The sequence below is a fragment of the Chiloscyllium punctatum genome, chromosome 19 (assembly GCF_047496795.1).
Source record: "Chiloscyllium punctatum isolate Juve2018m chromosome 19, sChiPun1.3, whole genome shotgun sequence".
NCBI classification, from domain to species: domain Eukaryota; kingdom Metazoa; phylum Chordata; class Chondrichthyes; order Orectolobiformes; family Hemiscylliidae; genus Chiloscyllium; species Chiloscyllium punctatum.
Window position 1 is genome coordinate 87,018,240 of NC_092757.1, and position 51,760 is coordinate 87,069,999.

A 51,760-nucleotide genomic window follows, 5' to 3' on the forward strand; every position below is an offset into this window, starting at 1 on the left:
ACCTAATCTGGTCCCATATCCCAGCACTTGGCCCATATCGCTCTAAACCCTTCCTATTCATATACCCATCCAGATACCTTTTAAATGTTGCAATTGTACCAGCCTCCGCCACTTCCTCTGGCAACTCATTCCATACACGTACCACCCTCTGGTGAAAAAGTTGCCCCTTTTATATCTTTCACCTCTCATTCTAAACCTATGCCCTCTAGTTCTGGACTCCCCCACCCCAGGAAAAGACTTTGGCTATTTACCCTATTCATGCCCCTCATGATTTTATAAACCTCTATAAGGTTACCCCTCACCTTCTGATGCTCCAGGGAAAACAGCTCCAGCCTATTCAGTCTCTCCCGACACCTTAAATCCTCCAACCCTGGCAACATCTTTGTAAATCTTTTCTGAACCCTTTCAAGTTTCATAACATCCTTCCGATAGGAGGGAGACCAGAATTGCACGCAATATTCCAAAACTTTCCATCCTTTTCCAATTTAATTTCCAAAGCAGCTGCCCAAAAGTCTGGCTGCAGGAGTGGAAACAGCTGGGAGTCACCCAGGATGTGGACTGACCCAACCATGAAGCTCTATGATTCGTCAAACAAATGAAGGTTCCTTGCTGGTTATATGTGGTGGGTATTATTCAATAGCAGCCAGCAGCTACTCCATCACCTTGTCAGCTCTGGCTCAAAGGGTAGCATTGATGTCTCAGATATCAGTAGGCTGTAAGTTCAAACCCTGTTCCAGAGACTTAAAGAAATTGTTAATAGTGATATGCCCAGTGTAGTGCAGATGGGGTGCTCTTTGTGCACTTGAGGTTTGATTGATTGTAATTTGGGACTGTCACATAATGTGGAAATTGTCCATGCTGACCAGCTATCCTCAAGTCACTTTGGCCCATATTTTCCTATTCACGTACCTGTCTAAATGCCTTTTAAATGTTGCAATTGTACCTGCCTCCACCACTTCCTGTGTTGAAATTGTACCCACCTCTACCACTTCCTGTGTTGTAATTGTACAGCCTCTACTACTTCCTGTGTTGTAATTGTACCCAGCTCTACCTCTTCCTGTGTTGTAATTGTACAGCCTCTACTACTTCCTGTGTTGTAATTGTACCCAGCTCTACCTCTTCCTGTGTTGTAATTGTACAGCCTCTACTACTTCCTGTGTTGTAATTGTACCCAGCTCTACCTCTTCCTGTGTTGTAATTGTACAGCCTCTACCACTTCCTGTGTTGTAATTGTACCCAGCTCTACCTCTTCCTGTGTTGTAATTGTACAGCCTCTACTACTTCCTGTGTTGCAATTGTACCCAGCTCTACCTCTTCCTGTGATGTAACTGGACCCGCCTCTACCATCCTCTGGCAGCTCATTCCATGCACACACTACCCTCTGTGTGGAAAAGTTACCCCCCAGGTGTTTTTTTAAATCTTTCCCCTCTCACCTTAAACCCATGCCCTATAATCTTGGAATACCCTATCCTGGGAAAAAAACCTTGGCTATTCGCCCTACTCCTTGTCCCTCATGATTTTATAAACCTGTATAAGGTCATCCCTCAGCCTCTGATGCTTGTGGGAAACAGCCCCAGCCTGTTCAGCCTCTCCTAATAACACAAACGACTCTTTAATTCAGGGCTAAATGGAGGAATAAAGAGTGTTGTGAAACATGTTATGATTTCTGAGTGATAACAAGCCAGATTGGCTTGGTTACTATGGGAACATGACAGTCCAGGTTGATTTGCTGGGAAATTTGCTGGTCTTCAGTTCAGCACATTTCTGAAAACTGTCTTTCGATGGCCACTTGATTTTACAAGAGTGAATGCATCAGAAGTTGGGAGTGATGTTCCTGTGAAATTGATTATTCTGTGAAGACAGCTGTACCATAATAAAAGCAAAGTCACCATCGTCTTACTGAACCATAGTTCTGACCTTGCACGAGGGAGAGGTTGATGTCTGGTGGCGAGCAACTCTTTGTAACAGAATAGATGAGTATGAGCCCAGACACTGAAGTTCCTCTGACTGCAACATACCTACACACCAGGAGCTGTAATACATATTTGTTGAATCATTCAGCACCATGTTACTCACATTGAATGCTACAGGGGCTAACATAGGGCATCACCAGGTATGAATAAACATCCTGATGAAGACAAAAGCCTGCCATAGGGTAGCAGATCTCTTGTATGTATCTTGCCCCATAGTCACACATTTCAGGTCAATAGCATAGGTGGAGAGCTGTGAATGGCATTCCTTTGGAGGGGAACAGGTGTATGGAGGCAATTTGAAATATTGAGAAAGTTCTGTAATGTCCTTTTACAAATCCTACGATTTGGGTAAAACAGTAACTTGCACTGACCATCATTCAACAGGGACGCCATTCAAAAATCAGGAGAAAGAAATATAGAAAGATTACTGGTTTTAAATTGTGTCTTTCTGACCTCTAGAGTGCCTTGCTACCAATGACCTCGGATAAAAGTGCCAAAGAAATTCCACTCCCTGCAAAATCTGTTGTAAAGAGATTGTCAAAGCCAGACCAAAGCAGACACCATTTGGCAGCTCTTTCCTTGCTTTTAGACAAAATAACTACACCCAACACATGGAAATAATTAGTGATGGAAAGAAAAATGCTGCATCCTATCCGCTGCTGCACCAACTGCCCCTTTAAAGTAAGGAAGTCTCTCTCTCTCTCTCTCTCTCAAACAGTACGTAACAGGGTCCTCCCCATTCTTAATGAATTGCAGTTGTTCTGGCCCAGCTCAGGGAATTCTTGTATGTCTGACTTTAACCTTTGGGATTTATTTAGCCGATGGGGTCACCTCATGTTGTGCAACAGCTGTGATGTAAAAGAAAAAGATTAATTTGGAAAGTGGAGCTTTTTAAAGTCGGGTTTGGAGAGAGCAGACTGCTCTTTGCGTTTCGGACTGATAGGGAGGGTCCTCAAAAGGAAATTACAGACTTCTTTTACTTTATTTAAAAAAAAACAAACAGTGAGTGTTTGAAGAACGTAAAGATGATGTTTTCTTGGTTTAGATTTTTACTGTGTAGCCTGGATTTCGTCAGCACAGCAGCAGCAGTATCTAGCTTCGATACTGGGCATATAATGCCAACTGAAAGCAACACTCTGACCAGAGAGCTCCATGTCCCTGACCTAGATGAGTATGACTACACTGAGCTGGAAGACTATGGCGATGATGAAGACAACTATGGCTTCGTAGAAGACATGTTTGTAAACAAGAAGCCATTTGCAGCACCCCAGAGCTCAGAGTCCATACGTAAGAAATTCAGGGGTAAATCTCGGATCCAACGCCTGTCCTTGGTCAACACCAATTTTGCATTTAACTTCTACAGGGCCTTGCTGAGGTCCCAGCCAGCTTCCAAGAACGTGGTCTTCTCTCCTTTCGGGCTCTCCAGCATGATGGCAATGGTCATGGTAGGAACTTCCAACAGGACACAGGAGCAGATCTCCCAAGTTCTGGGCTTTGACCATTTTGTCACCTCCAAGCCAGGGGTTACAGGAAATGAGGTGCTGCAAGACATCTTCCACAAGCTCATCCACAGGCTCTTCAAGCACGACTTTGGATACACGCTAAAAGATTTCTCTGGCATCTTCGTCAGGGAAGGGCTGAAGATTCGGAAACCCTTCAGGGAGTGGTTGAAGAATTATTATGGGGCACACACACAGTCTGTGGACTTTTCGGACCCCCAGGCTCTCACCAAGCTCAATCAGCTGATTGTGAAGACCACCAAGGGGAAGCTTCAAGACGTGGTGGGAGACATTGACCCCCAAACTGTGATGCTCATTTATCAAGCATTACACTTCAAAGGTCAGTGACGCAGGATAAATGGTTTTTTAACCACTGATTCAGGTATATTTGCATAGATAGATATTGGGTCAGAATTGGCTGTCAAAATAACATTACGATTAATATTGCACCCTTGTATTTGTGTAAATAACTTCTGATCAGGGTTGATTGCACTATAGAAAGTGTGTCTCCAATGCTTAATGTCTGTGTTATACTACACTGCTGTTAGCTTGCCATTACACTGTTTGTCTCTGAAATGTATTGAATGGAATTCAGCTGTTGTACTCTGTGGTAGACATGAATTATTCCTGCTCCAGAAAGTTAAGTTTTGTCCATTCCAGGGTAAGTACTTTTTAACAACGTGACAAGTGTTAATTGCTTTCAAACAACCTCCCTGGCACTGCAAATGATCTATTACATTCACAGAGTTGGATCTTTTAGGTTTTAATTATTGGGTATTTTAAACATGTCAAACTCTTAAAATTTCTATTATTTTTTTCCCCTGTCTCGTGTAATCCAATCTTTCTTTCTCTCTCCATTTTTATTCCTGCATCTGATTTGACATTGAATTCATCCACTTTAATTTACACTTTCTTCTAGCTCTTGCACTATTAATTTACAATCCTTCAATCTTGATTACGGAGGTACAATTACTCACACTGATCACTCAGCTCTCCAGTTTCTGGCAGTGTTATGTTATCGGCTCTGACTTTCAGGAACTTGCCTTAAATGTACCCAGTCAACACTAAAAACCAGCAGACACTACAGCATGCCTAGCCACTGCACACGACTGTTAACAGGGTAGTGAGGGTACATTTTCCGATATTGAGATTGTAGTAAGTGCACTGTGGAATGTAAAGTGCAACAATTCCCAGGCAGTATGACAGTTTAATAGCGTAAATCTATCATAGTACAAGAGATTCTATGTTTTTAAAATTATTTCATGGTGCCATATTACTATTTGCTCATTAGAGAGAGAGAGCTGACTGGCAGTGGTCTAACCTAGGGGTCACCACCTTTCAGTGATGATAAAGTACTCAACTTCTAGTCTGTTTACAAATTGAGAACATGCCCGCTGGGCTTCAGAACATCAGGCCTCGCTGACTCTGCATGCTGACGTCTGTCCGAGACACTTTCTGCTCCCTGCTCCGGGACTCTGTCTGTTCCCTGCTCCAGGACGCTCTCTGCTCCCCGCTCCAGGACTCGCTCTGCTCCCCACTCCGGGACTCTCTCTGCTCCCCGCTCCAGGACTCGCTCTGCTCCCCGCTCCGGGACTCTCTCTGTTCCCCGCTCCAGGACTGTCTCTGCTGCCCGATCCGGGACTCACTCTGTCCCCTGCTCCGGGACTCTCTCTGCTCCCTGCTCCGGGATTCACTCTGCTCCCCGCTCCAGGACTCTCTCTGTTCCCCGCTCCGGGACTCTCTCTGTTCCCCACTCCGGGGCTCTCTCTGCTCCCCACTCCAGGACTCACTCTGTTCCCCACTCCAGGACTCACTCTGTTCCCCACTCCGGGACTCTCTCTGCTCCCCACTCCGGGACTCTCTCTGTTCCCCACTCCGGGGCTCTCTCTGTTCCCCGCTCCGGGGCTCTCTCTGTTCCCCGCTCCGAGACTCACTCTGTTCCCCACTCCAGGACTCTCTCTGCTCCCCACTCCGGGACTCTCTCTGCTCCCCACTCCGGGACTTTCCCAGCTCCCCATTCCAGGACTCTCTCTGCTCCCCGCTCTGGGATTTTCTCGGCTCCCCGCTCCAGGATTCTGTCTGTTCCCCACCCCGTGACTGACTGTGTTCCCCGCTCCGGGACTCTCTCTGTTCCCCGCTCCGGGACTCACTCTGTTCCCCGCTCCGGGACTCTCTCTGCTCCCCGTTCCGGGAGTCTCTCTACTCCCCACTCCGGAACTGTCTCTGTTCCCCACTCCAGGACACATTCTGCTCCCCATTCCGGGACTCTCTCTGCTCCCCGCCCCGATCTCTCTACTCCCCACTCCGGGACTCCGTCTGCTCCCCGCTCCGGGACTGACTCTGCTCCCCGCTCCGGGACTGACTCTGCTCCCCGCTCCGGGACTCTCTCTGCTCCTCGCTCCTTGACTCACTCTGTTCCCCGCTCCGGGACTCACTCTGCTCCCCGCTCAGGGACTCACTCTGTTCCCCGCTCCGGGACTCTCTCTGCTCCCCGCTCAGGGACTCACTCTGTTCCCCGCTCCGGGACTCTCTCTGCTCCCCGCACTGTGTCTGCCTCTGTTCCCCACTCTGGGACTCTCTCTGCTCCCCGCTCCCCACTCCGGGACTCTCTCTGCTTCCCATTCTGGGACTCTGTCTGTTCCTCGCTCCGGGACTCTCTCTGCTCCCCGCTGCGGGACACACTCTGCTCCCCATTCCGGGACTCTCTTTGTTCCCCGCTCCGGGACTCACTCTGTTCCTCGCACCAAGACTCTCTCTCTTCCCCACTCCAGGACTCTCTCTCTCTTCCCCGCTCCGGGACTCTCTCTGCTCCCCGCTTCGGGACTGACTCTGCTCCCCGCTCCGGAACTTTCTCTGTTCCCCGCTCTGCGATTCACTCTACTCCCCACTCCGGCACTCTCTCTGTTCCCCGCTCCGGGACTCACTCTGCTCCCCGCTCCGGGAATCTCTCTGCTCCCCGCTCCAGGACTGTCTGTGTTCCCCGTTCTGGGACTCTGTCGGGACTGACTGTGTTCCCCGCTCCGGGAGTCTGTCTGCTCCCCGTTCCGGGACTCTCTCTGTTCCCCACTCCGGGACTGACTGTGGTCCCCGCTCCGGGACTCACTCTGTTCCTCGAACCGGGACTCTCTCTGCTCCCCGCTCCGGGACTCTCTCTGTTCCCTGCTCCAGTACTCTCTCTGTTCCCCGCTCCGGGACACACTCTGCTCCCCGCTCCGGAACTCTCTCTGCTCCCTGCCCTGGGATTCTCTCTGCTCCCCACTCCGGGACTCCGTCTGCTCCCCGCTCCGGGACTGACTCTGCTCCCATCTCCGGGACTCTCTCTGCTCCCCACTCTGGGACTCACTGCGTTCCCTGCTCCGGGTCTCTCTCTGTTCTCCGCTCCGGGACTCTCTCTTAGTTCCCCGCTCCGGGACTCTCTCTGCTCCCTGCTCCGGGACTCTCTCTGTTCTCCGCTACGGGACTCTCTCTTAGTTCCCCGCTCCGGAACTCTCTCTGCTCCGGGACTTTCGCAGCTCCCCGTTCCAGGACTCTCTCTGTTCCCCACTCTGGGACTCTCTCTTAGTTCCCCGCTCCGGGACTCTCTCTGTTCCCCGCTCCGGGACTCTCTCTGCTCCCCGCACCGGGACACACTCTGCTCCCCGCTCCGGGACTCTCTCTGCTCCGGGACTTTCCCAGCTCCCCGTTCCAGGACTCTCTCTGTTCCCCACTCCGGGACTGACTGTGGTCCCCGCTCCGGGACTCACTCTGTTCCTCGAACCGGGACTCTCTCTGCTCCCCGCTCCGGGACTCTCTCTGTTCCCTGCTCCAGTACTCTCTCTGTTCCCCGCTCCGGGACACACTCTGCTCCCCGCTCCGGAACTCTCTCTGCTCCCTGACCTGGGATTCTCTCTGCTCCCCACTCCGGGACTCCATCTGCTCCCCGCTCCGGGACTGACTCTGCTCCCATCTCCGGGACTCTCTCTGCTCCCCACTCCGGGACTCACTGCGTTCCCTGCTCCGGGACTCTCTCTGTTCTCCGCTCCGGGACTCTCTCTTAGTTCCCCGCTCCGGGACTCTCTCTGCTCCCTGCTCCGGGACTCTCTCTGTTCTCCACTCCGGGACTCTCTCTTAGTTCCCCGCTCCGGGACTCTCTCTGCTCCGGGACTTTCGCAGCTCCCCGTTCCAGGACTCTCTCTGTTCCCCACTCTGGGACTCTCTCTTAGTTCCCCGCTCCGGGACTCTCTCTGTTCCCCGCTCCGGGACTCTCTCTGCTCCCCGCACCGGGACACACTCTGCTCCCCGCTCCGGGACTCTCTCTGCTCCGGGACTTTCCCAGCTCCCCGTTCCAGGACTCTCTCTGTTCCCCGCTCCGGGACTCTCTCTGTTCCCCGCTCCGGGACTCTCTCTGCTCCGGGACTTTCCCAGCTCCCCGTTCCAGGACTCTCTCTGTTCCCCGCTCCAGGACTCTCTCTGTTCCCCGCTCCAGGACTCTCTCTGCTTTCTGCTCTGGGGCTCTCTCTGTTCTCCGCTCCGGGACTCTCTCTGCTCTCTGCTCTGGGACTCTCTCTGTTCCCCGCTCCGGGACTCTCTCTGCTCTCCGCTCCGGGACTCTCTCTGTTCCCCGCTCCGGGACTCTCTCTGCTCTCTGCTCTGGGACTCTTTCTGCTCCCCGCTCCAGGACTCTCTCTGTTCCCCGCTCCGGGACTCTCTCTGTTCCCCGCTCCAGGACTCTCTCTGCTCCCAACTACGGGACTCTCTCTGTTCCCCACTCCGGGACTCTCTCTGTTCCCCACTCCGGGGCTCTCTCTGCTCCCTGCTCCAGGACTGTCTCTGCTCCCTGCTCCGGGACTCTCTGTGCTCTCCACTCTGGGACTCTCTCTGTTCCCCGCTCCACGACTCTCTCTGCTCCCTGCTCCTGGACTCACTCTGTTCCCCGCTCCGGGATTTTCTCTGCTCCTCGCTCCAGGACTGACTCTGCTCCACACTCCGGGACTGTCTCTGTTCCCCGCTCCGGGATTCTCTCTGCTCCCTGCTCCGGGACTCTCTCAGTTTCCCGCTCCGGGATTCACTCTGTTCCCCGCTCCGGGACTCTCTCTGTTCCCCGCTTCAGGACTCTCTCTGCTCCGGGACTTTCCCAGCTCCCCGTTCCAGGACTCTCTCTGTTCCCCGCTCCGGGACTCTCTCTGCTCCCCGCTCCGGGACTCTCTCTGCTCTCCGCTCCGGGACTCTCTCTGTTCCCCGTTCCAGGACTCTCTCTGCTCCCCGCTCCGGGACTCTCTCTGTTCCCCGCTCCAGGACTCTCTCGGCTCCCCGCTCCGGGACTCTCTCTGCTCCCCGCTCTGGGACTCTCTCTGTTCCCCGCTCCAGGACTCTCTCTGCTCCCCATTCCAGGATTCTCTCTGTTCCCCGCTCCAGGACTCTCTCTGCTCCCAACTACGGGACTCTCTCTGTTCCCCACTCCGGGACTCTCTCTGTTCCCCACTCCGGGGCTCTCTCTGCTCCCTGCTCCAGGACAGTCTCTGCTCCCTGCTCCGGGACTCTCTGTGCTCTCCACTCTGGGACTCTCTCTGTTCCCCGCTCCACGACTCTCTCTGCTCCCTGCTCCTGGACTCACTCTGTTCCCCGCTCCGGGATTTTCTCTGCTCCTCGCTCCAGGACTGACTCTGCTCCACACTCCGGGACTGTCTCTGTTCCCCGCTCCGGGATTCTCTCTGCTCCCTGCTCCGGGACTCTCTCAGTTTCCCGCTCCGGGATTCACTCTGTTCCCCGCTCCGGGACTCTCTCTGTTCCCCGCTTCAGGACTCTCTCTGCTCCGGGACTTTCCCAGCTCCCCGTTCCAGGACTCTCTCTGTTCCCCGCTCCGGGACTCTCTCTGCTCCCCGCTCCGGGACTCTCTCTGCTCTCCGCTCCGGGACTCTCTCTGTTCCCCGTTCCAGGACTCTCTCTGCTCCCCGCTCCGGGACTCTCTCTGTTCCCCGCTCCAGGACTCTCTCTGCTCCCCATTCCAGGATTCTCTCTGTTCCCCGCTCCAGGACTCTCTCTGCTCCCTGCTCCGGGACTCTCTCTGTTCCCCGCTCCGGGACTCTCTCTGCTCTCCGCTCCGGGACTCTCTCTGTTCCCCGCTCCGGAACTCTCTCTGTTTCCCGCTCCGGGACTCTCTCTGCTCTCTGCTCCGGGACTCTCTCTGTTCCCCGCTCCGGGACTCTCTCTGTTCCCCGCTCCGAGACTCTCTCTGCTCCCCGCTCCGGGACTCTCTCTGTTCCCCGCTCCAGGACTCTCTCGGCTCCCCGCTCCGGGACTCTCTCTGCTCCCCGCTCTGGGACTCTCTCTGTTCCCCGCTCCAGGACTCTCTCTGCTCCCCATTCCAGGATTCTCTCTGTTCCCCGCTCCAGGACTCTCTCTGCTCCCAACTACGGGACTCTCTCTGTTCCCCACTCCGGGACTCTCTCTGTTCCCCGCTCCGGGGCTCTCTCTGCTCCCCGCTCCGGGGCTCTCTCTGCTCCCTGCTCCGGGGCTCTCTCTGCTCCCTGCTCCAGGACTGTCTCTGGTCCCTGCTCCGGGACTTTCTGTGCTCTCCACTCTGGGACTCTCTCTGTTCCCCGCTCCACGACTCTCTCTGCTCCCTGCTCCAGGACTCACTCTGTTCCCCGCTCCGGGATTTTCTCTGCTCCCCGCTCCGGGACTGACTCTGCTCCATACTCCGGGACTGTCTCTGTTCCCTGCTCCGGGATTCTCTCTGCTCCCTGCTCCGGGACTCTCTCAGTTTCCCGCTCCGGGATTCACTCTGTTCCCCGCTCCGGGACTCTCTCTGTTCCCCACTTCGGGACTCTGTCTTTTTCCCGCTCCGGGACTGTCTCTGTTCCCCGCCCCGGGACTCTCTCTGTTTCCCGTTCCAGGACTCACTCTGTTCCCCACTCCGGGAGTCTCTCTGCTCCCCGCTCCGGGACTCTCTCTGTTCCCCACTCCAGGACTCACACTGCTCCCTGCTCTGAGACTCTCTCTGTTCCCCGCTCCAGGACTTACTCTGCTCCCCATTCCGGGACTCTCTCTGTTCCCCGCTCTGGGACTCTCTCTGTTCCCCGCTCCAGGACTCACTCTGCTCCCCGTTCCGGGACTCTCTATGTTCCTTGCTCCAGGACTCACTCCGCTCCCCGTTCCGGGACTCTCTCTGTTCCCCGCTCCGGGACTCTCTCTGTTCCCCGCTCCAGGACTCACTCTGCTCCCCGTTCTGGGACTCACTTTGTTCCCCGCTCCGGGACTCACTCTGCTCCCCGCTCCGGGACTCTCTCTGTTCCTTGCTCCAGGACTCACTCTGTTCCCCCCTCCTGGTCTAACTCTGCTCCCCGCTTCGGGATTCACACTGCTCCCCGCTCTGGGACTCTCTCTGCTCCCCGGTCCAGGATTCACTCTGTTCCCCATTCCGGGATTCACTCTGTTCCCCGCTCCAGGACTCTCTCTGCTCCCCGGTCCAGGACTCACTCACTCTGTTCCCCATTCCGGGAGTCACTCTGCTCCCTGCTCCGGGACTCTCTCTGTTCCCCCCTCTGGGTCTAACTCTGCTCCCCGCTTCGGGATTCACACTGCTCCCCGGTCCAGGATTCACTCTGTTCCCCATTCCGGGAGTCACTCTGTTCCCCGCTCTGGGACTCTCTCTGCTCCCTGGTCCAGGATTCACTCTGTTCCCCATTCCAGGATTCACTCTGTTCCCCGCTCCAGGACTCTCTCTGCTCCCCGGTCCAGGACTCACTCACTCTGTTCCCCATTCCGGGAGTCACTCTGTTTTCCGCTCTGGGACTCTCTCTGCTCCCCGGTCCAGGATTCACTCTGTTCCCCATTCCAGGAGTCACTCTGTTCCCCGCTATGGGACTCTCTCTGTTTCCCATCGGGGACTCACTCTGTTCCCCGCTCCGGGACTCTCTCTGTTCCCCGGTCCAGGACTCACTCTGTTCCCCATTCCGGAAATCACTCTGTTCACCGCTCTGGGACTCTCTCTGTTCCCCGCTATGGGACTCTCTCTGTTTCCCATCTGGGATTCCCTCTGTTCCTCGCTCCGGGACTCACTCTGTTCCCTGCACTGGGACTCGCTCCGTTTCCCATCTGGGATTCCCTCTGTTCCCCGCTCCGGGACTCTGTCCATGAATCACAGGGAAGGGAAATATTTAGAAAAGCTTGGAAAGTTTGAATTGTATATCGAATGAGCTGCCAGAGGAAGTGATGGAGGCTGGTACAATTGCAACATTTAAGAGGCATCTGGAGGGGTATATGAATAGGAAGGGTTTGGAGGGATTTGGGCTGGGTGCTGGCAGGTGGAACTAGATTGGGTTGGGATATCTGGTCGGCATGGACGAGTTGGACCGAAGGGTCTGTTTCTGTGCTGTACATCTCTATGACTCTACATCACTCCTTGGCAGGGTCCATACAGGGTTCACTGATTTATATATTAACTTACTGTCTTGCAGGCTGCAGGTTGGAGGTAAAGTGAGTGCTGTACTGAGGGAACGTTGCCCTGTCAGAGGCACAGGCATTAGCTTCTGCCTGCTGTATCCCATAGCACTGCAGTGAAAATGGGTAAGGCAATTAGCCAGCCTGACTTAGTATCTACCCCTTCAATAAAAACTGTATATCTGCTCTTTATCAAGTCCCTCCCTGTGGGATCTTGTTGTGTACATGTTACCCACTGTGTTTCCTACATCACAACAGTTAGAAACACTCCTGAAGTGTTTTATTAGCCATAACGTATTTTTGAATGGAGACATTGTAAAAATAGAACAGAGGACATTACAGCGCAGTACAGGCCCTTCAGCCCTCATGTAGCTCCGACCTGTGGAACCAACCTGAAGCCCATCAACCTACATTATACCATTTTCATCCATATGTCTATCAATGACCATTTAAATGCCCTTAAAGTTGGCGAGTCTGCAGCTATTGCAGACAGTGCGTTCAGTAATTGTAGTAGACTACGTAAATACTAGTCTTGCAGGTTAGGTGGATTGGCCACACTAAATTGCCCATAAGTATCCAGGGATGTACAGGGATACAGGGTAATGGGGTGGGTCTGGATGGGATGCTCTTCAGAAGGTCGGTGTGGACTTGATGGGCCGAATGGCTTGCTTCTACACTGTAGAGATTCCATGATTCTTTCTTAAAAGAAGCTCCCTCTTCAGAAGGCACAGTTCAGTAAGCAGCAGTAGCTCTAGTAACACAGTGTGTATTTTGTAGTCCTCCACTGGTAGCACACTTGTCTATGACTGTCGGTTCAAATGCGGGTTTTGCAAATATCTATGCTTGCATGAACATTTGTTATATTGTACTCCCCCAGTACAATAAATGCCAGAAAGAGAAGGAATCCGAATCCTTATTTTATTTCTCTTTCCCCAGTACGATTCTGATTCCCATTCTGAATGGTTAACTCAGAACAGACCAGGGATCAAACCTCAGCCCCTTACATTTACAGGCTACCTCAGATGACGACTTGATACAGGAATATCATTTTCATTTCCTTCTTGATATTAAGGTCTGCAATAGTTTTGTTTGCTCATGCAAATATTAGCATCAAGGACTGTAGCATTTCACCTTCGAACAAACACTTAGTGGAGATTAGGTATTTGTAACGCATCTAAAGCACAGGCCCAGAGGAGATGCTTTGACAGATCAGATGATTCAACTTCCCACATCGAGGGATGAGGGTTGCTTGAATTCCGACCCCTTGAAGTTGTGCTGTGTGAATATTAGCTGCCACAAGTAAAACACATTCATATGCAGTTCCCTCGCTTGTTTTAACAGAAGCTTCAGCCTCTGGAAGAACAGTAGGATTGCCTGGGATCACCTTAACCATTAATAATCTCACAGAGTAATTTCTAAGCATGAATGTTTTAAAGCAAGAAGAGATTTAAAATCAGCAAGGTAGGGGTCAGGAAACAGCCTGCAGAGTGCACTCTGCGAGCAATGAATTTTGTTGAAAGCTTGGTTGGCAAATTCCTTTAAAGTACAGTGGCCCCTGCTTTAATTGGATATAAACTAGCGATAGGTTCAATTTGCCCTTTACTCCAAGGAAACCTTTTCAAAACATTTATGCACTTTCAGACCCTCCTAGACTCATGGAATGTTACAGCAGGGAACAAGGCCATTAGGCCCATTTATCTATGCTAGCTCTTTGTTTAATTAGTCTCCTTCTCCCATAACCCAGTCAAACTTATCTTTTGAAGTATGCATCAAATTCCCTTTGCCAATTACTACTGAATCTGCTTCCAGTGCCCTTTCAAGCAGTGCATTCCAGAACATTAACAAGTCATTGTTAATCTGATTCTTTTTGCCAATTATTTTTAAATCTGTATCCCCTGGTTACAAACTCTCCCCCCACTGGAAATATTTCTCCTTATTTGCACAAACTTGAACACCTCTACTCAATCTTCAGGTCCTAGAACAGTCACAGCTTCTCACATAATTGGAGCTCCTCTTCCCTCTTACAATTCTGGCAATTCTTCTGTTGACCCCCCTCTCCAAAACTCCTCCAATATTTGTTAGCAACTTTCAAAACAAAACCCCACCCTCACTGCCCATTATGTAAACATTTGAAGAAACAATTCTCTGCACATTAATCACGCCAATTTGCAGCAAAGAAACGTTTGTATGCCAGGAACCGCAGAATATTTGTGGAACAATTTCTTGTTAAAATGAGTGTATTTTTAGTCTCCTTCATTAACGATTCAGTTGGCAGACCAAGGAAAACGCAAGACCAGAGGAGGTCCCAAAGCATTTCTGGCCTGTGACGCAGTGTTTGAAGTCTCGCTGCTGTGGTAATGGTGGAAACACAATATGCAATTTGTAGGCAGCAAGATCCCATTAACAGAAAATGTAATGATGACTAGATAATTTTGTTTTATTTTTAAAGGAACGCAATGGGTTCTACTATGTTCACCCCTGAGAACAAACAAGCCTTGGTTTACACTAAAAAAATCTTAAATTTAGATTTCTTAAAATTTATGATGGGACATTTGCAGATGCATTAAATAATATTCTAAAAGTAGATAAGCCATAAAGACATCAGTAACTCCTTCAAGCAAGTGGAAAATTCTTCTGTCATAAGGGCATGTTTTTAAAGTGAGAGGAGAAAAATTTAAAGATTTAAAAAAGACATGGGGGCAATTTTTTTTACACAGAGAGTGGTTTGTGTGTGGAATGATCTTTCAGAGGAAATTGTAGATGCAGGTACAATTACAATGTTTGAAAGACACTTAGATAAGTACATGAATAGGAAAGGTTTGGAAGGATATGGGCCAAGCGTAGGCAGGTGGGACTGGTTTAGTTTGAGATTATGGTTGGCATGGACTTGTTCGACCCAAGGGTCTGTTTCCGTGCTGGATGACTCCATGACTCAATCTTCCAAATTCTCCCCCACAAAGATCACTGTTGGTTGGATCATTGCATATAATTATTCCGAGTTGACTCCTGATTGATAAGGGAGTCAAAGGTCACCTGGAGGGGGAGCAACAACAAATTGGAAATAAGGCCATAATAGGATAAGCCACCATTTTGTTGAATGGCAGAGCAGGCTTGAGGGGCCAAATGGCCTATTTCTTATTTTCTCATCTGAATGACAGCATCTCTGACAGTGCTGCACTCCGTCAGCACTGCAATGGAGTATCAGTCCAGATGAGAACATAGGAACTAGGAGCAGGAGGAGGCCATTTGGCTCCTTGAGCCTGTTCTGCCATTCAGTAAGATAATGGCTGATCTTTTCACAGACTCAGCTCCACTTACCACCCACCCACCTTAACCCTTAATTCCTTTACTGTTCAAATATCTATCGACCGTTTGCATTAAAAACATTTAGTGAGGTAGCATCAACTGCTTCACTGGGCAGGGAATTCCACAGATTCACAACCGTCTGGGTGAAGAAGTTCCTCCTCAACTCAGTCCTAAACCTGCTCCTCCTTATTTTGAGGCTCTGCCCCTTGTTCTAGTTTCACCTGCCAGTGGAACCAACCTCCCTGCTTCGATCTTATCGATTCTCTTCATAATTTTATCTGTTTCTATAAGATCCCCCCTGTATTCTTCTAATCCAATGAGCATAGTCCCAGTTCACTCAATCTCTCTTCATAAACTAATCTTCTCAACTTCGGAATCAATCTCGTGAACCTCCTCTGCACCCTTGATAAAGCCTCGAGTGAAATTTGCTTTGTTATATAGATGTTCCAGGAATGAGTGAAGGGCCAGGGAGATGGTCTCTGCCATGGCCCTGTTGCAATGATTAGCAAATTGTAGTGGATCATGACAATCTGGGAGGTTGGTATTGATGTGTGCTGTTACTAACCTTGCAAAGCACTTCATAATGGTCGATGACTCTATGTTGTTAAAGGCAAAGCCACTAACTCAGACACACTGCCCCAGTAAAGTGCATGAGTGTGGCCTCAAGTTCCACCTGCTCCAGAGTTGTGTAATAATATCTCAGAACCAGTGGATTCAAAAATGTCTAAAAAGTGCTTGAGGCTTAGCAAAGATCTTCCACCTCGGAACCCTTCAACCCCAGGGCATCCATATGGACTTCACCAATTTCCTCATTTCCCATCCCCCCACCTTACCCCAGTTCCAAATTTCCAGCACAGCACCATCCTCATGACCTGTCCCTCCTGTCAACCTTCCTTCCCAAATATCCACTCCACCCTCCTCTGTGACCTATCACTTTTACCCCATCCTCCATCCATCTATTGCACTCCCAGCTACCTTCTCCCCAGCCCCACCCCACCCATTTATCTCTCCAGCCTCATTCCTGATGAAGGGCTCCTGCCCGAAACATTGATTTTCCTGCTCCTCGGATGCTGCCTGACCTGCTGTGCTTTTCCAGCACCACTCTAATCTTGACTCTAATCTCCAGCATCAGCAGTCCTCACTTTCACCTAAAGACTGGATCTGCAGACATTGTAGGAACTGCAGGCCTCACTTCCTCCTTGCAGGAAACATTGGCATGTACCACAGAATGAGACCCTTCAGCCCATTATATGCATGTCTAGTCTGTGGTAAAGACACCAATTAGTTCCATTCTTCTGTTGCAGACAATTTGCCAGTCTTGGCAAGCACCAACCACAGATTCTTTAAATCAGCATGGTCAGAGATGTTGTGACACACCTTCAGAGCAGGTGGGACTTGAGCCTGCTGCCTCAGAGGTAGGGACACTGCCACTTCAGCACAAGAACACCTTGTCTTGCCACTGCTCTTTGTCCAGAGTCCCTCTTTAAAATTCTAAGCAAAATCACCACGGAGGTTGTTCCAAGTAGTCAGGAAAGGTTCTGAAAATGTAACTATTCTGGAGTAGGTTTTGTATCACAAATGCTTGTGACCTCCCGTTGTTTGGTTAAAAAATGAATGCACTAGGAGACGTCTCTACTATTATTTGGAACATTGCAGTAACTAATGCAATCATTTTCCAGAGTGTTATCATCCTTGTCACTGTCATCAATCTCAGCTCACAGTGCATTGGTACAAGACTTTGTTATTACTTTGCAAATCCCTTCTATTTGCAGGCTCATGGGAGCATAAATTTATTAAAAGCAAGACCGCCATGCTCCAGTTCCGCACTGGCAAGGCGACAGTGGTGAAGGTGCCAATGATGTACGTCAGAGCGACCATGCAGGCCACCACAGATCATACCCATGAGTGTGACGTTATCAGACTGCCATACAGCGCCAACGCCAGCATGCTGCTTGTAGTCCCGTATAAAACCTTCGGCCTGAGGCACATTGAGAGAGAACTCAGCTGGGAAATGGTTGACAACTGGCTCAAGGAGATGACTAACAGGTAGATTGGCAGCATTAGCCATTGCATTTGAAGTGTACTCTTCCTAAAATCATTGAATCACAGAATATGTACTGTGCTCCATTGAGGCCACATGGACCATCCAGAAAGCATTCCACCCACACCCGCTTCCCAGCACCCCCCCACCTCCACCCACCCCTCGCCAACTCTATCCTGATAACCTTGCATTTTCCATGGCCAACCCACCTAGTCTGCACATCCCTGAACACTATGGACAATTTAATATGGCCAATCCACCTAACCTGCACATCTTTTAGACTGTGGTGGGAAACCAAAGCACCCGGAGGAAACCCATGCAGACTCGAGGAGAACGTGCAAAACTCCACATAGAAAGTCTGCCTGAGGGTGAAATAGAACCCAGGTCCCTGGCGATATGATCCCATCAATTGCCTCTTCCCCAAAATGATCCACTTAAACACTGAGAAGATCGAATACTTACGCGTCTGTGTGTTTCTGCACATTTGTATTGCTCTGGTAACTTCGGAAATGATTTGGTTCCCCACCCCGAGAGGATGGTGTAAATTGTGGAATTCATAAACAGAGCGCTGTGAATGCTGGGAAAGGTAAAATAGTTCATGTTTTGAATCCTTCCTCCAGTTCAAGTGAAGTCCCCTTTACTCTCTCAGGTTGACCTGAACTAAAAGGCACCATTTGAGGCTTCTTGTGATACAGTGGTAGCATCCCTATCTCTGAGCCAGGAGGCCTGGGTTCAAACTTACCGCCTACTCCAAAGGTGTATCATAACATCCCTCAACAGGTGGATTAAGGGGGAAAAACATCTAAAGGGAACTGTTTTTAAGAAATGCAGAGACGTGGGGTCAATACTCATCACTCAGCCAAGACTGATATTGCCATTACTATTTCTCCCCTTCTGGTAACCAACTATGTGCAAACAGGTTACGGTGCTCTCTTTATTACAACACTTCCCAAAGTACTCCCGTGGCTGGAAAGTACTTTAGGATGTTCTGGCTTTGTGAAAGGCATGGAGTTAATCTTTCGAATCCGGTATGATTCCTCTAAGAACAGAGTCAACTCTGAGGAGGAGTCATTCTGAAATATTAACTCCGTTTTGGCCTCTCCACAGGTGATGCCAGACCTGCTGAGTTTCTCCAGCATTCTCCCGGTTTGTTTCAGATTTCCAACGTCTGCAGTATTCCGCTTTCAAGATTCCCTTCCCACTTCATCTCTGTTTTTGACACCAGTCATCCCCACGGACTCTGAGTGAAATGCCCAATCCTGATTAATTTTAACCACCGAGGAACTGACCAAATTCATGCACATAAGCACCTTCCAGCTTTTGACATGTGTCGTGCATTTCATGTGCCCTAGTTCACTTTGAGCACAAATCCCAGTGGTGATTTTCACTTCACACTAGCATTAGATTTGAAATGCTAAGCCCTATCATTGCCAACTCTCTCCAGTCACAATACCAGTAAAATCCAGTCTGATAACAGCTCATTCCTAACCTTTAAAAGGCAGTTTGAACTATTTTGCTGTCCAATCCTCACACTCATTATCCTTACAATCTCTCAATGATACTGGAAGGTTGGTGCCGTGCATTTGCTGTTAATAATGAGCTTGCCTTACCGAGAGACAGAAGGGCAAAGGCAATAGAGGGATGGGGTAAGTAGGTTATTAAAAGGGCTTTGATAGTCAAGCTGAAGTACTTGTTCGGGATATTATAAAGGTGACCTGATGACAAGCCAGGAGTTAAGGAGTTTTATGACCTTAATCAAGAACATTTTGTAGCGAATTGTAGTCACTTCTCTGAAAATGCACTTCGTTTGTCATGCATCTTTTTTCCCTTCCCCCACACTTCTTGTCTGTTCTGCCAATGTGAATATTCCTCTTTAGTTAAAAGCAAATAACTACGGATGCTGGAATCTGAAACCAAAAGAGAAAATGCTGGAAAATCTCAGCAGGTCTAACAGCATCTGTAAGGAGAGAAAAGAGCTGACGTTTCAAGTCTAACTGACCCTTTGTCAAAGCTGTCAAAATTTGCTTTTACCCACAATTCCCATGACTAACCCATCTAACCTGCACATCTTTGGACTGCGGGAGGAACCGCGAGCAGCTGGAGGAACCCACACAGACACGGGGAGAATGTGCAAATGGACAGTCACCCAATGTTGGAATCAAACCCTAGCACTGTGAGGCAGCAGGCTAACCACTGAGCCACCATGCTGTCAATGAATTGATTTTGGCAAGGGATCTATTTATGAAGGACTTCAGAACCACAGTGGATAACTGATGTGCAGATTCAGAGACAACGTAATTGAATGGCAGAGGAAACTGAGGGAGTCAATAGACTGATCCTGTCCTTTTGCTCCTTGATTTCACTGTAATTGCTGAGTTCAACCAAATGTCCTTGGTTAAGGAGGTGGGAGGGGAATCCTCTCCTTTTCAATATCCAAGGACTACACAAAGAGTTCGCATGTGTGGATCTGAGCTAAATCCAGGGGTGATTTTCACTTGGAGGAGAAAGTGAGGACTACAGATGCTGGAGATCAGAGCTGAAAATGTGTTGCTGGAAAAGCGCAGCAGGTCAGGCAGCATCCAAGGAACAGGAGAATCGACGTTTCGGGCATAAGCCCTTCTTCAGGAATCCTGTTCCTTGGATGCTGCCTGATCTGCTGTGATTTTTACTTGGACAATCTTGTCTTTTGATAGTCTGTCATAGAGTCACAGAGTCATAGAGATATACAGCATGGAAATAGGCCCTTCGGTCCAACCTGTCAATGCCGACCAGATATCCCAACCCAATCTAGTCCCACCTGTCAGCACCTGGCCCATATCTCTCTAAACCCTTCCTTTTCATATATCCATCCAGATGCCTTTTAAATGTTGCAATTGTACCAGCCTCCACCATTTTCTCTGGCAGCTCATTCCATACATGTACCACCCTCTCCGAGAAAAAGTTGCCTCTTAGGTCTCTTTTATATCTTTCCCCTCTCAGCCTTAACCTATGTCCCTCTAGTTCTGGACTCTGGCAATTACACAAGAAAGCGAGACGCGGGTCTGAAGCTCAATCTTTTTTGGATGGTTTTAGATGGTGAGTTAATAGGCGTAGAATTTACTTCCAAAGCTAGTGACTAAGGCAGACACAAAGCTGGCTCACATCATGAATTTGGATCTGTCACTGAAAGGAAAAGGGATTGAAGGGACACGGGAACAGGGCGATTGGATCCGTTTGCAGCTAGGCGGGCTGGACGGACCAACTGGGCTAAAAGGCTTGTTTCCTTTGTGTCGTGATGAATCCCTATGAGGCATCATTTCCAGGAGAGGATGTGAGGAAAGTGACACAGAGTTAAAGAATTCCTCATAAGCTGACTGTTCATTTGCAAGGTAGTTTGCAGCTGGTCCCTGCGGGTGAATCAATAAAAAATTTATAATTTTAGCATTTAAAATTTAGTGTAGTCAATTGAAATTTAAAACCCAATTAACATTTACAACCTACATTAAAATGGTACATATAGGACTCAACCTAATAGGATAACATCAAGCTGCTAGGAGCCAGTATCTTATTACACATTTTTTATAAAAAAAGGAGAGTGATAGAGAGATAATTCATCTTATGTTTACAGGCAATTTTATTCTTTACTTCATTTCCCTGAACTGTTAAAAAAAACACTTTGGCTATTAAATTGTGATTGGCTGGCTAGGCCATTATGTGTTTCCTTCCACGGTCTCCCCATCTCCAAGACAACAACTGATGTGAAGTTCGAAGAATGAACTACATTTATGTAGTGCCTCTCTCCATCTGGGAATGTCCCAAAATGCTTCACAACTGATCAGATCAGGCTCCACTGTCTGCCATAGATGCAGTGCTGGACTTTAAATCACAGGGTATTTGTACCTGATGAGGTGATACTTAACGTTAGCTCCCGTGATATAAGAATTAGGCCTGACTGAAATGGTACTGAAAGATTCCGCAGACATTTAATGCAGCTCCTGGTATTTCCATATATTACAATTTGTAGATAGGTAACATCAGTGTCATTTCAGTTGCTGGGCTAATGCAAAACAAGTTGGTTACAAACGGTATCTCACTTCCCTCAGCATGTAATGTTCGAAGTGACCCCCAGTAAGGTGGAGCCTGAGACTTTAATACCACCAGGCCACATCATGAGACAGTGATAATATCATGAGCATGCCTTTTAGAGGTATATTGCAGACGTGCCTGGAGGGCAAACACAGCAACAGCCAATAAACCATTGTTGTTAAATAGGAAAACATGGGGTTTCACCAAAAGCAAGTTAAATGATAGGATGCTTTGAGGGACAAATGTTGACCTCTGAAGAACTCCTCAGAGACCAGACCTTGCTTTAATGTCTCATTTGACAGCTGGTACCTTAACCAGTTTACAACACTTTTTAGATTAGATTAGATTACTTACAGTGTGGAAACAGGCCCTTCGGCCCAACAAGTCCACACTGCCCCGCCGAAGCGCAACCCACCCATACCCCTATATTTACCCCTTACCTAACACTACGGGCAATTTAGCATGGCCAATTCACCTGACCTGCACATCTTTGGACTGTGGGAGGAAACCGGAGCACCCGGAGGAAACCCACGCAGACACGGGGAGAACGTGCAAACTCCACTCAGTCATTCGCCTGAGGCGGGAATTGAACCCAGGTCTCTGGCGCTGTGAGGCAGCAATGCTAACCACTGTGCCCCCGCCTTGCCGTGCTTCCTCAGTACTGCACTGAGACGTAGTCTAGATTATGTGGTCTGGTCCTGTACCAGGACTTGTCCTTTCAGACTCAGTGGTTGGGGTACAATTACCAAACCAATACCGAATCAGTCTGGCACTTAATCCTGTGAGCTCTCTGATACCCCTCTCACTTAGCTATTCTTTACCTGTGGTGTGAGGCAGTGAACTAGTTGTAGTATAATTAAACCTTGGACCTTCTGCCCATGCAAAGTTAGTGTCTGATCATGCGATGAAGATAAGTGGGAATCATAGAGTTTATTCTTTCCAACATTTCATGATGTTCCATCCTTCTTCTAGACAGCTTTCATTGGTTTGCTGAAGTTTGCAACATAAAATATAGCTGATGGATGTGTCGTACCAAGTTGTCTTTATTGTGACGATCTTGTAATCTGTTACCGGCAGCAGGTAGGCCCATAATGCCCGGATCACGGTTGATAATTGACCAGCCAACCTGGCTCACTTGGAATGACAGAGAGGGCACTGAGAGTTGGAATGCTTCCCATTGCTGTTGAGAGACCATTCAGAACAATTTGTAAGTTGATGGAGTGACCCCAGTTTGCCATCAGGAAGCTCACCCTTTCCTGACTTTATAGTCCAACAGTTTATTTGAAATCACAAGCTCCCCCTTCTTCACACAAAGGAACAGGGCTCTGAAAGCTTGTGATTTCAAATAAACCCTTTGGACTATAACCTGGTGTTGTGTGACTTGTGACCTTGTCCACCCCAGTTCAATACTGGCACCATCACATCCCAATTCTATAGAATTGTAGAGTCTTACAGCACAGAAACAGACCCTCTGGTCCAACCCATCCATGCCAACCACGTTTCCCAAACTAAACTAGTCCCATTGTATGCGTTTGGCCCATATCCTTCTAAATTCTTTTCTATTCATGTACCTGTCCAAATATCTTTTAAATGGTGTAATTGTACCTGCCTCAACTATTTCTCTTTATCTTGAAATATTCAAACAGCATCTTTAGAAACACTTGGGATTTTTGTTATCCAAACTCTTAGGATTAAGGTCAGTGATGTGTGTCTTAATTATGAGAAAATGTGCACCAAAATCAGACAAGCAGTCATTTTACATGTGCTGATGCTTCAGCAGCTTTGTTTGCAGATGCTTCATCACGTTAATGGGTTTCCATTTGCATTAGATGCGCAGATGATCAAAAAGTAAATTCTCCTTTTCAAGTGCATTCAGCAGAGAGAATAATTGTTCCCCTGGGGTTCCTGCAGTCCAAGCCAGTCCAGGCACAAAGCAGGCGCTGTGGGTGGGGGGCTGGGGAGATGGAGCATCGGACTTTGTATATTTTCTGGTGGAATGTTGTCCACTTTGCCTTGATCACACAACTGAGATGGAGTTTCAGCATTACTGGTCCTGTAGCTATGAATCCAAACCTGAACCTCATACGCAGCCGAAGCTTCCACTATTTTCAACAATTGTCTGGAAAATGATCATTCATTGCAATGATTCACATATTAACCAAGTGCAACACTGTGGAATGCACGCTGAAGTCTTCACTTCAGTACAGAAACTGCTAGATGAATTCAGCAGAGCAACAGAATCCAATTGGACACTTTCTAATTTTATTTCTGGTCTCCAGCAGCACTTTGCTTTTGCATGCCTTATATACAATCATAGAGCTGTCCAGCACAGAAACTGACCCTTCAGTCCAAGTCACCCATGCCGACAAGATATCCTAAGCTAATCTAGTCCCATTTGTCAGCACTTGGCTCATATCCTTCTAACCCCTCTTCCTATTCAGATACCCAGCCAGATGCCGTTTAAATGCTGTAATTATTCCAGCCTCCACCACCTCCTCTGACAGCTCATTCCATACATGCACCATCCTCTTTGTGAAAAAAGTTGCACCTGAGGTCCCTTTTATATCTTTCCCCTCTCACCCTAAACCTATGCCCGTCACATGGGAAAAAGACCTTGTTTATTTCTCCTATTCATGCCCTAATGATTTTATAAACTTCCTCAGCCTCCAAAGATCCAGGAAAAACAGCCCCAGCCTATTCAGCCTCTCCCTATAGCTCAATCCCTCCAATCCTGGCAATATCTTTTCTGCACCCTTTCCCTGTGTCAGGGAGACCATGTTAAGTTACAGATTTGAGTCTAGCTAGGTACCTTCTTTGAATCAGTAGTCACTGCCAAATCATGAAAACTGACACAGACAGCTGTTTGTAAAAGTTCACTCACCCTGTGCTCTATGTACTTGTGTGATCAATAATGTAAGACAGAGATATAATATTAGCGTCCCCTTGTGATCTGGACTGGATACATATGTATTGTGTGTGAATTTTTTCAATCTTTCATAAAGGTGAATCACTTGGTAAGAGATCGTGTGAAATGAGTCATTAAACTGCTTTATTGCACTTCATATGAAGGCAAAGTTCTGAGCAAATTCACTTACTTCAATCGAAATAGCTTGGCTTTTTTTGCAAAATGAAACAAACATGCTTCACTTATCTCTCATCGCTGGGACACTTTATTTACCTTTCCCTTCTTGTTCTTCACTTGACTGAGTGTGTCAGCATTCCATTGTAAAAACCTCTCATTCTGTTTTATCTTCCCCTCCCTTCAGAGATTAAGGAAATTTCCAACAGCAGCAAATAAGAAGGGCTTCTTTTTTATGATCGTTTGAGTGATTGTTGTGATGAAAACAACTTTAATGTGTTTATATTATTTAGCTCTTGGTCAGGATCCATGGGTGAGCCCCCCCTCCCCCCAGTGGTGGCGAGGAGAGATAATGGGGTGAGCGGCGTCTGGTGAAATACTTGCCCCTTACATTTAGGATTTAGATTAGATTAGATTCCCTACAGTGTGGAAACAGGCCCTTTGGCCCAACAAGTCCACACTGACCCTCCAAAGAGTAACAACCCAGACCCATTTCCCTCTTGACTAATGCACCTAACTCTATGGGCAATTTAGCATGGCCAATTCACCTTACCTACACATCTTTGGACTGTGGGAGGAAACCGGAGCAGCCGGAGGAAACCCACACAGACACGGGGAGAATATGCAAACTCTTGCCTGAGGCTGGAATCAAACCTGGGACCCTGGTGGTGTAAAGCAGCAGTGCTAACCACTGGAGCCAATTTACTCAAACCTGCACCAGTTAAAGCTGGCCAGTGCTCAATTAACAGCTATTTAAGGACCTCAACTTGACCATTCTCCAATTAGCGGCCTGCCTGAGAAAGATGGCTGGGGTGCTGAAATGGGAAGCCAGGGGACAACTATCTGCCGGGCTGAGGAAAGGGGTCTTTATTTGCCCCAATATTGGGGCAATCAGAGGTACAAATGTCAGGCAAGGAAGTGGCTTCTAAAATCCACCCCTCTGCCCTTACTGTTGACCCTCCAGCATCCTCTCTCCCCAAGATAAAATGGTGTCAATGTCCTTAACTGATCAGCTAGTGGAGCACAGATAATAAGCCTGAAAGCTTATGTGCATTAACTTATCAGGAACATGAGGGAATTGCTAAAGCCATTAGCATATGTACATCGCAGCAGGAAACTGGTTAATCTAAATGGTCTGCCAATATTACACCTCCACTTTACTGTCTTGTTTCCCAAAGTGCAAGACAAAGAATTATTTCAATAAAGTGGTGGCCTGAAGACACTACTTGCGCTTTTAATATTCTGGTCTGTCTTAAGTGCCTTATGAAAAAAGCTTAATACCAACATTTTGCACAAGGGGCCTCTGATTTCACATGGCTATCATTAAAAAGAGATTAAAGACTGACCCTATTAGCTGTAGTGTCCGAGCTGCTAGCTGTGGCAAGGGTTATGTAGATCACAATGAATTAAAAACAGCTGCGACTGCTCCATTATGACAAATCTCTGACGATTGTACAGTGAATTTCTAATGCTCCAAATTATGTGATAGAATCAAAGAAAGGACACAACAAGGGAAAGGAAATGGTGGTTACGTTGTATCATAGAAACTAATCCAGTTAGTTCCTATTTTAATTTTCTAATGTATGTGAGGACCCCTGGGAAAGTGAGCCTTTGTTACCAACCCTTATTGCTGTCAAGAGTAGCTCAGGGTCTACTAGAAAGCTCTGTGGCTAGAATCACATGTAGGCCACACTGAATAAGAAGAACATGTTTGCTTCCTTAAAGGAACCAGATGGATTTTTCCAACAGTCCGTGGTGACCTCATTGTCCCCATTATTGAGATTAGCTTCCGGTTCATTGAAATTCAATTCTACCAGCTGTCATGAATGGGATTTGAACCCATGTCTCTACAGAAGGAGTCTTATCCTCCATTCCTGTGAGACCACTGTTCCATCCCCTACCCTTTACCCATAGCCTTGCAAATGTTCCCTCTTCGAGTATTTCCAATTCCCTCAGAAATTAATTATGGAATCAGCCTCCAAGCCCCTTTCAGGCAGCGTACTCTCACAAGTTACTACTTCTGAAAAGCTCTCCTTACTTGCCTCTGGTCCTTCTGAAAATTATTTTTTCAACTTTTCCTCAGCATCACTGGCTCTTCTGCCACAGTAAGCAGTTTATCCTTAACAATTAGATTTTTAAAATCTTCATGATTTTGAACACATTGCCAGAATCTCCCCTCAACCTTCTCTGCTAAGGAGATCAATTGAGAGTTCTCTAGTCTCACAACGTAATGGAAGTCCCAAAACCCTGAAATCATCCAAATGAACCTGCTCTGCACCCACTAACAAGGGCAGAGCCTATTGGGCAAAAACAGAGTGCAAGTGGTGACGTTGTGATAACCCAGCGACCCAGGCTTATGTGCGAGGGACATGTGTTCAAGTCCTACCATGGCAGATAATGAAATTTGAATTCAATTATAAAAATCTAAAATCGAAAGATAGCATGATGGTGACTGTATAAATGTTGATTGTTATAAAATTCCCTTTTAGTTCACTAATGTCCTTCAAGGAAGGAAATTGCTGTCCTTACCTGGTCTGGCTGATGTGTGTCTCTAGATTCACAGCAGTGTGATTGACTTTTAATTGCTTTCTGACAATAAGGGATGGTCAGTAACTGCTGGCCTAGCTAGTGACACTCACTGTCCATGAACAAATCAAAACATTCGAATGATTCTCTTGGTCCCCAACAAAAAAGTAGCCCTCTACATTCTTGAACCTTTGATTGCCATTCACAATCATAGACAAATTGGTTTCTTGGTGACTGCAGACTGAACATACAGTGTGCTCATAGTGTACAAATAAGACAGTGAACATGAATTTCCATATTCTAATATTGGGGCAGCTATCTTAAGTGCTTGATATTTTATCTCTGTAACCAACTAACAGCATATGCAATTGTTAAATATGGCACAATTACTTCTCAATAAGGAGTCACCAGAGGCTGACAGATTTGTCCAGTGATGAGTTTGCCTATATATTGGTGACAAGTCGTCAAAGTAACTCATGACATGAAATAGTTTGAGACGTTTTTTAAAAATGCAAGCTTTTCTTTTGACTTTATTTATAGCTGAGTTCTGCTGCCTGGTTCACGAAATCGACTCACATAAGATCAAAGACTGGATTACTCCCGCACTAGTCTCTGTCAAGAAAGTGAAATGCAGGCACCAGCTCATTAAAATTTGATACTGAAAATGGAAATACAAAAAAAAAGAAGCATTAGAAGTCTGAAAATAGTATTTTTGAACATCGTGGCTTTTAATTTACCCTGCAGTATATCAAGTTTATACTTACTTCATATGTTTGACTTGCAATGTACATTGGCGAACAGAACTCATGGATTCAGACATACATCTGACATCAAAAGGGTGAGACATTAGGCAATAGTTCTGGTTTGGCTGACATATTAAAGTTTTTTTTTAAAAGTCTGAAAACTTACAGAACACTTCACTTGACAGGTGCCACATGTTACTGTATTCACTGGAGTACTGGGGCTGTGACATCAACAGAGTGCACTACATAACTCACCAAGACTGCTCCAGAGATGTACAAACCAAGGAAGATGAGAGTGGCTACGATGTAAAAGTCACATTGATAGTGATGGAAGGAAGTGACAGCCACCTTAGCATTGCCTGGTCAACAAGCTGAAAATCTCCAACAACCAATGCCAAATGGACTGTAGCAATTCAGGGAGAAAGGCCACCATCACATTCCCAGGGCACCAAGGAAGGGGCAATAAATTTCAGCCTTACCAGTTCCACACAAACAAATAACTCACATTTTTAAAAAAGCTGCTTTAAATTATTACATTATTGCAAAGCAAATAATGAGGTATTGTACCTGCTACTAATACCTCTGTCTTCAAACATACGATATTAATAGTGGCATCTTTTTTTGTAAGAGATGGTTTACATTGTGATGGTTAACTGTACGCTAAGCTTGTCTCCTGTGTTGTGTTCATGCTCTGTGATGAAACTAGAGTGTCCTCTCTGGGACACAAGCCTGGGCAAAAATGATGAAGACCCTGTGTTGCCCAAAATGCCCATCTTGACCTCCTCAGTTGAGTTCAAAGGTGAAGCATTAAGTTTGTCACCAGCTTGATTGCAAGAATTGCTGAAAATGTGACATTTTCATACATTCCTTCAACTTTAAGCTCCACTTTAGCTATTTTTGTGGAGTTTGTTTCTTCAACCTTCTATTTTCCCAAGGTATCCACTAAATGAACCCACATCCAGAAGACATTTCACTCAGCACGAGGCTGTGTCCACATGTCCTTGAGCCTGCACTGAATGCCTGGTGGACAAACTTCCTCTAGCTTTCCCTGAAGCTTTGGCCTAAGGGGAAGAGGCGATGATACAGGAGATGCATTTTTATATGTCACTATGAGGAGGCATGGGTGAGACCAATGTTTGAATGTTCATGAACTGCTTTTTAAATAATTTGTTTATGGAATGTGGGCATCACTGGCTAGGCTAGTACTTATTGCCCATCCCTAATTATGCAGGGGGCAGTTAAGAGTCAATCACATCGCTGTGGGCCTGGGGTCACATGTAAGCTCGACCAGGGTAAAGGTGGTAGTTTCCTTCCCTAAAGCGCGTTAGTAAACCAGTTGGGTTTTACCTGACAATCAACAATGGTTTCTTGGTCATCAGTAGATTCTTGAATTCTAGACTTTTCTTTTAAAATTGGACTCAACTTCCATCATCTGCTGTGGCAGGATTAAATCCCCAGAACACTAGCTGAGTTTCTGCATTAATAGTCTAGTGATAATACCAGTAGGCCATTTTCTCCCCATGATTGGCTCTCTAGGCGGTTTCAGAGGACCGATAAGAGTCAACCACATCGCTGTGGGTCTGGAGTCATGTCCATTCAGATTGGGTAAGAGATGGCAGATTTCCTTTCCTGAAGAACATTAGTGACCAGATAAGTTTCCATTAACAATTGATGGTAGTTTTATGGTTACCATCACAGACACTAGATTTATTTCAGAAATTTTTAAACAAATTCCTATCGGAAAGGTGTTGTGAAACTTGAAAGGGTTCAAAAAAGATTTACAAGGATGTTGGCAGAGTTGGAGGCTTTGAGTTATAGGGAAAGGTTGAATAGGCTAAGGCTGTTTTCCCTGGAGTGTCAGAGGCTGAGGGGTGACTTTATAGAGGTTTATAAAATCATGAGGGGCATGGATAGGGTAAATAGACAAAGTCTTTTCCTGGAGTGGGGGAGTCCAGAACTAGAGGGCATAGGTTTAGGGTGAGAGGGGAAAGATATAAAAGAGACCTAAGGGGCATCTTTTTCATGCAGAGGATGGTACGTGAATGGAACAAGCTGCCAGAGGAAGTGGTGGAGGCGAGTACGATTGCAGCATTTAAAAGGCATCTAGATGGGTATATGAATTGGAAGGATATGGGCCAGGTACTGGTAGTTGGGACTAGATTGGGTTGGGGTATCTGGTCAACATGGACAAGTTGGACTGAAGGGTCTGTTTCCGTGCTGTACACCTCAATGACTCTATAATTGAATTGGAATGCCAACAATTACCGTGGTGGGATCTGAACTCATGCTCCCAGACAATTAACCTTGCTCTCTAGATTACTAGTCCAGTGATATTACCACTGAACCACTATATCTCCACAGTGGCTTACTAATGGACAGGCTGACAGGGAGGCACTTATATGTTTGGCTTCCTGTAACATACTGGTGCTAGTCAGTGGTAGATGTTGAAAATGTGAAACAAATCAGCACATAAAAGTGGACAATGTACAGTCTATCTTCACCCATGTATAAATTTAAGGCTGAGAACAGGGGGAATTTCTTTTCTCAGAGAGTTGCGGGTCTTTAGAACTCCTTACTATAGAGACCAAAGTCATGCATATTTAAGACTGAGACAGATATATGGAAAGGACAGTAAAGTGGGTGAGGAATATCAGATCAGTCATGGTTCTATTGAATTGCAAAGCAAGCTCGAGGGCCAAATGGATTAATCCTGTTCCTATTTCTTATGGTTTTATCTCACATCAACATATAGACATTGTGAAAGATTCACACAATATATATCTGACCCATGGCTTTTTGTTAGATGTTCCTGTATAACCACTCATTCTTGGCTGAGACACCAGTGGGTGGCACGATGGCACAGTGGTTAGCACTGCTGCCTCACAGCGCCAGAGACCTGGGTTCAATTCCCGCCTTGGGCAACTATCTGTGTGGAGTTTGCATATTCTCCCCATGTCTGTGTGGGTTTCCTCCAGGTGCTCCGGTTTCCTCCCACAGTCCAAAGATGTGCAGGTCAGGTGAATTGGCCATGCTAAATTGCCCGTAGTGTCAGGTGAAGGGGTAAATGTCGAGGGATGGGTTGCTCTTTGGAGAGTCGGTGTGGATTTGTTGGGCCGAAGCGCCTGTTTCCACACTGTAGGGAATCTAGTCAAACCACTCATTCTTGGCTGAGACACCATTTAGTAAACCTTCTTTTCGATCTCTATCGATACCTCTGTCACAGATATATTGATCTGTAAAAATATAGAAAACCTTGCTAATGCTGTAGGCTCCATAATACTGGATACGTGTAAGTTTGAAAAGGAGGTGAAGTAAATCAGGAAGTTAAGGGGATGTCATACTAGGACGAATTAATACTTCATAGATTATACCGGAAGTCATTCTGAAGGGACATAAAGAATTTCACAGGTTTGAAGCCCTGGGAAAGAACTTGTTAAGGATGTTTCGATTTTTACTTTGCGCTGATGTCAGGCAGTGTAACTGCCACAATTGATCTTGGTCCCTGGATTGTGAAATCAGAGAAATAACAGTCCGGGTTCCAGCTTTTAACTGCTCCTCAGTAACCCCCTTTTGAAGGTGTACATGTCTGATAGGAACCAGTTTGCACATGGTTTATATATGAGAGTCCCTCATTCATTGCCATCAGCCATCAATGCTGCTCTCAGCAATAGTTCAGAAAGGGCCTGATGCTGATACAATTTTATTCTGAGTAAGGAGTCAGTGCATAAAAGCAAATTACTGCGGATGCTGGAATCTGAAACCAAAAGAGAAAATGCTGTAAAATCTCAGCAGGTCTGGCAGCATCTGTAAGGAGAGAAAAGAGCTGACGTTTCGAGTCTAACTGACCCTTTGTCAAAGCTTTGACAAAGGGTCAGTTAGACTGGAAATGTCAGCTCTTTTCTCTCCTTACAGATGCTGCCAGACCTGCTGAGATTTTACAGCATTTTCTCTTGGTAAGGAGTCAGTGTGTTTGCACTGAGGAAGATGGAAGGAAAGATTGACAATGATGAACAGAGAACAACAGAGAAACTGAAAACATATGAGATAATGTGATGCTGATCAAAGGTCCAGATACAAATTAAAATTTTATGGCATACCTTTCCCTTTAAATATTTTAATTGAACACATAGATTCTAGTTGAGTGTTGGATGTCTTAGTGATTTATGTCTGTTCTTTCACAGGACAAGGGAGGTCTATATTCCAAAGTTCACTCTACATGGCAACTATGACTTAATTGAAATGTTTGAAGGTCTGGGCGTGACTGATCTCTTCCACAACAAAGCAGATCTGTCTGGTATTTGTGAACACAGAAATTTGTATGTTAACTCGGTGAGTAATTCAGTTGTGTTTTCACTACACACTCCAAGAAGACAAACATTCCATATAAATTCTACCAAGTCCCACAGAATCACAGAATTGTGACGAATTATTATCTAGTCCATCTTTTTCACCTACGGCCAATCCCTTTTCACCATACCCCTACATACCATTATCCATCTGAATGTCTCAACTGAACCTGCCTCCATCACAATTCCAGAGGAAATGCATTCCAGACCCTAACTGTGTGAAAACGTTTTATTTCCTCACATCAACTCTGTTTCGTTTGCACGTCAATTTAAATCTATATCCTTTTGTTCTTGTTTCTTTTACAAGCAGAAATAATTTCTTCCCCATCTGCTCTGTTAAGCCCACTCATTATTTTGAAAACCTCTATCAGATCGTATCTCAGCCTTCTTCTCTCCAAGGAGAATGCTCTCAACTTCTTCAATCTCTCCTCATAGCTGAAGAAGATGAAGTAGGATAGTGATTGGCCAACTCCGATATAGGGTACCGTAACTAAGTTGTTAAGACATTGAGTTCAAACCCTACCAGGGCAACAAGAGAAATTTATCAAATCAGAAATAAAAAGTTAGTATCAAAAATGGTGACTGTAAAACTAATGGTTAATGTTTAAAATCCATCTGGTGCCCTTTGGTGTTTTTATTTGATCTTGCTTATATATGACTCCAGACCAAAATAAAATGCTCATTCCTAATTGCCCTCTGCAAGCTAATTAGTTGGATTAAAATAGACACGACAAATTGCACTTGTTTAAGAAGGTTCATTGCCTTCTTTTCTAAGGTACTCAGGATAGGCAATAAATGTTGGCCTTGCCAGGGATTCCCACACTCTGAGTAAATAAATAGAGCTAGAAAAACTACAGATAGCCACAACTCATGTTATCCCAGGATGCGTAATAGTAGAAAACCAGCTGTGATCTAGTTAATGGTGCAGCAAGCTCAAGCAACCAAATGACCCAGTCATGCTACTATTTCCATGGTCCAATAAGATGCACCACGTTGATGTGCACCCCAACTTTGCCTGCAAGACAAAGTTCTGATCTGTGCTGAGATCTGACTACTACACACTACTGTGCCCAAGAAATCAGCCTTCATTTATGGACTTAGATGATGTGTTGGGACTTGCCATAGCTGAAAGAAGGTGGGGGTTGCTATTGGTGACTTACAACCAAGTCTGATTCTATCCTTATCTGCTTCTCAAGTGCTGGTAGTTCACCAACTAACAAGATACTGGCAGGAGGATCAGTAACCAGAGGGCACGGATTTCACATAATCACCAAAACGGTGGGAGTAATAAGGAGATTTTGTATTTTACATACATTCAGGACACATTGTTGAAATGGTGCTGGTGGGAGCAGATTCAACAGCAATTTGCACAAAGGAACTGAATCTCTATTAAAAAAGATGGGGAGTCTTCATGACCAGATCTGGAAAGAGCAAGGTAGTAGGACTGAAACAGAAATTGCTGGAAAAGCTCAGCAGGTCTTGCAGCATCTATGGAAAGCAATCAGAGTTAACCTTTTGGACCAAGTGACCCTTCCTCAGAATTGAAATGTTAACTCTGAAAATATTAGATCTGATTTCTCTCCATGGATGCTGCCAGACCTGCTGAGCTTTTCCAGCAATTTCTGTTTTTGTTCCTGAGTTCCAGAATCTGCAGTTATTTCAGTTTTTGTTATGGTAGTCGGACTAATTGGTCATTCTTTCAAGAAAACCAGTACATGTGGACTGGGCTGAAATCTCCTTCTGTGATGTATAATTCCATGGCGACGAAGATGAATCTTGTTAATTTTATTTCACCTTAGGCTCTGAGTCCTGTTGCTATCCAAGCTGAGATTAGATAATTCAGAAGAACTAATTTAGAAACAAGCTCCTGATAGATATAACTCAGTTCCTCGCTAGATTGTGGTGTGCACCAACAGAGCTACTCAGTGAGTAATGTGAATGCATGTCGAATATTTACTGATTTTACCAGTACTCACATCCTTTTATTTCCTTCTGTCCCACAGCTGAAGCAACATGTTGCACTGAAGGTGGATGAGGAAGGAAGTGAAGTTGCTGCTGTCTCTCTTTCTGGTTTCATGCCTCTCTCTTCACAGGCCAAATTTATGGCCAATCGCCCATTCCTATTCCTTATCCTTGAGCATCACACCCAATCACTGCTGTTCATGGGGCGAGTAATGAACCCTTTAAACCAATAGATGGAAGGCAATAGGCATGGCCATGGAAAGTCTGGCAGACGTAAAGGTATATTATGTTAAATGTAGAGGCCAGAGAATTCCCAAACTAACCACTGCATAGCTTAATTATTCACTTTACGTTGTCTGTTCTTACATGGTATGACAATTTGCTGAAGATTATTAGTTTCTAAGCCCTGTTGGAGGTATTTTCTTCAGAAAAATAATGTGGTTGGAAAGTCAAAATGAGGGGACAACAAAATCTGCATCCCAGAATCTTGGAACAGGACAATACTGGTGTGTAGTTACACTCCATTGTGTCCCTAAATGCACTGCATTTATACTTACGTTTGGACATTTCCCCTTCACTTTGCAGAGTACGCTGGCTTATTTGATGTTTTTTGCCTCCCCCCGGAGTTCACAAAGTTTCAGCTGGGGTTATTGGATTGACACAAGATATCAATTGCACAGGACAAGCTGGGTGAATCAGAGGGTGTTGTCCATTATTGTCCATCTTTCTGCTCAATCAGTCCCTACTAAGCTTTCTGGCCTTAGCTAGGAAGTAGTTAAGAAGCTACAATTGGCCTCAGCACTGCATAATAAATGTAATAAACTGCGTAAAAAAGGTAATAAATGATGGGGTTCCCTTCTTCATATTGCTATCCTTGTGTGTATGTAAATGACAGGTGAGGAAAGGATCAAGCTTACCTGTGATGCCTTCCAAGACTGAACAACCTGCTGACAGTCTCTGCACAGACAGAGATTGTCCATTCAGGTAAAGAATGGAGTGAGATATTGGCTGACTCACAACCATAACCATTCAAGTTAAGGCTCCTATTTTTATCAAATAGTTGGGCACGTCTTTGGAGCAAGTGAGTATGAATTAAACTGGAAAATAATTTGGTTTTAGGCAGGGGATATTATATATTGAAGAATATCCTTTCTATCTTCTTCAGTTCTTTGCCCAAAAACAGGTAAAACTCACAGCACCTCAATCACCATCACAGGTTAGGGCAAGGATGTAGGTCCCAAATCCATGCTAACCAGATCATCCATCTGATCTACACCGGTCATCCAGATCCCTAAAGAATTCACACTGCCATGGCAACATTCACATTCTTGTCTACAACAATGAATAGCTTATTCAGTTCACATGGCTCTTCCTCCTTCCATGTTTGGTAGGATTTGCAAGTCAATCCTCAACCTGTTTGGCCAAATTATGAAGACACCTTCTGTGGCCATCATATCCTGGAGTTGAGACTCGAACCCAGAGTTTCTGAATTAGTGACGCATAACACTGCACTACAAGACCTCTGTATCATGCTCCTTACAAAACAATTATAATAATTTCAATTTGTGAATTTCTTGTGCTTTAGTAGTAGACATTGATTTCAAATAATTCTCAATATGTTTGGCCATCTTTTAAATGGTTATGGCTATGTAGTGGTAAGGGTACCAGACTAGCAAATCCCAAAACATCAAGTGATAAAATTGAAATAAATTCAATAAATCTGCTGATTTGTGGGTGAGCAGCAGGAAAAGAATTGTGAAAATTGTTGAGGAGACTCAACTTCTTCACTCATATCTTTCCGGTAAAGGAATCTGCCACCCACAAGCAGCATGATCTCTACCATCCCATACTCTGTGGTTGACTTGTAATGCCCTCCAAACTGACATAACTGAACATGTTAATCAGTGGTTCATCTACCTTCTCAGGGTAACCATGGAGATGATTTTGTTTGCCTGCATCACCTACATCCCTGATTGTCAACTAGACTTTTCAGATATTTATTATACTTTGTGATGAAGACAAATGTGTCTTTCCAGGAGAGATTGGCATTGCCCACACAGATTGTGCTCTGCAACAGTGATTGTAAAACCTTTCCAGAAAACAACAGTTTGAAATTAAAGCCCATTGCTTTGTATGGTCCAAAAATATATACAGTTTAAGTTTAAAACATATATATTACAGCAGACGTGAATATATTTCAGATTGATTGGTCAACATTAATGTTCAAGTTGATATTTCTGGTACTCTTGGTTTACTTTTTTTTGGACAAAGACCATATGGTTCAGTTAACTTCTTTGGTCACTAAACCAATCATGGTTGAGGCTGTATTTGCATTGCTTGATGACCACTTATTTGGAACTTACTTTCATGTGTGTTTTGTATAAGTTTTAAAGTAGAAAAATACTGCAAATGATAGCAGCGATGATTTAGGTGCCTGCTTCCCCTAATTTGCTGTGTGAAAGATTTGGTATCAAATCCTGACGATTCTGCAATAAGAATCAATCACTCTATTTAAATCAATTGAGTCAGTTTCATTGTTAACTCACATTTAATCTGATCAATAAATACAATAATGAGAAATTTTAGCCTGTTTATGTGCACTTGATGTTTTGACTCAATGGATAATATTTTGGCAATAGATGTCAAGCTTGAGTAATTGTGTTCTTTCTGGGTCTATGTGTGGGCAGGACCTTCATAGTGAACTCTTACTTAACAAATAAGGACGCTTACTTTTGTCTGGACAGGGTTCAATGGTCCACTATCATGCCTCAAGTCATGGCAATTTGGGTCACAAGGCAAAGACAATTCTGTTCAGTTGGCAACTACACTCAACACAGACTTGTCTGGATTTAATCGAGTACCTGGAGGTTGAGGAAATGCTGTTCTTACTGTTACTGTCCTGTTGGTGAATAATTTCGCATTTAGAACACTAAACTTTGTTATTATCTTCAATATGTGCAAATTAACACAAATATTGTTTCAAACTAAATTTGGAGTCCCAAGGCTCCCCTTTAGGCAACACAGTCTTTACCCATTTCAATGTCATTTTGAAATGTTCTCCATAAATACTGCACATGGTTATAACTCCCTCTCTCAACCTTCAAAAACCTCTTCAAAATCATGCTCTCTAATCTTGATTTAGCTGATCATCCTTAATTCGTTTGCCTCCACCATTCATTGTCTGACTATTCTTGCTGATGTGAAGTGCTTTGCAAGTGCCAACATGAACTGGAGGAGTCAAAAAGGACTGCAAATCTATTCAAGTTCAGACCGTTGCTTTTGCTGGAATTATGCTTTCCCTTGCTGTCAATTTATTGAGTCTTCCATAATGTATGTGATTTGGGCAAGATTTTCAGAGCTGTGTTCACGGCATCTCAGAGGTGATGTCAAACATTATCTGCATGAAGGACCCTCAGAAACAGAAATGTGAATGAGCTTTCTCATGCTTGGCTATGTTCCTTCACCCAACCAGAGAGCCCCTTGTGCCAAATTGTTTACTCTAATTATTTTTCTGGGCAGGGAGTCCAGATATCTATTAGTCTCTTGAAACACCTGAGCCTCAGCTTGAATGACAACTCTGACTATTTGATCTTGATTATCAGTATAACATCATCTATTTAGGTCAAGGTTTTAGGTTCAGCTATTGAAACGTCAAAGGTTCTGGATGAATAACACTTTTATTAGCATATAGTGAAAAGAGGTTTCTCGAATAAAATGGAAAATTTTCAATGAATGACTGTTTGTTCAAGCTTTTTAAACACATTTAGCTCTCACTATAGAGCTCCCTGCTTCTAACAAAGTATGCATTGGATGAGTGGGCACGGAAATGCCATAGTGTGGCATGGAGGGGGCATGATGAGTGTGTGGGGTGGGGTGGGGGGGAACTGAAGCCCTCTGTTTTAATTCTAACAGAGGTAAAGTCCCATAGCAATTGAGATGAGCCTTTTAAACAGCCTGATTGTACATCTAGCCACTGCTGTGACTGCCTCCAAGCTCCTCTCCAGCTGAGCTGCCATGTCGCATGACACCTCACACACTGAGAATCAACATATCACTGGCATTTTCTCCTGATACGGTCTGAACCCATCCAAGGAATTTTCCTGTCTCCCATGAGGAAGACATTCCAAACCTTAAGGTACAAAAGCAACACAGCTATGCTAAAGTTTTGTCTGTCTCTGGTTATGAACACAGGAACATAAGGCATAGATTCAGGAATAGACCATTCAACGCCTTGAACTTGTTCTGCCATTCAATGGATGGTGAAAGAAAATGTGATCATCCTCTCCCACACTATCCTCATATCCATTGATTTCCTCAAAACCCAAAACTCCAAATTGATCTAAACCTAGACCTCACCAAAAGAACTGCATCCAGTTAGGGCACTGCACTACAATGGAAAGGTGCCAAAAATGCATCAGAAATTTATTAGAATGGGTGCAAGGGTGAGGGGATTCCAATTATATGGAGAGACCAGAAAAACTGGATTATTTGATTTGGAATAGTGCTTATAGAAACATTGAAAATAGGAGAAACACCAGGCCGTTTGACTCCTCAAACTGGCTCTGCCATTCATCATGAACACATTCCCCAAATAAATTGTTCTCACTCTTCCCCATTCTCTTTGATCCCTTTAGCCCCGAGTGTTATATCCAACTCCTTCATGAAATCATTCAATATTTTCATCTTGACTGCTTCCCGCGAGAGCAACTGTCCACTCTCAGTGTTAAATTATTTATCCCATATCCTTAGACTGTGATGCCCTGGTTGGATTCCCCCTGTCATCAGGAACATCCTTCCTGCATCTATCATGTCCCTAGTCTTGTTAGAATTTGATAGGTTTCTATGAGATTCTCCCTACATTTTTCTGAACTCCAGCTAATATAGTCCAAATCAATTCAACAACTTCTCATGCAGAAGTGCTGCCAGCCCAGGAATCAGTCTGGGAAACTTTTGCTGCACTTTCTCTATGGCAAGAATATCCTTCCCCAAATAATGAGACCAAAACTGCAGACAGTATTCCAGGTGTGGCCTCACCAATGGCCTGTACAATTGCAGCAAGACATCCCTGTGCCTGTACATGAATCCTCTCACAATGAAGGCCTTCTTTACCACCTACTGCACACCTTTGGAGTCTGGTAAACAGGGACACCCAGGTATCATTCCCCTTTCATAATTTATAGGCAGTTTTTAAATTCAAAATTGTTATTGAATTCAAATTTTACAATCTGCCAGTAGGATTTGAACCCATGAACCTCCCACAACCTGACAGTACACCAGCCTGGGATCCATTTTGACTAGTCTAGTGATGTTACCATTATGCCACTGCCTCTCTTAAAAAGAAGCAATGTTTTCAGTGGTTTCTATAACATGAAATATCTAAAAAGATGGTGGATGAAGGTTCAATAGCAACATGCAAAAGGGAACTGGACGCCCACTTAAGGAAATACAGAAAGAGGTGTGTGAAACTAATTGGGAACTCCTACGGAAATTGTCACAGTCACAATGGGCTGAATGGCTTGCTTCAGTGTTGTCTAATTCAATAAACTAAAATAATCATAAACATATATTTGGAAGAAAATGAAGATTTCTGATCATCACTTTCTATGACCTGTTCGTTGAACCAACAATAAAAAATGAAGTTCCTTATTCACTGGTCCAATAACTGAAGCCAACATCATTCCATTGAGACTCGATTATAAAATAGAAGAGCCTCTCATAGGCAGCCACTCACATTATTCTTTCCATCCCCCAAATAATTCCTTCATTCCAATTGAGTTTGTATTTTGGCAACACAGAAATTAAAGGAAAAAAAAACAGATTTGAGAAAGTGTGTTTGAGTGCATGTCTGCACAAAGAAGCTATGTGGATACATTTAAAATGTAAAACATTCTTCAAAGCATTGAAAATTATTGTGCATGGACGTTTCTGCATCTTATATGAGGACTACAGTTGGCACTGCCATAAATCAAAAACATCAGCTTTAATACATCTTTTAATCCAGAAAGAGCCTCTCACAGAAAACACATACATTTACAGAGGGAGCAAACACACACACACGCTTACAAATAAGAAATGCATAACAGATGCCGGTGTAAGCAGTCACATAACAAAAGAGAAATATCACATAAACTGATGAACACACACATAAGAGATCGCTTGTCATTTATGACATGGGAGAACAACCGTGTTCCAGGCAAGGGGTGGGGTAGAGATAAGTCATAAATCATTCGTTGACCTTGGAGTTTTGGCAATCAAAAAAACCATTTGGAAAATGCCACCACACAACATCTGCCACTGAGAGCTTAGGAGGCCCTTATGTGTCAATGACATCCAGAAACACGACACAAACTCAAACAGTTTATGGATTTACTTTTGACAAAAACTGTGAATTTGGTTAAGCAAAACCAGTGTCAACAATTTTTAATTGAGACCATATTTGACCCTGGGCTTAACAAAAAAAAAATGCTACTACTTGCGGGAAGGGTCAGAGACATAAAAAAGCCCACAAATCACTTTGAACAAAGGCACAGATGATTGGAGTGTTAATGTGTTGAGCAGTGAGTGAGTTAGTCATATATAAAATTTCCATTGTGTGTACATTGAGGAGGTAGAGAGAAGTTATTGGGAAGTAGGTAGGATAAAGGAGAAATGTAGATTTCTCCCCGATGACCACTCTGGGTAGGTCATGGTACTTTAGCCACCTTTACCAGTTGTGGTTCTTTTGGAGACTGTTCACTGTCAGCAACCTTCGTTTGCTTCAGGCCAACCTAGCGGTTAGTGGTAGTATATACACCATCATAGAGTATCTTCAGAAAAGGAACCATTGTTAGATAACAAGATTTATTGCATAATTTGGGTCAGATGTAGTGACATGGAGCTGGTACAGATACATCTGCCCTGCCTGAAAACAGGAGCAAAATTCCTGGTCTCCACCCACAAACTGTGCATGACAACTAAAGGATGGGTGGAGCCAATCTAACATGAACATTAACCCCTTCAGAGCCATTACTTTATCCATCACTTGTCCCCAAGCTTTCTGTTCTATTGCTAGAATTTTACAATTTTGTATGCAATTATATTTCATTTATCATTACTGCAGTTCCCTCAAGCCTCTGATTTCACCATTGCACACAATCTGGATGTTTTAAATGCATGTTCATTGGCCTTGGAAGAATGGTACATCATTTGCTTGAATTCTGATCTGTCGATCATTTCTGTTTTGGAGGATCTTTTATCACTTGGATATCTTGAGAGGCAGGCATCCTCCATTGTAGACATTGTCTCTGATCCATTTCCTTATTTTGAGGACATCTTATAGTATCTTGGATTTCTGGATCAAGAAATCACCTTCTAATGGAAAGGTTTTTTTGCATGCTGGATGCTTAGGCCAGGCAGCTTCTCCTTCTTTTGATCTGGCTGCCACAGTGCAGCTTAACTCCCTTGAGTTGTTAAACAGGCTGGGTGCTCTCGGATAGCCATCGGGCTTGTTGGTCTGGTGAAGTAAATGTTTTCAGACTTGACTGAAAGATTCCTCCTTAATCAGCACTACCTCTACCACTGGCATTGACTGGCCTTCTTAGCGCAGTAGGCAGCGTGCCAGTCTCATAATCTGAAGATCCTGAGTTCAATCCACTGGCATTGACTGTTGTGTTGTCTGAAGTTGGTCATTGAAAAAGGCTTACAGGGGTGCAAGTGGGTAGAGACTGTCATATATTTTCTGGAATGTGCCTTTGCAAAGGAAGTCTGGAGAAAAATGCAGTGGTTTTTGTCCAGGTTCATCCAGAGCAGCCTTATCTCTATGTGCTCTACGGTACATTCCTCGGGATGCACACCAAGACAAACAACTCTGTAAAAGATGCTCTTTGTTCTGCCCGAAACCTGTTGGTCTTCCAGAGCAAGGAGTTGACCCTGACCGAGTGTTGCAAACTGGCACATTCCAAGGTCCAGGAGCACGTGCTGAGGGACGCACTAAAACCTCGGGCATCTGCAGACAAGGCGGAGTGGGGAAAGACCATCAGTTAAGATGTTTTGGCTGAAGTTAAATGGGTCACCATTCAGTTTTCAGATCCTCCTGCTGCCTCAAATATATGTAAATATAATCCTACAATAATAAGAAATGTATCTGGTGTGTTTCTTGGATTGAGTTAAGCTCAAATGTTTGTATGTTTCTTCATATGCTACTGTACAGAACCAAATTGGTTCAGTGACAATGTGTATATATCAAGCTATTTCTCAAGAATAAACTATAGTTCTGAAATTTAAAAAAAGCAAGTGGGTTGTGTTGCGCATTCTTGCTCTCAGTATCCACCTCTTGAGAGATTTTGCTGAGTTGTAGCTTCTGATCTAACTTCTGCGATGGCAGACCTGACAATCCTGTATAATTGATAGAGTGGTGCTGGAAAAGCACAGCAGGTCAGGCAGCATTCGAGGAGCAGGGGAATCAAAGTTTCGGGCAAAAGCCCTTCAACAGCCTTTTCTGATGAAGGGCTTTTGCCTGAAACGTCGATTTTCCTGCTTTTCGGATGCTGCCTGACCTGTTGTGCTTTTCCAGCGTCACACTCTTGACTCTGATCTCCAGCATCTGCAGTCCTTACTTTTGCCTATTTAATCCCGTGTAATTGCAGATTTCACAACGAGAAGTTTCTCAATCTCTTTTGAGAGTTCTGGCCCCAACACCACTGACAGCCATTGCTGTTATCCTGGCAATCAACCATTGCCTTCTTTCCAATGCATATTCCTGAAGTGAAGCTGGAAATTGGAATAACTTGGGAGATGGTGGTATTGTGGTAATGTTCTGAACTAATTATCCAGAGGTTCACGCTAATGGTCTAGGGACATTGGTTTCAATCTCATCACAGTGATTGGTGGAATTTGAATTCAATTAGAAAACCTGGAATCTAATTAAGCAGAGTCAGCATGGCTTCATGAAAGGGTAATCATGTCTAATTCATCAAGAGTTTTTCAAGGACATCTCAATCAGACGGGATAGAGGGGAACTGTTAGATGTGTTGTATTTGGACATTCAGAATATTTTGGACAAGGTACCTCACAAAAGGCTAACTCGTAAGACAAGAGCCCATGGTGTTGGAGGGAGAATATTAAAGTGGAGAGAGAATTGGCTAATGGACAGGAAACAGCAAGTGGGGATAAGGAGTTCTTTTTCAGGTTGGCGACCTGTAACCAGTGGGGTCCCACAGGGATCAGTGCTGGGACCACATCTGTTTGGAATATATTTTAATGACTTGGAGGAAGGAAGTGAATGTACTCTAGCCAAATTTGCAGACAACACAAAAATAGATGGAAAGGCAAGTTGGAAGAAAGATACCAAACATTTTACAGAGAGATAGCAATAGGTTAAATATATGGGCAAAAAATTTGGCAAATGGAGTATAATATAGGAAAATGTGAAGTTGTTCATTTTGGAAAGGAAAATCAAGAGAATATTATTTAAATGGAGAAAAGCTGCAACACAAAGGGATTTGGTGGTACTTGTGCATGAAACACTGAAAGTTAGCATACGTGCAGCAGGTATTCTGAAGGTTAAATGTAACACTGGCCCTTATTTCAAGGAGATTGGAATATAAGAAAAGGGACATCTTACTGCAAATATACTGGGTGTTGGTCAGATCACATCTGGAGTACTGAGAACAGTTTTGGTTCCTTATTTAAGGAAAGATATCATTTCATTGGAGGTGTTCAGAGAAGGTTGACTGAGGTAATCTCTGGTACAGAGAGATTGTCTTATGAGCAAAAGCTAAATACATTGGGATCTACTCACTGGAGTTCAGAAGATTGAGAGGTGATCTAATTGAATTCTTAATAGGGTTCTTCAGGGGACTTGACAGGGTAAATGAGAATGTTTCATCTCATGGCACCAGAGGGCATAGTTTCAGAATTAAGGGGCACCAAGTTTGAATCATAAAATCACAGAATTTTACAGTATAGAAGGAGACCTCAAGTCCATTGTGTCCTTACCAACTCCTAAAGGAGCTACCCAGCTAGTCCCATTCACCAACCCTATCACTGCAGCCCTCTGAATTCAACACTTTCAAATATGTATTCAGCTCTCTTTTGAAACTCCAGTGAAATCCACCTCCACCATTCTCCCAGGCAGCACATTCTAAATCCTAACAACTCTCTGAGTGAAGACATTTCTCCTCATCTCATTCCTCACTCGCTTACTGACAATCCTGAAACTCTGACCCCTTGTTACTGACATACCAACTAGTGGAAATAGAATAACTTCCTTTACCACGTCAAAATAGTTCATAATTTTGAACACCTCAATCAGGTTATCTCTTATTCTCCTTGGAGCAGAGAAGATTAAGGCCAATTTCTCTCATCTTTCCTTCTGTCTAAAATCCCTTACTCCTGGGATCATTTCAGTAAATTACCTTTGAACTATCTACAAGGTTTTAATATCCTTCCTTAAATAAGATCCCTAGAACTCAACACAATACTCCAACTTGACTGACTTGTCAATGTCCCTCTGAAGCCGCTCAGAGTCTGAAGTTGCTCAGTGTCATCTGCACAATTCACTATTCTCCCCAGCTTACTATCATTGGCAAATTTAGAGATTTTGACCTCTATGCCCATCTCCAAATTGTGTATATAATTCAGCATAAGCAAGGGACCCAACACTGATCCTTGGGGAACACCACTTTCAACTTGTCTCCAATTTGAGAAATGCACATCTCTACCTACCCTCTATTTCCTATCCTTTAGGCAACTTCTAATTCATGCTACCCAAAGCTCATCAATCCCAAACATTTCTAGTTTGCTAACCAATGTGCCATGTGGCAACATATCAAATGCTTTCTGAAGGGCCAAATAAGCAACATCCACAGCGCTACCCTCATCCGCTGCCTGTGTCACCTCATCAACGAACTCAATTCAATTTGACGGACATGACCTACCTTAACAAAGCCATGTCAATTGTCTGTTACTAACTTGTTTTTCATAAAGTGTCATTTATCTTATCCAGTATTAAGGCTTCCATTAATTTTTCCATAATTGATGTCAAACAGACAGATCTGAAATTTCTTCAGTTATCCTTTGACCATTTCTTCAACAATGGTGTCACATTTGCAATCCTCCAGTCCCTTGGGAGGCTTGGAAAGTGTCTGCCAAGGGCTCCATAATTTGCTCCTTTAACTCTCTCACCAATCTCAGATGCATCCCATCGGGGCCTGGTGACTTCTCTACCTGGAGTGTTGTAGTCCTTTTTAATACTTCTTTATCTATCACTTTACCAGTTAAAAGTGTTGAAAGGCTGAGCAGTAATTGTCACAGTCTTCTAAATTGGTAAAGACAAAAGCAACGTATTCGTGTAGTACCTCTGCCATACCCTTTGCATCAGTGAGCAGTTTACCCTGCTTGTTCCTATGCTCCTCTCTCCATCCTTTGCTAATCTTTCACTGCTTCAAATCAGCCATATGTTGTTCAAGGACTGCTACCCTCTGGCACTTCATGCAGATGTGCCTGTCCTGAATATCTTGTGGATCCAAAACCTCCCACATTTTATATGCCACACACGTCACAAGTTTTCCCAAAGTCCCCGCCAACTTAACTGGTCAATATGATGGACATTGCTGAGGCTCTGCTGTTTCAAATTTTCTAAACACCTCTCTCTCTGTCTGTCTTTAGGTTTGAGGAGGGAGGAAGGGAAGGAAGGTAACACTACAATGATGTAATGGTTGGGGCTTCACTGTTCTTCGTCACTGTGTCCTTCATGATCCCCTTTCTTTATTCAAATTAATACTGAGATAAGGAGGAATGTCTTCTCTGAGAGGATTGTGGGTCTTTGGAACTCCTTGCCACAAGGAGCTTTGTGGATATTTAAGGGTGAGATAGATTGATTCTTGATCAGTCAGGGAAGATGAATGCCTAGTGATATTACCACTAGAGTGTGAATCCAGAAACTCAGCTAATGTTCTGGGGTGAAAATGTGTTGCTGGAAAAGCGCAGCAGGTCAGGCAGCATCCAAGGAGCAGGAGAATCGACGTTTCGGGCATCAGCCCTTCTTCAGGAAAGAAATGTTCAGGGGATTAGGGTTCGAATCATGTTATGGCAGATGGTGGAATTTGAATTCCTTTATAATAAAGAGAAATCTGGAATTAAGAATATATTAATGACAGTGAATCCATTACTGATTATCTTTTTTTTTAAAACCCATGTGGCTCAGTAATGTGCTTTAGGGAAGGAAATCTGCTACATTTATCTCGTCTGGACTGCATGTGACTCTAGACCCACAGCATTGTGATTGATTCTCAACTGCTCTCTGAAATGTTTTCAGTTCAAGGACAGCTAGGGGTGGGCAATAAATGCTGGCAAGCAATGCCCACATCTCATGACTAGATTAGATTACTTACAGTGTGGAAACAGGCCTGTCAGCCTAACAAGTCCACACCGCCGAAGCGCAACCCACCCAGACCCATTCCCCTCCATTTACCCCCTCACCTAACACTATGGGCAATTTAGCATGGCCAATTCACTTAACCTGCAGATTTTTTTTGGATTGTGGGAGGAAACCGGAGCACCCGGAGGAAACGCACGCAGACATGGGGAGAATGTTCAAACTCCACACAGAGAGTCACCTGAGGCGGGAATTGAACTCGGGTCTCTGGCGCTGTGAGGCAGCAGTGCTAACCACTGTGCCACCGTACCGCCCACTGCCATCGTGCCACCCACAAAGTGAATAAAAAAGATCAAGGGTTACGGGGAGAATGCAGGAAAATGGATGTCAGAAAAGCTCTGTTCCCACTGAATTGTGCAGCAGGTTTGAGGGATTGAACAGCCTATTCCTGTTCTTATTTCTTATAGTCTCATGGTAATGAAATCTAGTTCATGTAACCAAGGGGAGGTATTGTGGTAATGTCACTGAATTAGCTATCCAGAATAGGGGTTTGAAATCCACCAGGGCGGATGATGAAATTTAAATTCAATGAAATCTGGAGTTGAAGAGCTGGCCTAATGGTGACCATTTAGTCACTGTGAATTGTCATTAAAACACATCTGGTTTAATAATGTCTATTAGGGAAAGAAATCTGCTGTCATGCGACTTCCGACTCACAGCGATGTGTCTGAACAATTATGGATGGGCAATAAATCACCTGGCCAATGATACCCACATCAAATAAAAACTACCATCAATTGTTGCAAAATCCATCCAGTTCACTAATATCGTAGAGGATAGGAAACTGTTGATCTTACCTGGTCTGACCTACACATGACTGCAGATCTACATCAAAGTGGTTTACTCTTAACTGCCCTGTCAATTGCCCTAGAAAGCCATTCAGTTCAAGGGCAATTAGGGATGAGCAACAAATGCTGGCCTTGCCAGCAATGTCCATAATCCATCAAAGAAAACAAAAGCATGTCTTTTGGTACACTATCGAGTCAGCTATAATAGTGAAATGTTGTTGGCACTAAAGTTATATGTTCTTGGCCAACTCATTGGATCTTTGGTCTGGCATCCTGCAAAACATTACTATAAACACAAGCACAGTGTTGGTCGCTTTTTTGTTGCTGTCACATTAGATTGAGTCTCTCTTGGTTCGCTGGCTGTTCTTTGCTCTTTTTGCCACCATATTTAATCACAATGTGTTTTTTCTTCTTCTTGAGTTCTGCCATGAGTCTCAGAGATCCAGCAAAAGTCTTCTACCTTCTGCCTAACAAATTTGATTCTGGACTTCTTGTTTTCTAAAGGGTAGTTGAACTCTTTCTACTCCCTTAAGGAAGCTGAAATTGGGACATGACTAAGCTGAAAAGTAAGTTTGGTTGATTGCAAACAGTGTACACATTTTCAACTCTCTCGTGTATTATGGTGTAGCGTAATGTGGAATTTCTGATAGTTATTCCACCTACACTACATATCTGCATCACTATAGGCTGTAGCTTCTGCTCCTTCAGCAAAAGTGGCTTGTCTTGTTCGGGCACTGACCCTAGAGCTTGCAATCAAGCTTAAATTTAACAGGATATCAATTCACCCAAATAAGTTATGTGAAATATGAGCTGTTGGGGTCACAGATATTACTACGATACCTCAATTATATTTTCTAAAGGAAATTGCTGTACCATATTATGGTTTTTGCACGTGCAACCTCTTCCTTTTCTGCAATTCCATAACTGTCCGTCACTGGGCGAATGATAAGATTATTGGTAGTGTAGATGAGTATTACCTCAGATTACAACATGATCTTGACCAGATGGGCCAATGGACTGAGAAGTGGCAGATGGAGTTTAATTCAGACAAATGAGAGGTGCTGCATTTTGGGAAAGCAAATCATAGCAGGACTTATATACTTAATAGTAAGGTCCTAGGGAGTGTTGCTGAACAAAGAGCTCTTGGAGTGCAGGTTCATAGCTTCTTGAAAGTGGAATCAGATAGGATAGTGAAGGTAGATAGGATAGTGAAGAACGCATTTGGTATGCTTTCCTTTATCGGTCAGAGTATTGAGTACAGGAGTTGGGAGGTCATGTTGCGGCTGTACAGGACATTGGTTAGACTACTGTTGGAATATTGTGTGCAGTTCTGGTCTCCTTCCTATTGGAAAGATGTTATGAAACTTGAAAAGTTTCAGAAACGATTTACAAAGATGTTGCCAGGGTTGGAGGATTTGAGCTATAGGGAGAGCCTGAACAGGCTAGGACTGTTTTTCCTGGAGTGTCAGAGGCTGAGGGGTGACTTTATAGAGGTTTACAAAATTATGAGGGGCATGGATAGGATACATAGATAAGGTCTTTTCCCTGGGGTCAGGGAGTCCAGAACTAGAGGGCATAGGTTTAGGGTGAGAGGGGAAAGATATAAAAGAGACTTAAGGGGCACCTTTTTCACGTAGAGGGTGTAATGTGTATGGAATGAGCTGCCATAGGACATGGTGGAGGCTGGTATGATTGCAACATTTAAAAGGCATCTGGATGGGTATATGAGTAGGAAGGGTTTGGAGGGTTATGGGCAAGGTGCTGGTAGGTGGGACTAGATTGGGTTGGGATATCTGGTCAGCATGGACAGGTTGGACCAAAGGGTCTGTTTCTGTGCTGTACATCTCTATGACTCTATGAGCGGAGAGACCTTGGTGTCCATATACATAGATCCCTCAAAGTTGCCACCCAGGTTGATAGGGCTGTTAAGGCGGCATATGGTTATGAGGTCATGCTGCAGCTGTACAAAATTTGGGTGCGGCCTCACTTGGAGTATTGAGTCCAGTTCTGGTCCCCCCATTATAGGAAGGATGTGGATGCCTTGGAAAGGGTTCAGAGGAGATTTACCAGGATGTTGCATGGTATGGAGGGAATGTCTTACGATGAAAGGTTGAGAGATTGGAGGCTGTTTTTATTAGAAAGAAGGTTGAGAGGTGACTTAATTGAGACATAAAAGATTATCAAAGGGTTAGATTGGGTGGACAGTGAGAGTCTTTTTCCTCAGATGGTGGTGGCTAGCACGAGGGGACATAGCTTTAAATTGAGGGTGATAAATATAGGACAGATGTCAGAGGTAGTTTCTTTACTCAGAGAGTAGTAGGGGCGTGGAACACACTGCCTGCAACAGTAGTAGACTCAACAACTTTACAGGCATTTAAATGGTCATTGGTTAGGCATATGGACAAGAATGGAATAGTGTATGCTAGATGGGCTTCAGATTAGTTTCACAGGTTGGTGCAACATCGAGGGCCATTTTATGTTCTATCTACACTCAGTGCTTAATCTTGAAGTAATGCTGAATTTTAAGACGTTGCCAACCAAAGTGCGGTGGATGCTGGGACTGTGAGTAAAATTAAGGATGAGTTTGAACAAATTTTAATTGGTAATGGGTTGAAGGGTTATGGGGGGAGGACGGAAAATGGCGTTGAGAAGCATATCAGCTATGATCGAATGGCGGAGCAGACCTGACGGGCCGAATGGCCTAATTCTGCTCCTAACTCTTGTGAACTTAAGAATGGTCACTTTCATGAAATACAATCTTGTATTCTGTATGAGGTTTCTATTGCCTTAAACCTGCAAGAAAGTAGCTTCCTTTTTTTTTCCCATTTCTTAATTAATTTTATTCTGGTAATGGTATTTTAAATCCATATCATTTGCCCTCTGACTTGTAATTAGTCTTCCTTAAGCTTGTATTTATCAATGCTGTTTTAAATTGATACATAGATCTGATAGAATGTATACCACAACACGGTTGCACTACTTTATTTATTCTTTTTAACTTCATATTCCTGTGCTAAAAAATGTGCAGTTACAAATAGAAATCCAGAAGCTGCTCTCACTGATTACCTACTCTTCCAAGTGATGTGCTGATGTAGTCAGCACTCTGACAGCAACTTTTAGAAAACATGTAAAAGGAAATGGAGTTACTCATATATGCTGGACTATCACTGTAAAAAGAGGAACAAAATATGAGGTATAATTGGGTTTTACCTTGACTCTAAGTTGTGACCACTGCCAGGTAACCACTCTGCCCCTGAAAGAAGAACAATTTTACATAATTGTGGAATGTTAAATTTTCATATGATAATAAAACTTCAGCTAACATAATAGGTAAAAATATTTTTAAGTGTTTATATTTCAGCTTTACCTTATTCCCCTGAATACATCCTCATTTTTATCTCAATCATCGTAAAATTTATTAAGATTGAAATATAATTAGTGCTTTGGCTTCTCAGTTTAATGATTGCGATAATGATTCAACATGATTGGCTCCTTTGCCTACCTGTTGTCATTCACAATTGCTGAATGCCTGGATATCCTCTAAAATTATCAGAAATATCAAAGAAATGTCAGGAAAGGCAAATTACACACTGTAGCGATCACTCGATCTTTATAGGTAGCTTTCTTTGAAACCATTGCTAGCCACAATTACTGGTCATTAGTTTTCTACAGTTGTACAGCTCAATGAAGTTGGTGATATACCATGGTCAACTTTTAATGCAAACTTGTCGGTTCTGGCTCTGCTCCATTACTTGGTGCTTTAATTTGAGATTTTTCCATTAAAAAGGGTTGGGAACATGAGATGGATAGCTAAGATAATGACCCAAATCTTCTGTGAAAAGTAACAGTGTGTTAATGACATATAGTGTTATTAATCCTGAGCATATTTTAAGTAGTCTTCAGACTGCTGATTGTAGCTTGGTGCAAAATACTAAACAACACTGAGCTGGGTAGTGAAATAAATTAGAACTTGTCATTTCATCTCAGTGACTGGAATTTGAATTTGGCCATTTTTAGCATATATTTAAACAAACCTAACTGTTGTTCTAAGCATCAATTTGAAACAACATCCATCTCCAGTGCACAACCAGAGACATATCAATATGGTGTGGTAGGAGTGGACATGATTTATAAATCACACATTAGCTTACAAAATTTGTTAAGATTTTTCAAAAAGATTTCAATAAGGTACCTTTTATCACCAGGTGCCAAAAGGTGAGTTTTTTTAAATCCCTCAGTCAGTTATGCAACAAAGATTTCAAATTCTTTTTTGGCATACAGCTACATCTCACCCCAACTGGAACATTGTACTAATCAGAATTAAGGAGCCACTTAAAAGATTAACTTGAGTAAAAAAATCAGAAATTATATTACTTACTAGCCCCAAGAAAAATAATAAAATATGACATCAGACATATACCTAACCTCAGAAACAAAGTTTAAAAGGGGACAGTGTCTAGTATAATGGGATGATAAAGAATACAAAGTTTAAAAAGCCCATAGTATTCTTGAGTTGTCATAGTTGAACCTGAGAACATGGCATTTAGTTGATGTCTTGTATCCTTGGCAAGAATGAAATTTGTAGAATCCTGTGTA

The 51,760-nt window shown here is 44.5% G+C and overlaps 1 protein-coding gene across 1 annotated transcript; it reads left to right on the forward strand.

Annotated features, from left to right (window-relative positions):
- The first annotated feature begins 2,750 nt into the window (after window positions 1-2,750).
- LOC140491578 (heparin cofactor 2-like) lies at window positions 2,751-36,541 on the forward strand. Its single transcript, XM_072589982.1, has 4 exons — window positions 2,751-3,812; window positions 16,972-17,245; window positions 31,835-31,982; window positions 34,003-36,541. Exons 1-4 carry the CDS (start codon window positions 2,999-3,001, stop codon window positions 34,192-34,194), a joined length of 1,428 nt encoding a protein of 475 aa, XP_072446083.1. The 5' UTR covers window positions 2,751-2,998; the 3' UTR covers window positions 34,195-36,541.
- Window positions 36,542-51,760: the final 15,219 nt, after the last annotated feature.

What these genes read in the sequence shown, in the direction of transcription:
- LOC140491578 (XM_072589982.1), top strand. Translation starts at nt 2,999, where the DNA reads ATGATGTTTTCTTGGTTTAGATTTTTACTGTGTAGCCTGGATTTCGTC. An exon ending in CTCAAGGAGATGACTAACAG is followed by an intron (nt 17,246 to 31,834) that starts GTAGATTGGCAG and finishes GTTCTTTCACAG; the next exon opens with GACAAGGGAGGTCTATATTC. An exon ending in GAAATTTGTATGTTAACTCG is followed by an intron (nt 31,983 to 34,002) that starts GTGAGTAATTCA and finishes TCTGTCCCACAG; the next exon opens with CTGAAGCAACATGTTGCACT.